The sequence below is a fragment of the Micromys minutus genome (assembly GCF_963924665.1).
Source record: "Micromys minutus genome assembly, chromosome: 2".
In the NCBI taxonomy this organism is placed as follows: Eukaryota; Metazoa; Chordata; class Mammalia; order Rodentia; family Muridae; genus Micromys; species Micromys minutus.
The window spans coordinates 48,033,943-48,094,890 of record NC_137971.1 but is presented as its reverse complement, the minus strand read 5'-3'; the positions used below and the strand labels follow the sequence as shown (position 1 = coordinate 48,094,890).

At 37.9% G+C, this 60,948-nt stretch overlaps 2 protein-coding genes across 2 annotated transcripts; both read right to left on the bottom strand.

The window, feature by feature from the left end:
* Window positions 1–2,007: 2,007 nt before the first annotated feature.
* LOC308417575 (membrane-spanning 4-domains subfamily A member 12-like) lies at window positions 2,008–16,675 on the bottom strand (the record flags this gene model as incomplete). The annotated part of the gene is made up of 5 exons (XM_080912942.1): window positions 2,008–2,118; window positions 5,638–5,754; window positions 9,214–9,270; window positions 12,241–12,390; window positions 16,622–16,675. The coding sequence occupies 5 exons, from the start codon at window positions 16,673–16,675 to the stop codon at window positions 2,008–2,010; spliced, it is 489 nt and encodes a 162-aa protein (XP_080769068.1).
* Window positions 16,676–22,602: 5,927 nt separating this feature from the next.
* LOC308417574 (membrane-spanning 4-domains subfamily A member 13-like) lies at window positions 22,603–52,200 on the bottom strand (the record flags this gene model as incomplete). The annotated part of the gene is made up of 6 exons (XM_080912941.1): window positions 22,603–22,662; window positions 31,889–31,978; window positions 42,582–42,701; window positions 44,111–44,167; window positions 49,836–49,976; window positions 52,150–52,200. 6 exons carry the CDS (start codon window positions 52,198–52,200, stop codon window positions 22,603–22,605), a joined length of 519 nt encoding a protein of 172 aa, XP_080769067.1.
* Window positions 52,201–60,948: the final 8,748 nt, after the last annotated feature.

Below are 60,948 nucleotides of genomic sequence, written 5' to 3'. Positions count from 1 at the left end.
TATAATGAGTAACAGAAAAAGATGGTGGGAAAAAGGGTAACCTGTTGCGGAAGATGGACTCTCTAGTAAGAGAGTTCTATGGGTATTCCTTTATGTAGTCTCAGTTGCATAAAGATACATCTAGCGATACATTCCACACTACAGATGATTTATGCAGAAGATGCCTAATGTCCAGAGCAAGTCAGTCTCATTGATGACAAGGTGGTTTGTTTTACTTTTCAATATGAAATCATTTCGAGGCAGCATTACTTCACCTCATCAACATTAGGCGTAGTGTCCATGTTAGAAAAATCTGTGTCCATTCATGTGACTCTTGGGCTCAGAAGAACCCTTTAACTTAGGCTGGCCAGACTCAGCCTCAGATTAATTTATGACAATGAGATAAATTCATGATAAATTTCCCACATGGAAAAACATTAATTTTTATCAGCTTTTATTAATGAAATGAAGGGGAGAAAATGCTGAGGAAGACAATCAAATCTGACTTTCCTATGTGTCTCTGGAATAAACAAAGTTCTTCACCCATCATCAGACTTTCCTCCTTGACTTATTCTGAGATACTTCTCTTAACACGCAGGAAAAGGGCATTATCGATGATAATGGTCAACCTGAGGGTAAGGTAGATGATAGGAAATTGCTTATTAATGTGATCTAAGATAAAGAACTATATAATTTTAGTAGCATTTAAAAATAAATCTAACAAGAACAAGAATAGTCTTATTATTAAGAGTCTTAAATAAAATCATGAGCTGCTTTTGTTCTTTTGTGTTGGTCCTGGAACTCTTGGCCTTATTCAAGCTAGCAAGGGCTTCATCTGAGATATACGTCCCAGACCAAACCATGCCTTGTTTTTTTTCATGTTGTTTTAAGTAATTTTCTCCCTTTCTTTTGCTATTTATTTTCCTCCCATTTGCCTGTAATCTCTTTTCCTCTCCTATTCTGCTCATCACCATTTATGTTTTAATTGTAAAAAAACATTTCCACTGATGTTCTTTTTCTTGCTCCTTTGTTTAGATTATGAGTGCTTTGGCTTTGTGTTTCAGTAGAGACATGCACACTTTAAAAGAGACTTATATATGTGCATGAGTGTTTTGCTTGCATACATTTCTATGCCCCATGCATGTTCCTGGTGCCTATAGAAACCATAGAAGAGTTTTTAAATTCCCTGGAACTGGAGTTATGGGTAGTTGTGAGCTATTGTGTAGGTTCTGGGACTCAAACTTGGGTCCTTCAGAAGAGCAACAAGTGATATTAACCATAGAACCATCTCTTTAGTCCCAGCTGTGTATGTTTGAAGTTTATCAGTGTTAGGCTTTTACATAAATTTCAACTCCCCATTTCATTACTTCAGCTAAAGAAAATTTATTGAAAGGCAAACAGTAAACTAGATATAAGTACCTTCATTCCTCTGGTGCGGTACACGTCACCCACATGTTGTTAAAAAAATGAAGTTTGCTTTACAAATGCAGAGGCAACCACTGAGGCAAGGAAAGTTTTCATTTGACAATGTCTTCTCCCTTCTTGATTTTTATCACATTAATTACAGACAGAGGTGACTTAAGGAATCTCATCTATGAATTAAGGTGGTAAACTAAACAAGGTGTATCTCTGGAGGAAAGGACAAGTGGTGAAACTGGGGCATAGTATTTGTGGAGGTGGGTAGTGGGAACTAGGCCAGTCAAGTAGTGTTGAGTCTAAAACCTGTCACCACACCCCATCCCACAACTTCTTATGTGCTTCTTCTGGTTATCAAACTTAGAAACATAAGTCCTCTATTGCTAAGCTACATCCTCAGCCTCAACTCACTTCATATAAGGAGACTTCTTTAGCTTCAGTTATACAAAGAGCTGTTTAGTACAAGAACAGCATTACAAAATGTTTCCACTTACCTCTAGTCACAGTTTAGAGACGACACTATTGATGATTAATTCTAACTTATCTGAACAGGGTACAGCACAGAAACTAGTAGCTTCTGTTCGCTGAAGGAAGAATGATAGACTCACTGTTTTATTCTCCTGTTTGTCTTGCTCTATAGGTCCACTCAGTTACTATGGATGCCATGAACAACTCTAACATGGTGAATAGGAACATATATTCCGTAAGCAACCTACCGACTTTCTGTATTCAAAAAGAAAAAAAAAGTCTTTACTTAACATTTTCCTTATTTTTGAGAGATTCTCATATGTATATAATGAAATATAACAATACATAGTCCCATTTCTCCCTCTACCTCTTCTCGTGTCAATCCGAAATTTCCCCTCCCAATTTCATTTTTTTTTGGCAGCCCACTAAGTCCAACTAGTACTGCCCATATATGCATATATATGGGGTCATCCACTGGACTAGTGGCTGTATTATTACAAAAGTATGATTCTTCTTTGCTTAGCAATAATTTGCTTCCAGTAGCTCACTAGAAAGGCTTAGGGCCTGGTGTTCATCTACCCTGCCTCTGCCAGAATTTTAGTTGGCTTGATCTTGTATAGATCTTGTGCATGTAACCACAGATGCTTTGAGTTCTTTATGATGATAGCCAAATCATGTCTAGAAGGCAGCATTTCACAGTGTTCCTCCCCATCCTTCAGTTTTTATATTCTTTCTGATTTTTCTGCAATGTTTTTTGGTAAGGTTCATAGAGATGTCAAATGGACCTAACATCTACAAAACTGTTCATTAAACCACTAAATAATAGGTATTTTTCTTCTAAGCAGGCTCATAGAACACATATTAAGACTCAAAGAAAAGGAAATTTGAAATAAAATTCTGTATCCATCTGACAACAATGGAATAAAGATAGACGTCAACAGATAAAAAAACAAAACCAACAAGATAAACTAACTGGACCCCCCAGAGCTCTCAGGGACTAAACCACCAACCAACGAGTAGCCATGGCTTCATTTGAATATATAGCAGAGGACTGCTTTCTCTGGCATCAATGGGAGGGGAGGTCCTTGGTCCTAGGGAGGCTCAGTGCCCCAGTGTAGGGGATGCTAAGACAGTGAGGAAAAAGTATCTAATTGGGATACAGGGTTTGTGGAGGAGAATCTGGGAAAAGTACATTTGAAATGTACATAAATAAAATAACCAATAAAAATTAAATTATAAGTTAAAAAACTACAGGAAGTATAACAACTCATTGAGATTAAACCACATACTGTTGAATAATTGCATCATTGAAGAAATAAAAAAAGAAGAAAACAACAATTTCTACAATTGAACAAAACTAAAAACATTACATTCCAAAACAGGTGGGACACAATGAAGACAATCTAAAGGGGAAAGTTTATAGTACTTGTTGCCCACATCAAAAAGTTATCACAATTTAATAAATCAATGATGCATCTTAGTTCCTTGGCAGAAACAGGAGCAAAGCAAATTTCAGTATCGTAGATAGAAATAGCTAAAATCAGGACTGAAATTACTGAAAGTAAGCCAGTAATCAGTGCCCCAGAAGCTTCTGTATCAGGTCCTGCTTGAGTTTCTTTCCTATCTTCCCTCAGTAATGAACTGTGACTTGGAAGTTAAAGTTGAAATAAACCCCCTTTTCTCATAAATTATTTTTGGTTAGTGTTTTATTACAGCAACAGAAAGTAAACTAGAACATTTTCTAAACTTACTTTTTAACAATAAACATTACAGAGAAATTACAATGCAGGGAAAAAGAAAAAAAATAAAATGTTTATTGTATCCCATACTCTCAATAGCTGAAAATTCATGCATATATTTGATCATATAATTAATAGTTATTGGGGATGGTGAATTAATGTATTTTTGACAAAAGTATAATGAGAATAATTATATTTTCTTCTTTGTTGTGGTTAGAACCAGCATAGCTTCTCAAGGATAAGGAAACTTTTGTTAAGATAGAATTGAAGTACATTTTATTTTGAAGTTTGACATAATTGGGCTTACGTAATGGGGAAGTATATGCAATGATATTTTCCCTAGTTATTTATTAAGTGATAATAAAAGGAAACTCTTCATTTACAAAGCCAAAATGGTCATTTTATGTGTCTCAGTATTGATTTTTGTTAAGGCTCTATTCAGTGTGGTAAGAGATGACTTGGAATTTAACCTTGATCAGCATAAATGCTCTTCAGGTGACTAGACCCATGACCTTAAGCTTAGTAGCTAAACATTTAAAGTTTGCTTCTTTATTGAGTGAGAAATAAACAGATTTGTGTTTATTTCCACATTTATTTATTGTGACATTTATCTCAAGATACATAGAAATTAAAAAAAATGTCATGGTGAATTACAAACTAATATATTTTGGAACTAGTTCATTAACCACAACTCTTATATGTTTAAGTTAGGAGAGTTTTCTTATTAAGTTAGCAAATTAGACACAACCAGCATTTAATGGCATCAACTTAAAAAATGTAGTGTCTAGGTCTTGGTCAAAAGTCCAGATGTTTTGGCCTCTGTAAAGACATAGAATAGAAGAAAAACAGTCCATAGACTAGACTTCAATACCATGGCTTCAAATTGCTACATACTTTGTTCAGCATCCCTTACTTTACTTAGTTCTCATCATTCTTTCTTTTTCACACCAACAAACCTAAGTGGCCAAGTGTGCCTCTGTTCATATTCCCATCTGTACAGGAAAACAGACACACAAACACATACAACCTTAAACAGCTCTGCATGGACCTTCTAAAAAATGAGCGCAGAAGCACAAAAATGTCCACATGGCTTGTGCATGTGGAACTGAGTATATGATCCTTCCAAATTACATCTATTGCAAAGATAAGCTTCACTATGTAGAGTATAGCACTTGCATTGACCATAAGTCTATAGCTAATATAAGTCCATGTTGATGCTATTTCATTTGTGGAAGAGCAAAGTCTTACTCTAGCAAATTTGATCTTTTAAAGCTTTGGGAAAACTGGTCTTAGCGATGTAGATGCCTAGAAAGAAATGCACTGTCAGTCATAAAAACATCATAGCAACAAGGAGTAGCCAGGTCTGACTATAATGCTTTTAATAAAATATCTGTATTGGTTGGTGGATTAGTATAAATATATAAATATATTTATTTATTTATTATATATATTATTTATATCCTTGGAGCCCTGGCAGTTCTGGTTAGTTGATATGGCTGTTTTTCCTCTGGGGTTGCACACCCCTTTAGCTCCTTCAGTCTTTTCTCTAACTCCTTCATTGGTGTCCCAACCAAAGAGGACACATGGAGGAACACATGGCTCCAGCCGCACATGTAGCAGAGAATGGCTTTGTCTAGCATCAATAGAAGGAGAAGCCCTTGGCTCATTTCTTCAGTGGAGGGGAATGCCAAAGTGGTGAGATGGGAGTGGGTGAGTGGGACAGGGAGCATCCTCATAAAAGCAGTGGAGAGCAAATTGGGGGGAACCAGGAAAGGGAATAGCATTTGAAATGTAAATACATAAAATATCCAATAAAACTGCAAAGATATCTGTATTGATAGTTGTAAGACTTGATTAGCCGACTTTGGAATATAGCATGGAGCTTACAGCACACTGATAGTTGGTAGAAATGTCGCATAGAACTGATAAGAATCTTGCTGGTTTGATTAATACTTGAATACCTTGATACTCACAGAGGAACTAAAGGCATGATTCTAAAATCATGATGAAATTCTCTCAGAAACCCCATACTTACATATTGCCACAGGGAAGATTCTAAACTTGAAGTCAACATCAGTTCGACTGTTATTAAAAACACACCAATTAGTGTTGCAAAGACACTTAGGATGTTCATTGTCATGGTCCATAACAGCTAGAACAGAGTAAATAGTATTGTTCAGTAATTGAAACTATTCCATATTTATTCCTGGCAAGTATATTTTTGTAGGATTATAGAAATTGTAATCTTTCTGGATTAGTGAGATCACTAAAAGGTTGTCAAAACTGCAAAGTAGAGAGGCTCCTAGTAGGACCAAACATTTTGGAGGTGGGAGGTGCGGAGATAACAAGACTTTTGCTATGACATGTATGTATTTTTCTTTCTACAGGAAACTGATTGAATGCCTATTTTGTGCTGAGTTAGTAGATAAAGAGACAGAAAAGAAATGGTCTTTGCATTAGATATTTTTTAGACTATTGGAAAAAGTGGAATGCATGTTAAAATGCAAATATAAGATAAAATGCATCCATGATATGGAGAAATCTACCATGTTATTCAGCATTATATTACCACAGAGCTAATGTTCCAGTAAGTTTCTAGGGTTGTTAGACAGCAGGAAGACAAGATTCAGGGAATTTTCTTGGGGATAGAAGTGCTGTCTAGTTAGATTTGGTGATGATGTGGAGGTCATTCTCCAGCCCGTGTGCTTGTCAGGCTGCGTACTCCAGACAATACCTGCTTTATAGCATCGCTGAGCACTTGCACTTTGTCCACTGAGGATGCTAGAGAGGTGATTTGTCATTTAGTACCACTATTGAGAAGAACATTTATACTTATTTCACTGACCATATTCAAAGTATTCTCTTTCTAGTTAATAAGTTGGAAAACAAGTATGTTGACTTAAATCACTAGATTCTGAAACCAATCTCAAAGAACAAACCATCTTAATGTAAACTGTTATATGGTGTTCACTGATATCATTTCTTTTATTCTTTTGAAAAAGTCTCTATTATAGGAAGACAACCAGTGAAGGTTGTGAAGAATTCTATCTCAAACTGCCCAGGAAATTGTCTTTGTATAGGCTAGCTTTCACAGTGCTCGATGGTGTTATAGTCTATGTGCATTAATGGATTAAAGCTATCAGTGGTCTTACCCAGCACCGAATTTTGTGTGTTTTAATATTAACCCACCAGGTAAGTTATGCTCACTGGTACAATAGTGGTATGACTGTTAAGAGGATAGCCAGCTGATTTCTGATTGGTTCTAAGACCCATTCCACATGATGGATTCCACATCGTGTATTGTAAGCCTCATCAGAAACTCACATCTGGGGATATCATTGACCATAGAGAGGAATCTATTGTTTTTTTTTTTTTTTATTAAATAGTTGTCAAGTTGTCTTTTAACTATTTATGTTTATACACATAAATTAGGGCTGATTGCAGTCTTGGTCAGAGAAGCTTTTTGTCATGAGTAATGTTTAATGCAGAGACTCAAAAGTAAATATGTTGAGAGTAAATGACTTTGAGTTCTCAGCCATTGATAGGTTACCTCTACCAACCTCTTCCTACTTAGGGCACATAAGAGACATTTTGAAAAGGAGGACAGAAAGAATGTAAGAGTTAGAGGGTAAGGAGAGATGAGAACTGTTGCCTTCTAGATATGACATGGATGTTGAGTTTATCAACTCATAGCAATGGTTGCCTGTAGATGAAGCCAGTCAAAATTCCAGAACTTGGGTAGGAATCCCAAGGCTTTACCTCTCTCTGAGGAGGATGCAGAGAGAATGAGAGACACTTTTCTTTGGGGATGTGGCTTCTGGCAGGTTGCCAGTGGATGACTACACACCTATATGCACATAGTCAGCACTAATTGGATTCAGGGTAAAAAACAACAACAACAAATAAACAAACAACATGGATTTGGCAGAGAGATGGAATAAAAGGGGTGTCCCAGAAGGAGTCAGAGGGGATAGATATGATAAAAATATACTGTACATGTGTGTGAAAGTTTCAAATCATAAATAAAAAAATCTCTAGACCAAAGAAAAGACAACCAAATTAAAACATTCATTATTTTTATGCCCTAAAAGCCCAATATTATTGTATGGTTCTTTGTAAGAAGCTGAAACACTTGCTGAAGCTTAAGTTACATGGAAATGTGATGGTTTCAGGATCATCATTTTTATTAAAACAACAAAATAAAGAGCTTTAGCCAGCAATTGTAGGCCACTTGGAGAAGGGGTGTTTACAAAACAAGTTTTGCTGGGCAGAGTTATCTGAATACAACAAATAAAAACACTTGTTTGGCTTCTAGTCTGGTGGGGATGGGGGTGATACTGAAATTCAACAGGCAAAAAAAGACTTTGCAAAACAGTTGGGTAGTTCCTTCAGAAAAAGGTAAGTATCCACATATAAGTGAAAAAAGGAATATGTCTGTATCAAGGCTTATTGGTAATTATTCATAGCAGCTTTATTTGAAGGGATTCTGTTTTTATAACAATGTGATTTCCCTTAATAGGCAAGTGTAACAAATTATACAGACACCCAGTTGATTGTTTTCCCTGCAGGTAACATATTCTGTAACACCGATAAATTATCTTACTAATTTATTCTAGATTTTTTGGATAGATCTAGACTTCTTTGGATGTTGTAGAATGTCTTAGCATGTTTCTGATGTCTACGGACGAATCACATAGTCTGACTCTCTAATTTCAAAGCTCTTTGTATCTTTTTCCCCCTTGACCCAACACTTTATGTAACAACTTGCTGTCCTGTTAAATGAAATTTTTGGTGTAGTCCACATGTACACCGTTACTGACTGTTCCAGTTTGCTCTCTGTTGCTATGATACATACCATGACCAAAAGCGGTTTAGGGAAAGAAAGGGGTAATTTCATCTTATAGTCCCTTATAGAGGAAACTCAAGATAGGACCTCAAAGCAGAAACATTGAGGCAGGAACCATGGATGAACACTGCTTACTGGCTTGCCCACTCTTTCTCAGCTAGCTTTCGTATATAGCCCAGACACACTTGCCTAGACATGGGGCACCACCCCACAGCAGGCTGGATCCTTTTACACGAGTTAGTAATCAAGACAATGCACCACAGATGTGGGGATCTGAATTCAGGTTATTTTTTTTTTTTTTGCTTGCACAGAAAGTAAGTTTTATCCGTGGCCTTTGTTTCTTACAGTTTGAAGATTAGGTTTATAAAGCCTTAAGAAATAGTAGTCTTCCTTTCTCACTGTGGCCAGAGAAGGCAGCCCTACTAGACGGTGCTTTGTTCTAAGAATTAAAGTAAATTGTTGTTATTAAAGAAGTGGTCGTGGTCTTTATTGTCATGAAACTTGTTTGAATATTCATATATGGCAGTAGTAGGGCTGTTTCTGTCCTTTCATTGTCTGAGACGACACAATCACCTTATCTCTCTTATGCTTCTCATACTTTAAATACTCCCTACCCAGTGGTTTCTGGGAAGCCATCTAGTGACTCAGAGGCCATACTAATTCCTAACTGACTTTTCTTTTTTTTTTTTTAAATTATTTATTCTTTGAAAATTTCATTTTTCCCTGATAAAACTTTGCAGAGATGCTCTAAGTCTTCTGACTTACCAAATGATTTGAAGGCCACCTCTGTAGTATTACTGAAAAACTTCCTGACAGGCTAAACTGGAAGCAAAGACCACATTTGTTATTGCCCAGTCAGTATGTCTATACATAAATTCAAGATAATTTTAGAATGCTATAACAAGAAGAATATTACCTTAGTTCTTTGGTGAGACTACTAAAAAAGCAACCCAAAAAGCAATTCAAAATTTATATTTATAAAAATCAAAGCTATGAAGGTTCTAGACACTGCTACAATTGTAGTATTATGGAATGCAGGGTCACCTTGAAATGACTTCAGCATCTCACTTTCAGAAGACAGAGTTTGTCCTCCATAAATTCTCCTTGTGTTTCTTACATGGCTGAAAATGTATCAAATATACCCTTTACAGTGTAAACTCTTATTATGAAACAATATTATGGGTAGAAAAAATACAGTATCAAATGTTCCTTTAACATTGTAGATTATAGTTGCTCCATTTTTTTTTTTTTCATGTCCTCAGATGCCAAGTCAAGCAGACAGGAGTTGCACAGGTTGGCCACAAAGTTTGTAAGCAGTGCCTGAGGAAGACCTGAGTGAAAAGTTATGGGAGGACACAGGAACACTGCAGGACAGGTTATGCAGGGCTTAACATGGGGCTAAAAGTAGGTAAATCAGCACCATTTATTGAGTCGTGACATCATTTTTTAATGTTTCTTTTTCTTTTTCTTTTTTTAAAGAAAAAGGAATAGGGATATAATGTTTCAAGCCCAGCTACAAGAATGTTGGGATTTCATAACAACATAATTCTTGGTTTTCTGGAAAGGGCACTCTGGATTCTAGAGTATGGGGTCAAATTAAAGAGAAAATATAGGGAAATTCTTATAGACAAGGAGTGAGTATTCCAATGTAATTCTGGGTGACTTGGTTATTGGTCTGCATTGTACAAACGGTAAATGGTGATGAGCCAAAGGATTTAGAAAAGGCTGTGATGTTACTTTGATGAGTATGAGCTAAATAATGAGACTCAAGAATCATTTTACAAGCTACAAAGGTTCTAGTGCAAGGTCAGAAAGGACCAAGTGGAACAAAATTGAAATAAAAATGTCAGCTTCCATTGAGGATGAGTGCTCCTGGCTGTCTGCTGCCCCGCCTGAAATATTACATCCTTTTGTACCTGAGGACTGTGACTATGGTCGAAACAACTAGGGAAAGGGAAATTGCTGCCATTTCCAAGAGGGGTGCCTTTGTTTCTGGTACTGAGGACACTTGATGTAAGTTATCAGATTCCGGATAAAAGACAGGAACTTTCTAAAATTAGACAAGATCCTGATAAGCCATATCGGAATTTTTTTTCTCAGGCTTACTCAGCCCTGCCCAAGTGGCAGAGGTGGAGTTGAGAAGAAGGGAAGGGGCCTCGGACAGCGAGGGAAACCGCTTCCACTGCCTCTGCTGCTGGTGCTGCCCTATACTGATCCTCCCGTGCTTCGTTTTATTAACTGGGAAAAGAATAACATTCCTGTGTATGTAAATGACTCTGAGACCTTGGGAACCCCTGTTACTAATCAGTTTCCCAAGCAAGGATGATCACATAACAATTTAAGCACGCATGGTCAAAGTGTAAAACATGTTAAAATATTGACCATTCAACATTAAAAGTTAGATAAATTACCCCTCCAAAGCTCTTATGTCCACCTTATTGCAGAATTTGCTGTTATTCCCACAAAGTTAAAAATCACAATGGTCCTGCTTTTTAGTAGTAGAAATTTTCAAAAATTCTGTAATGCATGGCAAATTCAACACTCAAATCCCTTATAACTCACCAGGTCAAACAGCTGTAGAATGTACACATTCCACTCTTAAGAAACAACTTAAAAAATAATGAAAAAATGGGGGAACTACTCCCCAAGATACTCTCACTATTATCGTATTTATTTAAAAGTTTTTAAATTTACCATAATGATGGAACATATTACTCGAGCTTCCAGAATTTTCAGGATGCTTGGCCCTACACGTGGCCATTATCCTGTCCAATTTTATATACAGAAATAGACCACTGGCTACCAGGGTGAAACATTTCAGACATTTTCTAAGTAGGTGCCTGGAATTTCAGGACAAGGGACTGCTGATTCTGTACAAAGCATGGATCCTTAGTTCTGGTGGCAAAACATCCTGGGCATGACCTGGGTCCCAGTGCTGTAATTATATCTTTTGTGCTTGTCTTGGGGTATTGATGACCCCAACCAAAAAGCAATCCCCTAAAATTTAAAAAATAAAAGGAGGGATATGTTGGAACTCTTTCCAAAGAACAGTACATGGAGAACAATGCCATGGGTAGCGGTGAGAAAGGATCCTGAAAAAAAGGAACAGGGCTTTTTACCTCACATGCATTTTATTTCCTGGATTGTTTGGACATAACTTTGTGCTGACAAATAGTCACATTCAATTTGCAAGACATGTTTATTCTTGTTGAATGTCAGAACATAGCTATAGAACCTAATCTGGTCTGTGTACCATAAACCTGGATGTGGCTTTTTCCTTGTGTTCATGCCTTCTCAAAAATAATCTATAGTTCAAGCCAGGTAATTGCATTTAAATTGGTCTGCCCTGAGAAAGTTCTGGAAAAGGGTTGCTTTATTAATATTTAGTATGTGCTTACTGATGTTTATTTACTCAACCTTCCTAGGGATCATTGCTTTCTTTGATTTACTTGTATATGAGAGTGTACTGAAACCAAAGTAAAGTTGTCTACAGCATCTTGCTGCAGTCCATCTCATTCTTTCAGGCCTTCAGATTCCAGGTCCAGCAGACAAAATCTGTACAGATTGGCTAGATAGACAACAAATATAGAATATTATTATGAAAGAACATTGTAAGTAATAAACTAAGATTTTAAAATAAACACCGTACTATTGTTCTTTTTCAGGTAGATGTAGGAATGGTTTCCTAGGGAACAAAGATTGTGTACTCTCTCTGGCACATTCCTTGGATCAAAAATCTATGAAATGTAAGGAATACACATAGTAGTCACTATCAGAGATGAAGTTACTCACAAGCAAGGAAGCCCAAATTGAGTATCCCGAAGTTCCTATGATAGGAGCATATCTATTTCCCAGTCCAAATACAATAGTTTGTGAGACAAACAGGTATGTCCAGAAGTATCCCAGGCTCTGTACAATCAGGCTTGTCATTAGTTGTATGGCCTGAAAGGAAAAGACACCGTTCTTTGTTGTAGTTCTAGCTAACTCTTAAAAAGGAACACACTTCAAGGCAAACACTGGAATGAGGAAGAAAGGTGATGCTCTACCATAGTATTGATAGCTTACAGAACTTAAGATAAAGGCATCGGCTGGGATATAATGCTCAGTATAGTCCTAGGCCATTTTGTTATGCTTTATCAAGCACAATCCAGGTAAATCTGTCACTATAGAGATGTCCCAAGTTCTATGTTTTCTTGTAACTTTCCCACTGACATTCCTAACTCTTGATAATCTCTCATCTGTTTCTCATACTTTCACCATTTCCAGAGTGACAAAGGACATGGTTTCAAATATACCCTTTAAGGCTGGCATTTTCACGGCAGCAGTATGAAGACTCAACAAGCTGTAGTATTTTTGTGTGATTTATTCTTCTTTTTTATAGCAGTATATGGTATCTGTGATCCTAGCTGGCTCAAATATTCACCTAATTGCCATTTGGAAATGCTGACTATGAATAAAATGTCCAGGAGCATAGTTTTTTTTTTTTCTTTTGGTTTAATTGTAGCTAAATTTTTTTGTTTTTGTTTTTTGTTTTTTATTAAGAGGTTGTTAGAATGCAATCCACGATGTCAGTGCCATTTTAAAAAAAAGATATTCATGCCATCAATGTCAAGGGATGATCAGAGTATCAGCATCATCACCAGCATTTGATCACCATCACTCTGCCATTGTTTGTTCTTAGTAGATGCAGAGTATTAGCTCACAATCCCGCCCTCAGTCTCCAGGGACAACTGCTAATGATGTCAGGTATCTTTCTATATGCTTGTTTGCCATCTGTCTTATTCAGTGAAGTCTCTCTTTATATTTTTTGCTGACATTGGAAACAATGAGAAATGGCTTTTAATCATGTATTATGACACATCTTGGCCTTGGCAACATGGTCACATTTACACTTGCCTTGTGTTAGTTTTGTCAACATGACACAACCTGGAATCATCTGGGGAGAGAGCCGCAAGGGGACTGTGTAGATCAGGCTGGTTTGTGAGCATGTTTGTGGGAGACTGTTTTCATTACATTAGTTGATGTGGATAGCACTCACACCCTGATGTAGAAGAGTTGGACACGCATGCATTTATTTTTTTTCTGCTCTTCACTGGGGATGTGATTAGTCATTTCAAGTTCCTGCCTTAGCTGTGGCCTAGAATTGTTAGCCAAATAAATCCCATATCCCTTGTCATTTTTTTCCCCAGGACATTTTAGAACAGCACAGAGATAAAGCTAGGCCAAGCCTCTTCAGTTCAGGCAAGTGGGAAGCATTGCCTGCTCTACTCCATGGAGAGATTCACTTGCTCTGGGACTTTTCTTTCTCAGCAACATGTTACAACTTGCTTCTGCCTGTCCTGAGTCACTGTTGTTCATTCTGCCTTCATTTTCATTCGGGCATTATTTTCTGATGGGGGAGCAATAGCTTCTTAAACATCCATCTAATTTTTCAAAAAGGCTGAGAGTCTATTAAGGTGTATTGTTTTTATTTATACTTGGTTTCTATTTGTTATTCCTATGGGAAACCATTCATTGAGCTCTTTTTATTAAAAAAAATCAACTGACGGAACAAAAAATGTTCATACCCACAATGGTCCTTGGTGGACCAAAGAAGCAAGATTTGTAGTATGTGGCCTCCCTGGGCTGCACAGATTCCTTCTCAAAACCACAATTTCTTTCTTTCTTTTTTTTTAAACAACTTTATTTTACAGAACAAAGATAAATGTACAGATTTTAAACATTTTTTGCTTAAAATTATACATTTTTTGTCAGTACTTTTTTTCAGATTTTAACATAATTTTTACAAAAAAACTATATGAATATATTTTTTAGTCAGTACTTGATTTTTTTCAAGGTTTGATTGTATGCCTTGAAAACTTAATAGTTACAATGAGCTAAAGTACATGTAAAACAAAATGTAACATGGAAATAGTTAAAGTTTTCTTGTTTTGTAAATATTTTTTTTGTTTTGTTTTGTTTTCTTTATTTCTTGGACTTCATACAGTCTGTGAGTTGTTTCTGGGGGAGTGCAAGCCTCTGGGGTTAGCATCCCACTATCAGTGACTGCATATTATGTCTGTTCTTTTGTGACTGGGTTATCTCACTCAGGATGATATTCTCTAGATGCAGCCATTTTCTTAAGAATTTGGTTAAGTCATTGTTTCTGGTGGCTGAGTAGTATTCCATTGTGTATATGTACCACAATTTTTGTATCCATTCATCTTCTGAAGGACATCTGGGTTCCTTCCAGCTTCTGGATATTATAAATAGAGCCGCTATGAACATTGTGGTGCATATATCTTTGTTGTGTATTAAAGTGTCTCTGGGGTATATGCCCAGAAGTGAAATAGCTGGGTCTTCAGGTAGTACTATATCCAATTTTCTGAGGTATCGCCAGACTGATTTCCAGAGTGAAAACCACAATTTCTATTCCCCAAATCAGTTGGCAGTATCTGTGGAGTCTAGTTCTGGACTGTGTGTTTTTCTCTATTTGTCTGTGGTTTTCTTTTTTTAAAAATTTATTTATTTTATAAAATATGGGGCTGGTAAGATGGCTCAGTGGTTAAGAGCACTGACTGCTTTTCCAGAGGTCCTGGGTTCGATTCCCAGCAACCACATGGTGGCTCACAACCATCTGTAATGGGATCTGATGCCCTCTTCTGGTGTGTTTGAAGAAAGTGACAGTGTACTCATATAAGTAAATAAATCAAAAAAAAAAAAAAAAAAAAAAAAAAAAAAAAAAAAAAAAGAGGAGTGGCCCAACCTCAGTGGGTCACTGAGGACTATTTTACAAAATATTATTATAGCTCACAAAATTTATTACATAATAATATATGATGAATACATGTTTTTTTCCTAAGAAGGACTGAGGCATCTACATTTTGGCCTTATTTCTTTTGAGCTTCATAAGGTCTGTGAGTTGTTTCTTGGGTATTGGGTATTCAGAGCTTTCTGGGGCTAGTATCCAATTATCATCAAGTGCATACCATGTGTGTTCTTTTGTGTCTAGGCTACCTTACTCAGGATGATATTCTCTATTTCCATCCATTTGCCTAGGAATTCCATAGTCATTGTTTCTAATAGCTGAATAGTAATCCATTGTGTAAATGTACCACACTTTCTGCATCCATTTCTCTGTTGAAGGATATCTGGGTTCTTTTTAGCCTCTGGCCATCACAAACAAGGCTGCTGAGAGCATGGTAGAGCATGTGTTTTTCTTATTTAAACAATGTCACATAATCTTGATGACTGTATGCAGACAGTATCTTAAAAAACAACTGGTGTGCTTTGTCCCACTTTGACATAACTTTTTGTTTCTTTTCCTTCCCACACAATCTTTGGTGATTTATAGCTATATACAAGATATTGCTAGAATTTTAATAGGAATTTTGTCAAACCCAGAAACCAATGTAAAGAGCTCTAACATTTTTACTATGTTGAGCTTTGCAATCTATAAACATGTCTTTTTATTGATGTAACATAATTAAAAATTTTCATTTGTATTTAGTCATTTTCAAACTACAAGTACTATGTATGATTTCTTCAATACATGTATTTTTTTCTTTAGGAATTGACATCTTCATGTTCATTATTATCTTATAGAAACACAGTTCTTGTGACTTTGCTTAACTTACTTATTTCTAGGTACCCTGTGTTTATGTGCATGTGTGTGAGTGTGAGTGTGTGTGTGTTTGTGTGTGTTTGTTTGTTAGAATTTTTCTTACCTAATTTTTAATCTTTTGTGTTTAACTCTTAATCTGGCCCTATCATTCAGCAGTGTGAGTAGATGATGCAAAAATCATACACCCCAAGGGTGTGGTGGATGAATTTCCAGGGCAAACAGTAGTGTGTCTGTGATAGGAGCCAACTACTGCTCAGCGAGCTCTGGAGTCTGCAAATTCTACTGGATGTACTGACAATGTGCTCACCTCTTTTAGGACATGTCATCATCTTAGGGTTGAAGACTATGATGGATAGTAAAGAAGAGGCTATTCCCCCCCCCCCATTTCTGTATATATGCTGGCTCTGTATATATTTTGATGCCATGTCACCATTACAAGTCGCTGTAATCGATTGACCTCATTTGAGGGATTGATAATGGAAACAGAGGTGGTTCACATCTCCTACTTCGTGTGTTAAAGAGTGTCAACCCTCTCTCTGTGAACCTACTTGAGCAGCATTTTGTTCTTACCCCCAGCAATCTCAGTTCCTTTTTTATCCACAGACGGTTCTGTGGCATATTCATCAAGATGTAACAGAGGAATGTGAGGAATCCTGTGAAAAATGGGGAGGAAAATCAGCATAGATGAGGTCAGTTAGTGATTATTGTTAGGGGTTTCCTACTCTACAGTTGTTCATTGTTTAAAAAGATACTTGATTGCCCCCTGACAGGTTCTTTTGTACCAGAGACTAGCAGTATTTTGACAAAACTAATATTTACCTCTCCAAAAAGTTTTGCTCACAGATCAGACTACAGGTAGACTATGCTCAGTACTAAGTGATAGCTGCTCCAATCATATTACTTCCTTGAGCACCTGCATCAGGAAATTTAGATCCTTGGTAGATTTGATTTAGCCTGGGACCCATTGTCAGTGATGTCTAAGTCCAAGTCTGTTTGGTGGGTGCCTGACTAGAAGGATCTGTGTCAGATGCTTACATTAGATGCAGAGGAGGCTGGGAAATAGAGTACTATAGAGTATAGGCAGACTTCTCAAGTTAGGGAACAAGATAATCAGAGGGGACGTTTAGTAGGCAAGACGAGGGTAACTCATTGTTTCTAGCATTGACAGAGAGGGTGATGGTTCCTATTTTGTATCAGTAATAACCCCCCAGCTTCTATATTTAATGCTCATGAAAACTGTTCTTTATTCTAGCTGGTCTGAGCAAAGGTGGCTATCCAAACCATTTGGTGAGGCTGCAGAAGAAGTAAAAGCTAGAAGTTATGATATTATTAGGTTCTATCTGTTCTAAAGTACGGAACCATAGTGCATGAAACTGTGTGTGTATGTGTGTGGGGATGAAGGGCACCCAGAGAAAATCAGAGACAGACAAAGAACAGAATTTGTCACCTTGTGACAACTTTCAACTTCTTAGTTCCATTTTTTTGGAAGCTTGACTTTCTATACATTATGTAAATACTCATATATATTTTAATTATATATATTAATTTTACTAAAACAAATAAGAGATAATTTTTGTTTTTTCAGTCAAAGGTTAATAATTTATTTTGAGTGGCATTTTAGTTAAATTTGGCTTTGACAATCTCCACCCCCATCCTCCACAAACGGCCCCCCAATCCTGCCCAGTCTCTACTGTCTCACTAATCTTTTCCATTTCCCTCCAATCTCTATATATAGTTTTATTTAAAATTCAGGATATTGTCATATAAGCCACGAACTTTGAAGGTTTCAGTTGCCATGATATTTGATAAGGAGAAAATACACAAAGGCACAGGGAAAAGCACTTTAGAAGATTCTTGAATTAAAAACTTACCGGCTATGAGGATACTTAACAAAAGTATAATACACTCCTTCAAAGACTCTTCTTAGTGACAAGAATCACTTGTAGGGTTATACTGGGGAGAAAAACGAAGCTAGGATACAATTGAAGCTCCCCAGAAAGTAGTGTCCAATGCCTGTCTTTAATGTCGTCTGTTCAAAGGGTCATGGATCCAAGGTTAAAATAGGGCAATCTTGAAGGGGTTGCTTTTAGGTACAGATCTTCCTACTCTGGTATTCCTGCAGGTAGGCAGCTGCCACCTCCTTTTGTCCCTCATAACCTCTTGTGGATCCAACGCAGCACAGCTGCGGTTGTGTCTCAGAGCAACTGTGGTGAAGGGCGCCGCGTGAGGCGGGCCACGCAGAAGCAGAAGCTATTTCCACCGGCCCTTGGAGGTTCCATCCAGACCCCATTCCCGCGAGATGCAGACGCGGTTAGGGATGGGGCCAGCAGGAGGAGCTCCCGTGTGGACACATTTACTGACCAGTGTTGGACATACTATAGCTATTAGTTTGCAGAGTCTCTGTGCCCAACTATGGCCGATTTTCTGCCTCATAGAATCCCCCACCAAGCAAATATCACCCACTGGTTTCCAGTAGACAGGTAGAAGCAAGTCTTTCTTTTGTGAGTCTCCTCGAAAATCAAAGTTCTAAACTCTAGAAGGATGAATGTTGTTGGAACACTGAGTCTGGTGGTGTTTGGGCAAGATGTATCTTCTTCTGTCATCTTTCTGCCAAATCGAGGCCACACTTGTTCTGTGTACTTTCCATTTTCAGAAATTAGATTGCACGAAGAAACCATTCACCCTGGGACAAGAAACTCTAACTAAACATAGTGGGCAGTACACCCACTATGGAGGTGGATTTGAGAAGGAATCCAGAGGAAGATGAGAGGAGTCGTGGGGGTGAAAGACAACTAAAATTCATTATATGAACACATTAAACTTTCAAACTAATAATCAACAAATAAATTAACCATGACAAAAGGCTACTGCTCTATGTAAATCCACTAAAGTGTAAGGGTTTATCAGTCACCTGGAAGAAGTGAAAAAAACAAACAGAAGTTTATCTGCTCCAACGGACTCAGATTATATTGAATCTCAAATGGTTGGCTGCTAACTAATCGGGTGTAGCTCACAGGCAATTTGTTGAGCCTTTCAGTACCAGGTATTCCATGTGTTATATAATTCACTGAATATCTAATCCTATAGGAATTAGAATTCTCTAATATCTATATGTCTTGTTGAGGATACATATGGATGACATTGTTTAAGTATTAGGAGTAAGAAATGGAAAACTACAGAGTATCCTTTACCCTAGAGTTTACCTTGTGGGAAAGGTGGGATGAGAGATGATCCACTTTAGTGTTAGGAGGTGAGACAAACAAACAAAATTCAAATGCAGCTTAGGTGGTAAGGAGCAGACAGAAAGGTAAGGATGCCCTTGCAGAACCCTGAGCTCTAGAAAAATTGTCCAACAATGCCTAAATCTCTTGAGGATTGTGCATTTGGTTGCTGGATTTTTGCAATGTGACAGTGACTGCTGTCACTGAAAAAAGTGGCCTCAGTAGTCAGATGGAGGTCAGACTCAACCTAGAATAGAGTCAAAGGGAAAACCAGAAGTAATCATGTGGAGATAATACGCACTCACCCCTGGAGCTCTGACTTTAAGAAAGGAAAGGTAGTTGTGTGCAGAGGAATTAGAACAGGAGCGTTGCTTATGATGACGTTAATACTGTGAGTCAATGCTGGTGTCTGTGAAGGGATGGGAAGCCAAAGCCAGTTGAGACAGCAGTGACACAGTGAGACATGGACTGTGATCTCTAGAATCTGCCTTCTGTCATGCACAGACCTCAGGAGCCTCAACTTTCTCACTGGGCACTTCACCTTCTTGGCCTATCACCCAGATTGCATCTGGGGGACTCCTTCGCTGGCTTGCTCACCCTCTGCACACAGGAGCTCTTGGAAATGGGAATGTAGGGTATATGTTCTGTGAATTCTGTGGAAGCTTCTAGTTCTACACAACTTAGCGAGGAGCTACAGGTGGCTACAGAGCTTTAGTCACTTGGTTAGCTTAAGGTGACACATGTTTTAGGTATAAAATACACAATTCTAAAGACACCACATGATCAGTAGACCACCTGACTTCATAGGTTACAACGTATATCAATAATAATTTTTACCTGCATCATTTAGATGTTTTTTGACACATTAACTATTTTGTCAAAATTAAACACATATGTTTCTATCTACTACCTTTATGGTTTTGCAGCTTAAAAGCAACCATGTTGTTCTTCCATCACCAGTAGATAATGCTTTTCTGTATTTTTCACAGGCTTGGAAATCACTTCTTCCTTCAGGATTCTCACCTCTTGAAATTTTTGTCCTTAATTTCTTCATTTTATTTTATTTTTTAATTATTTAGTTCCCCCCCTTTTTTTTGCTCAAAACTTCCTTGCTGTCTTTAAAATTCAGTCTCTTTTGTTGTTACACATGTATATGTATGTGTGTGTGTATATATATATGTGTGTGTGTGTGTGTGTGTGTGTGTTCCTCCTAAATATACCCTGCTCGGTGTGTACTCTGTTACTTGTATGTATGTTTTCATGGCTGATCCTTCAGTATTGGACAACCAGTTGGTGTGCTTTTCACTGGAGAAGATTATTTCTCTTCATTCTCTGCATTTCCTTAGTTGCCTGTAGTTCTCTGTGTAGGGCTGAGGTCTCCTGGGCTTTCTCTTGTCCACTTTGGCACGCTTTGATACAATGGCCCATTGGTATCATCCTTATTCAGTTCCTGTTTGGGTAATCATGTTCGTGAGACTTTATGGGTGTAGCTTCTGACATCATTAGAAGACAGAATCTCACAGCAAACTTCCTCATCTGGCTTACAATGTTTCTGTTCCCTCTTCTACAGTGTTCCCTGAACATTAGATGTGGGGGTTGTTTTGTAGGTGTATCCACTATGATTGGGATCCATAACTCTGCATTTTGATTAGTTGAAGTTTTCTTTAATGGTTTCTTTTAAATGCTTTTCTATATTTATAAAAAATCACGATGAGTTAATGTTGTCTCAGTCCTCATCAGAAAAACTTTAGTGAATGGATGTTATTTCAGAGAATCAGAATAGAAAAACTGAACTACCCATCCCCTAATGGGATATGCAACACACTTCCAATCCCCCAAAGGAACATTGTGGAAGAGGGGGGTGGGTGTTGAAAGATTATGAGAGAGAACCAGGAGGATTGTTGAAAAAATAGTGGCTTTTAAATACATATTTGTGGACAGAATGACAATTTTATTAAGAGATTGGGGCCACTGGAACTTGCTCAGGTTCTAGTGTTTAGCCCTACACTCAGGCACATCTGGGTAACACTAACTGAACTTAGTAGGTTATACATCAGAAGATATGAATTTGAGAGAAAGATGTAAGGAAAGAACCTTGGAGTCAGAAACTAGCAAGAGGCAATACAATTGAGGTGTACTGTACTTGTGCATGACATTCTCAACTCTCATTCTCTTCTTTTCCTCCTCTTTGTCTTACCCTCCTCTTCCTCCTCTTCTTTCTTCTTTCCTCCCTTTCTTCCTCCTCCTCACCTTCCTTTATTTGCTTCTTTTCCATCTCCTTCTTTATCCCTTTTCCTTTTTATCTCCTTTCCTCTTCCTCTGTAGAGGAATAGCCACCCCATTTTTTTCATTTGAAATGCCCTCCCACCTTTCAAGTCCCAAAACTTCTAATCTGTTTGGAGTTTTCACAGAATATTGTCATCTTTACATCAGAAAGAGCATCCTCTCTTCTGGGATATTCCTGTTTTTTATATGCCTCTTAATACATGAGTCACTTGCAGTTGTGATTTCTTAACTACTTGTCCCACTCCTAAAACAACAACCACCTTACGGTGTCTCTTGAGGGACAGAAAAGACAAACAGTCCATGGTGGATGTAAATTCATAGATCAGTGTTCCTTAGCTTTGCTGACATTACTGAGGAAACTTCTCTGACATCACATTCCACGTTAGAAGAGCAGGCAAGCTGCATGCAGAACAGCTTCCTGGTGGGGGAAAGCCGTTTGCTTTCCATCTGGAGTGAACAGCAACTCAGCCAGAAGTAGAAAGCAGGGGAACAAGAGGGAGAAAAAGGCAGCAGAGACATGCAGGGCAGAAAGAAACTTTAATGAGGACAGGAAAAACCTTGGGACAATAAAGGCACTAAATCGGTGACCTTTTGAGCCTTGCTTTGTGGAGGTAGAAGCTAGCTCGGGCAGAAGAATGCAGAACATGGAATGTGCCTTCCACTCACAGGGAAAGAAATTAAAGTTTTCCTCCGAATTACATATTGTGCTCCAAATCTCACAGCCTGCGTTCTACAGGGTACAAGTGGTTTTTCTGATCAACTGCAGATGGTCTGCTGGGGAGAACTGACAGCTCTTCAGGGTGGCTAGCTAGCAGTGCTTTCTTCCGATGGTCTTATCCTTACACAGGAAAAGCTTTTGCCTCTGGAACGTAGAATATATGTGGGTAGACACTCCTTAAATACCAAGAGGGTAACTTTCACTTTGTTGTGAATTTAGTTTTTGTACAAAATGTATGGGGTGTGCAGCAGCCTGGTTATATGGGAATATTGTGGGCACCTCCATCAGGTGTCAACAGCCGTGAAAGCTGCTCACGTCCTCAGCTTTCAGGGGTTGCCCTCCACTACTTCAGTGACACTTTCAAAATGTTCCTCTGGTTTTTCATCCTGAAAAAGAAAAAGCAGTCACTTATGGATGGCACCCAGTGTTTCAAATCATCCGAGTAATGGAGAGTTCAAAAGGATACAGGCCACAGGGTACTTGATGGAATACGATCCATAGAACCACAGCTCTCTTCTGGTTTTATCCTTAATCCAATCTATCTTACTTTTAAGTCTCTACTGCACAACTTGTGATATAGTTTCTGATATTTATATGTGTTTGGCTGTTTTGCCTGCATGTGTGGATGCCATTTGCATGCCTGATACCTGAGGAGGCTAGAAGTGGGTATTAGGTCCTTGGAACAGGAGTTACAGATTGTTTTAGGCTGCCCAGTGGGTGTCAGAAACTGAACCTGAACCTAGGTACTCTGCAAAAGTAACCAGTGCTCTTAACCACCAAATCAATCTCCTTCCTTATTTTTAAATAATTCATGGACTTTTTGGAACTCAGTACACACACAACCACTTCCAGATTAATCCTACCTTTATATGGCATTTCCCAATGATTGTCCATTATTTTCCTTTTCAGAGTTATTCTGACTTGGAGGCAATCAATTCTTTTTTTTTTCTTTCTGGTTTTTCTAACTAAGCTCGCATCCAGAAATATTTATAAATATTTTAGTTTTTGTTGGTTTGAAGCTTCATATGAATAAATTAAAGGGTATGCATTTTGGGAGTGTCTGAACCATAGTGGGAACATAAACATTGCCACCTGTCTGGTACCATCTTCAAGACATAGATTGCTATGTTCGGATCAAATGAACTTGTGTTTGCCTTGGTTGGATATCAAGCAAAGTATTTGAAACTATTTGAGACTATTTGGCAAATTGTTGTTAATGAAATTACCATTTTTTGTAAATTAATTGGTATTGAATAAATTCTGACATTTTGGACAGATACTTTTTGTACAGAATATTTTGAACACTGTATTTATCTATATTTCTGATATAGTGAGCTTACACTTAAGCCCTAGGATCCAACTTCCTGTAATCTAAATTCTGTTTTTGTCCATTCATTTTATTTACTGAATCATTGTCACCCTTTATACTATGTCCTTCATCTCTTGGAACATTTTCTTGGCACTGCCATATCCACTGGAAACATTGAGAGTCATGAAGCAAGCATAGCTGTTTGACACAGTTCCTGCAAAGCTGAGCCAAACACTGCAAATGCCTCTCACTTTGGGTTTTGGTCTATTCTTGTTGCCGTCTTAGGAAGCTTTCTGCATTATGATTCATTTTATGACTCTCCTTGAGAAAATTATGTCTTAATCTCTTTAGGACAGTCCTAAACATACTACTGCTTCTGCTTTCAGGGAAATAACCTTATTTTCTCTGGTTGGAAGTCTTCTTTGTGCTTTAAAGATTGTAATAAACACAAAGACACTAGACATTTCATTATAAGGCCATGACTCCGGGATCTTTTTGGTATATCTGCTCGTAAGCAAACTCAGAAACAGAACAATCAGATCACTAGAACTGAGTGGCAAGCTCCAACTGGCCAGGAGAACTGGCATCAGATCAGAGGCCTCCTTCCACATTGTACTCAGAGCTTTCTGAAAATGTAGTTTATAAGATAGGGGGTCATACAGGGTATGCCCCTATAGGAAAAAGAACTCAGTATAGGTATGCCCCTATAGGAAAAAGAACTCAGTATAGGTATGCCCCTATAGGAAAAAGAACTCAGTATAGGTATGCCCCTATAGGAAAAAGAACTCAGTATAGGTATGCCCCTATAGGAAAAAGAACTCAGTATAGGTATGCTCCTATAGGAAAAAGAACTCAGTATAGGTATGCCCCTATAGGAAAAAGGAACATAACATGGAAATAGTCAAAGTCTTCTTGGTGTGGAAAGATTAAACATAATGATTTTTAAATACCAAAATTGCCACAAGACTATCTTCTTAGCCCTTGAGTTATTAATGATTTAAGGTTTAGGTGTACCCCACTCTGAGAGGGTGCTTACTGTTTCGTTTCTAAGAAGGACTGAGGCTTCCACTTATTGTTCTTTCTTTTTTGGTCCCTTATTCGTTTGGAGCCTTTTTATGAGCCAAGGTGGGAAGCTCAGTAGCACTGTCTCTAGTTTCCTTCATGCATACAGAGCTATGAGCATGTTTATTTATTTTTCTCACACATAGGGATGACTAGCTATCAGTACAGTCCATAGTGGTGACTGTCTTCTCTGAGTGTCTCTGTTGAGTTTCTGACAGCTTTTTGTCCCAGCAGTAATATTATCTCCTGTGATCACAGCTGGACTGTCTTGGTCTTACCGGCCAGTTTGGCACTGAACTCTCTGTCAATTCAGTAACAACCTCCCATCCCGACCCCACCCCCACAAAGAACTTTCTTTTTTAAAATTAGATACTCTGTATTTACATTTGAGATGTTATCCCTTTACCTTGCCTCTTTCCCCTCCCCCTCCCCTCCAGTTGCCTTTGCAAAGGTGCACTCCCTTCTGACCCCCTTCTCCACCCCACTGCCTTATTATTCCCTTACATTGAGAAAACCTGTCCTCTCTGGAACAAAAGCCTCTTCACACATTGATGCTAGACACTGCTATCTTCAGCTACATACACAACTGGATCAATAGGTCCCTCAAAGTGTGCATAAAGGTTGGTCTTTTACTGCATTGGAATTTTGGAGGGTTTAGTTGGTTGATAATGTTATATTACCATGAGGTTGCAAACCCTTTCAGCTCCTTAGGTCCTTTCTTTAGCAACCTCATTGGGATCCCTGAGTTCAGACTGATGGTTAGCTGCAAGCATGCTCAGGTACGTCTATGTGACTCTAACATAATCTCTGGGGGGGGGGGATCTCTGTCTGGTTCCTGCCAGCAAGTACTTTTTGGGACCAGCTATAGTGCTTAGATTTGGTGACTGCATATGTGGTGGATCCCCAGGTGAGGAGGCTTCTGAGTGATCTTTTCTTCAATCCCTGCTCCTCTATTTGACCTTGAATTTTCTCCCATGAGAGTTTTGTTCTCGTTTTTAAGAAGGACTGAGGCCTCCACATTTTGGCCTTTCTTCTTTTTGAGCTTCATAATGTCTGTGAATTGTTTCTTGGGTATTGGATATTCAGAGCTTTCTGGGGCAAGTAACTGCTTATCAGTGAATGCATACCATGTGTGTTCTTTTCTGACTGGGTTACCTCACTCAGGATGATAGTTTCTAGTACCATCCATTTGCCTACAAATTTCATGAAGTTATTGTTTATAATAACTGAGTAGTACTCCATTGTGTAAATGTACCACTTTCTGTATCCATTCATCTGTTGATGGATATCTGGGTTCTTTCCAGCTTCTGGCTATTATAAATAGGGCTGCTATGAACATGGTAGAGCATGTGTCCTTGTTATATGTTTGAGCATCTTTGCAGTGTATTCCCAGGAGTGGAATACCTGACTTTTCAGGTAGTACTATGTTCAATTTTTTGAGGACTTGCCAAATTGATTTCTAGAGTGGTTGTACTAGGTTACAACCCCACCAACAGTGGAGAAGTGTTCTTCTTTCTCCGAATCCTCACCACCATCTGCTGTCACCTGATTTTTTGATCTTAGCCATTCTGACTTGTGTGAGGTGGAATCTCAGGGTTGTTTTGATTTGCATTTCCTTGATGACAAGGGATGCTGAGCATTTCTTTAGGTGCTGCCCAACCATTCGATGTTCCTCATCTGAGAATTCTTTGTTTAGTTCTGTACCCTGTTTTTAAAATAGGATTATTTAATTCTCTATAGAGTAGCTTTCTGAGTTCTTTGTTTATATTGGATACTTGCCCTCTATCAGATGTAGAATTAGTAAAGATCGTTTCCCAATCTGTAGGATGCCATTTTGTCTTCTTAACAGTGTCCTTAGCCTTACAGAAGCTTTGCAATTTCATGAGGTCTCATTTGTCTATTCTTGATCTTAGAGTATAAGCCATTGGTGTTCTGTTCAGGAAATTTTCTCCTGTGCCTGTGTTCTAAGATCTTCCCCACTTTCTTTTCTAAAATTTCAGTGTACCTGGTTTTATGTGAAGATCTTTGATCCACTTGGACTTGAGCTTTGTACAAGGAGATTGGAAAGTATGAATTTGCTTTCTTCTGCATGCTGACTGCCAGTTGAACCAACACCATTTGTTGATGAGGCTGTCCTTTTTCCATTGAATATTTTTAGCTCCTTTGTCAAATATCAAGTGACCTTAGGCGTGTGGGTTCATTTTTGGGTCTTCAGTTCTGTTCCATTGATCTACCTGCTTACCTCTGTACCAATATCATTCCATTTTTATCACAATTATTTGATACTATAGCTTGAGATCAGAAATGGTGATTCCCCCAGAAGTGTTTTTATTCTTGAGAATAGATTTTGCTATTCTAGGTTTTTTGTTATTCCAGATCATTTTGCAAATTGCTCTTTCCAACTTTATGAAGAATTGAGTTGGAATTTTGATGAAGATTGCATTGAATCTGTAGATTGCTTTTGGTAAGATGACCATTTTTACAATGTTGATCCTTCCAATTCTTGAGCATGGGAGATTTTCCCATCTTCTGAGATATTCTTCAATTTCCTTCTTTAGAGATTTGAAGTTCTTGTCATACAGGTTTTTCACTTGCTTAGTTAGAGTCACACCAAGGTATATCATATTGTTTGTGACTATTGTGAAGGGTATCTTTTCCCTAATTTCTTTCTCAGCATGTTTGTCCTTTGAGTAGAGGAAGGTTACTGATTTGTTTGAGTTAATTTTAAATTCAGCCACTTGTTTATCAGCTGTAGAAGTTCTCTGGTGGAATTTTTGGGGTCACTTACATACACTATCATGTCATCTGCAACAGTGATGTTTTTACTTCTTCCTTTCCATTTTGTATCCCTTTGATTTCCTTTTGCTATCTAATTTCACTGGCCAGGACTTCCAGCCTGTCTATCTGTTGTGGAGAGGAAGGCAGTTGATTTATTTGAGTTAATTTTATACCCAGCCACTTTGCTGAAGTTGTTTCCTAGTTGTAATAGTTCTCTGGTGGAATCTTTGGGGTCACTTAAATAAACTATAATTATCTGCAAATAGTGATATTTTGACTTCTTCCTTTCCAATGTGAATCCCTTTGATTTCTTTTTGTTGTCTAATTATTCTGGCAAGGATTTCCACTACTATATTGAATAGATAGGGAAGCAGTGGGCAGCTTTGTTTATTCCCTGATTTTAATGGGATTGCTTCAAGTTTCTCTCCATTTAGTTTGATGTTGGCTACTGGTTTGCTGTATATTGTGTTTACTATATTAAGGTATGGACCTTGGATTCCTGATCTTTCCAAGACTTTTATCATGAAGGGGTGTTGAAGTTTGTTGAATGCTTTCTCAGCATCTAATGAGAAGATCATGCAGTTTTTTTCTTTGAGTTTGTTTATATAATGTATTACATTAATGGATTTCTGAATGTTAAACCGTCCCTGAATCCATGGAATAAAGCCTACTTTGTCAACATGGATGATTGTTTTGATGTGTTCTTGGATTTGGTTTGCAAGAATTTTATTGAGTAGTTTTGCATCTATGTTCGTGAGAGAAATTGGTTTGAAGTTCTCTTTGTAATGTCTTTGTGTGGTTTAGGTACGAGCATAATTGTGGTTTTGAAGAATGAGTTGGGTAGTGTTCCTTCTGCTTCTATTTTGTGGAATATTTTGGAGAGTATAGGTATTAGTTCTTCTATAAAAGTCTAATAGAATTCTGCACTGAACCCACCTTGTCCTGGGCTTTTTTTGGTTGGGAGGCTTTTGATGACTGCTTCTATTTCTTTAGGTTTATGGGACTCTTTAGATGGTTTATCTGATCCTCATTTAACTTTGGTATCTGGTATCTGTTTAGAATTTTTTTTTATTTCCTCCAGATTTTTTAGTTTTGTTGAGTATAGACTTTTGTAATAGGACCTGAAAATTTATTGAATTTTCCTAGTTTCTGTTGTTATGTCTCCCCTTCGTTTCTGATTTTGTTAATTTGGATACTCTCTTTTCCCCCTCTAGTTAGTCTGGCTAAGGGCTTATTAATCTTGTTGATTTTTGCAAAACAATAACAACAACAACAACAAAAAAAACAAAACAGCTCTTGGTTTTGTTGATTCTTTGTAGGGTTCTTTTTGTCTCAATTTGGTTGATTTTTGATCTGAGTTTGATTATTTCCTGCTTTCTACTCCTCTTGGGTATATCTGCTTCTTTATATTCTAGAGCTTTGAGCTGTGCTGTCAGGTTGCTAGTGTATGCTCTCTCTAGTTTCTTTTGGAGGCACTCAGAGCTATGAGTTTTTCTCTCAGTACTGTTTTCATTGCATCCTTGATTTCTTTCTTTATTCTTTCCTGACCAAGGTATCATTGAGCAGAGCATTGTTCAGCTTCCATATGTATGTGGGCTTTTTGTGTTTTTGTAGTTTTTAAAGACTAGCCTTAGTCCATGGTGATCTGATAGGATGCATGGGAGTATTTCAATCTTCTTGTATCTGTTGAGGCCTGTTTTGTGACCGACAATATTGTCAGTTTTGGAGGAGGTACTGTGAGGTAGTGAGAATTATATTCTTATGTTTTTGGATGAAATGTCCTGTAGATGTCTGTTAAGTCCAGTTGGTTCATAACCTCTGCTAGTTTTGTTCTGTGTCTGTTCAGTTTCTGTCTCTGTGATTTGTCCATTGATAAAATGGGGTGTTGAAGTCTCACACTATTATTGTGTGTTGTGTAATATATGCTTTGAACTTTAGTAAGACTTCTCTTAAAAATGTGGGTGCATACACACTAAAAAAACGTCGACTACTTCCGGGTTACATCCTGTTTTGCATGTACTTTTTGCTCATTGTAACTAGTAAGATCTTAATGCAGAGTATCAAACCTTAAAAAAATGCTTAAAAATTTGTACATTTATCTTTGTTTTTTTTTTAAAAATAAAGTTCTTCAATAAAAAATGTGGGTGCACTTGTTTTTAGAGCATAGATATTTAAGATTGAGAGTTCATCTTCATATGTATTTCCTGTGTTGAGTAAAAAGTGTCCCTTCTTATCTTTTTTGATAACTTTTGGTTGAAAATCTATTTTATTTGATATTATAATAGCTACTCCAGCTTGTTTCCTGGGCCCATTTGCTTGGAAGATTTATTCCCAGCCTTTTACTCTGAGGTAGTGTCTGTCTTTGTCTCTGAGGTGAGTTTCCTGTATGCAGCAAAATTCTGGATCCTGTTTATGTATCCAGTCTGATAGTCTATGTTTTTATATTAGGGAGTTGAGTCCATTGATGCTAAGAGAAATTATGGAATAGTGAGTATTGTTTCCTGTTATTTTTGTTGTTAGAGATAGACTTATGTTTGTGTGATTTTCTTCTTTTGGTTTCCTTGCATGATCTTTTTTTTTTTTTTTTTTTTTTTTTTTTTTGCTTTTCTGTGGGTGTAGTTTTCTTTCTTGTGTTGGATTTTTCCATTTATCATCCTTTGTAGGGATAAATTTGTGGATAGATATTGTGTAAATTTGGTTTTGTCCTGGAATATCTTGGTTTCTCCATTTATGGTGATTGAGAGTTTTGTTGGATAGAGAGTTTTGCTGGGCTGGCATTTGTGTTCTCTTAGGGCCTATATGATGTTTGTCCAGGATCTTCTAGTTTTAATAGTCTCTGTTGAGAAGTCTGATGTAATTCTGATTGGTCTGCTTTCATATGTTACTTGTCCTTTTTCCCTTACAGCTTTTAGGATTCTTTCTTTCTTTTTTTTTTTTTTAAGAATATTCAGTGTTTTGACTATTATGTCGGGAGGAGTTTTTCTCTGGTCCAATTTATTTGGAGTTCTATAGGCTTCCTGTATGTTATGGTAGTTTCTTTTTTAGGGGAAGGAAAGTTTTTTCCTATGATTTAAAAAAAAAATTATTGTGCCTTTTAGTTGATATTCTTCGCCCTCTTCTGTTCCTATTATCCTTAGGTTTGGTCTTCTCATTGTATCTTGGAAATCTTAGACATTTTGGGTTAGGAGCTTTTTGGTTTTTGCATCTCCTGTGACTGTTTGTCTATGTTTTCTATGTTTTCTTCGGCCCCTGAGATCCCTCTTCCATCTTTTGTAGTCTTTTGGTGATGCTTGCCTCTGTGACTCCTGATTTCTTTTTTAGGTTTTCCATCTCCAGGGTTGTCTCTTTTTGTGTTCTGTTATTTTTTCTATTTCTGTTTTCAATTCCTTTATTTGCTTGGTTGTGTTTTCCTGTAGTTCTTTGATTTTTCCTGGTTATCCTGTAATTGTTTAAGGGAGTTATTTATCTGCTTCTCTAAGATCTCCATCATCATCATGAAGTATGATTTCAAGTCTGAGTTTTGTGTTTCTGGTGTGTTTGGCAATCCAATACTTGCTGTGGTGGGAGAGCTGGGTTCTGATTTTGCCAGGTTGTCTTGGTTTCCATTGCTTAGGTTCTTTAGCTTTCCTCTTGCCATCTTGTTATCTGTGCTTATAGTGATCTTCTTGTCTCTGACTGGAACCTGTTCCTCCTGTGAATCCTTCTGCTTAGGATAAAAAGCATTCCTGCTACTCTTCTGATTTCCCAGGGTCCTGTACGTGTGTGGGCCGCCTGTCCAGATGCAGCTGGGCTGGGTCTGGCCTTGGGATGGAAGTTGCTAAAATCTCAAACAACATCATTTCCCTCAAGCAGAAAGCCTGCTGATTCTCCAAGTCTTCCTCAACAAATTACTGTACAATTGAATTTAGGCCTGGAGAAATCAGGTACAATGGTTAATCCTAATTTGACACAAGGGGATTTAGAATCATTGAGGAGATACTCTACGGGATAGTTTTTGTAAATGAGGGTTTACAGAGGGTTAGCTAAGGGAAGATCCACTCCCAATGTGGATGCCATCATACTGTGGGCTGACTCTGGACTGTGTAAAAGGAAGCAAGGCAGGTGAGGAATACCATCTACCTGTCTGCTTACTGAGTGTGGATGAATATGTGTTTTGTGGCTTTCTGTGTATGTGTGTTTATTGTGTGTATGTGTCTTGTTTGAATGTGTAGAGGAAATGAGAACAATATTAAGGCAAGATTCACCTTTTATATATGTGTTTTTAACGTTCAAATTTATAATTTACTCTATTACTCTTGTCATCCTGTTTTAAACCCACATTTATGGCAAAAGTAAACAGAAGGCAAAGGAAACATTATACATTCCATTGTTATTAGTTCCAGACAGTTGTAAATTGCCACATATGTCCTTAAGTTTGGGTACTAGGAACCAAAAGCCCTTGAATTGCTAGAGGAAACACTTACCAAACAATAACAGATGGAGTATGTGAGGGCGATCCCGAATTCCAGGGGGTAGGAGCACAACAAAATACGGGACACTTCCCTTCCCAGCTTCTGAAACCAGGAAATGGAGACATGATGTATCATTAGTTTTCATGTGTGCCCACCTGAGAGGACCCTAGAATAAGATTCTAAGAGAGGAAGGAACACAGGGGCAGGCAGCCTTCTTTTCCTGTTCGATTTTCCTGAGCATTTTTGATTGTTTATGTTCGGCTTCATTTGTCATAATTTTATTCTTCCCAGTGCATCATCTGGGGCTTTTTCACCTCATTGTTACCACTTAGCTTTTCTGTCATACCTCTTGCAACATTTTAGGCTCATGAAATGTATTCACTATGTAAACTTTTCAGCTAATCTTGTTATGATGAAGATGGTGGTGGATGGTTGTAGTGGTGGTGGTGATGGTGTGTGTACGTTCATGCTACACTGCTCATCTGGAGGTCTAAGGACAACTACTAGGTGTTGTTTTCCCTGCTTCAATTATGGGTTTCAGGATTGAACTTAGGTCATCATGTTTGTGAGGACATGCAAGCGTTTTTACTGCTGAGCCATCCAGTTTCCCCAGTTTAAAAAATTATTATTGGTTTCTATTTAATTTTCTTGTGTGTATATTTTATGCATGTGTACATGTATGTAACCGTGCACAAGTGAGGTTATATGTGTCCATGGTTGTGTGTGCTTGTAGAAGCCCCTAAGACCAACCAATGTTAGGAATCATCCTTGATTATGTTTCCACCTTCTTAAATGAGGTAGGGCCTCTCAATGAAATCCAGAATTCTCTGATGTGGGTGATCTTTCTATCCAGCTTTCTCTTGTGCTTTCTCTGCCTTCCCAGGCTGAAATTACAGCTGGGCTGGGCCCACCTGGCATTTGTGTGGGATCCTCTGAATCTGAACTCTTGTATGGGTACCTGAACAGCAAGCTCTTTGCCACTAACCTAGCTCACCCTGCCCCCACACCCCTCAGGCTCTGGTTGCCTCTCAGAGGTTAAAGTTAAGCCTCCATTGCTGAAGGTACCACACATTTAGTGCACAGGACTCAGGTTATTTAAGCTAGGCTAACCTGAAAGCCTTTCTTCTACTGTAGCTTTCACAGCATCAGAAGTCCTCTGAGGGAAGCCATGAATTTTCCTGTCTAGCTGGGATAACTATGAACAACAATGATGACCAACAAGGCAAGATATCCTTAAAAGGTGCAATTGTGGCACTTACATGTTGGCTGTAACAAACAGCTGTAAGCTTTAAGACCAACTCAACAGAAGGTTAAATCCTGCCTGGTACTTTTCCCTGGGCTAGTGAGACCATGGATCTTACAAGAGAACCAGGAACCTGCTATTATTGTTTTTCTAGACTGGCATGATCCATAACTATGCTCTAAACTGTATCCATATGTCCACCATTAAGAGTAGCTACCATTCCTCAGCAAAAAGCAAATGGAACCCATCATAGAAAACCACAACTGGATCCAATGCAGTGATCAATGGATCATGGGGAATCCAGCACCAGTGGGTACATCTCTAACACATCTGCTGCACCCAAAGCTGAGGAAGAGGGGGTGGAAAGATTTTAAGAGCCAGAAGACCAGGAAGTGTGGCATGAGATTGTGTTTGCCAGAAGTGGCTGCCTAAGCAAGACCTAAACAATGCCATGACAGACATGTTAGTAAGAAGAATGCAGTCCCACAGGTTCCCACCCTTAGACAAAGAACTAGAGACAACTAATCACTGTTGAGAAAGGTAGAATTAGCCTCTCTCAGATATGAGCCTCTCACTGGTTTTTCATTACAAAGTAGACAGCCATAAAATCATATACACACAAATAGCAAAAATGGACTCAGCAGGTTATATTATATATTTACTCATCTTTCTTTCTATATGTAATAGTAATAAAGAAAAAGAGTCTATCCATTTGGGAGAAAGTATGTATATGTGGAGGGGTGGGGGTGGGGAATGTCAGGGGTTGGCAAGAGAAAGAAGGAGTGAATGGTGTAATTATATTATAATTAAAATATACTTTAAAATGTTTAGTTTTATTTATATGTATGTGTGCATATGCACACACATGTTCAGGTGCCTGCTGAGGCCAAAAGAGAGCCATGTGCAAGAGCAGAAAGCACTCTTTACCACTCGTTCCAGCACTGATAATGTTTTTTCTTCTTGAGACAGGATTTCATGTAGCCCAAGCTGACCTGGAACTTACTGTGTATTCCAGGATGACCCAGAATTCATGATCTTTTGTCTCATTTGGTGACAGGCAGGCACTAACATGCTGGCTTAAGTGTGGGATCTTTTCTTTTCAGGCACTAATATTTGTGAGTCTGAGTTTTTACTTTTCTAGTGAGGACTGAGTGGATTGACTTCAGCTCAGATCCATCAATTGGGAGACAAGTGCTGTTTGTTCTAGTTAGGGATAGTTGTAAAATGTCCAGCAGCTGGCTGCATCAGCTCTGTTGGGCCTTACATTCATCTTCTTATCCTCCTTTATTACTTCATGCCCTATGAAGCCTGAGTTTTCCTGTACACTTGTCTGCTCTTTTAGGTACCATTTCCTACAAAGCTCACTTCTCATCAACTCCAGCATGATGTTCAGATCTGTGCTAGGTTACCTTCTCGGGGACACCTTGTAAGCCATCTAATATTGTCACCCCTTCCATGATTAGCTGAACACAGAACAGTGTAATATTTATGATGAATATGCATTGAATATAGAGTATATCAGGGGCGTTGACATTGTTGAGCTCATTGGCAATGGCACTAATTTCTTCATTGCTGCTATGATGAGGAAACCAAAGCTTGGAAGAGAAAACCAAGGCTTGAAAGAAAGTCATGGCCTGCTTAGGCAATGCTCTCATGAATTGCATATTACTGGCTTCAATGTAGACAGCTCAGTTTCAGGGCTTCCAGTTTTACTTACTAGACTGTTTGAGGAGGCAACAAAGCCCAAACTCCATTGGTCTCACCAAATAACCTCAATCTGAGATAATCATTTATCACCAGTTAATCATGGTAGGTACTATGTTAGAAAATGTTCTGCATTTTTGAGTGAATAACCCTTTCTGCATTTCTCTGTCATATTTGCACTTGTGTGAGATGGAGAGGTCTACCAATTTTAGACCTACATTACATTATCTGGGCTCCTCCCTGAGTATAGTAAGGAGGGAACTTGGTTTCAGATGCCACTTAGGAGTTTAAGCTTTTCCTAGGCCTTCTTCCATGGGGCAGCTTCTGGTGGCCCTTTGCATTCTAGAGGCAATCATATAGAAGGTGTCCAACAAATAAACAAGTGTTTCTAGAAAAATTAATTAGGGGCACTTCATTAGATTTTATGAGAATAATAAAGTATAGTGTCCATGACCTAATTAATTTATATTCTCTATTCCAAAAAAAGCACTAAATTATATGATAGCAATGCTTTCTTAAGGTGTAAAGAAGTAGAATGACATTTAATGTATCAGTACTGGATGTAAAAACATCATTTAGATTCGTATTGGAAAAGAGTATCCCACGTCTCTTCTTTTATCCTTGGTGTTTTTCAACTCGACAGTTGCACCAGTCTCTATAGTCTAGTACTGGACTGCTGTTTTGCATTTTCTATTTTCGTCACTCATTTTCTTTTCTATTTCTTTCCAAGTAGCTGGAAACGTCCAAATTGCCCCCTCCATTTCCACCACAGGGCTTTCCTCAGGTTTCCATACAGGCCTTTAGGTATCATCATTGCTAAGAAGTGCACATGAGAGATGTCAAGGGCATATAAAAACTGTGCTTTATTGGGTACATAGGTTAACATGTGCACTGACTTCTCTACAAGTAAAGGATAACTTCAAAAAAAGGCAGAAGCCAATATAAAGGTAGCTCAGGGTAGTTTATGTTGTGCTGGGGAGATGGTTCAGTGGGGAAAGCACTTGTAGTGTATGTAAACATTGTGTCTATGTATTATCTATGTATCTTCTATCTACCTATCAGATTTTATGTATCCATCTTTTTATCATCTCCCTATGTATCTATCATCTATTTATTAATATATATGCTTTATGTATCTACGTTCTATTGTTGAGCAATCATTTTTATATACTATTATCATCTATCTATCTATCTATCTAATCCAGCATCTATTTTCATAAATACTTACCTTTGTATCACCTATACCTATGTTTTAATTATATGTATATATGTATTTATCCTTTATATTAATGTATTCATGGTATGTGTATCTTTATATTATCTGTTACCCATTTTGCTACAATCTATACTTATAAATATTAACCTCATTCAGTTTGGAAGATTCTGAGTAAGTGAAGGAATGATGAAGGGAAACACAAGGTGTTTTTCTCTGTGAATAGTTTAAAATTAAGAGAAGAATTAATGGATTTCTCTTCTTTTAGAACCATAACAATAGGACTAACCTGTGCTTCAGAAATATTTTTGAAAAGACAGAATTAAAAAATAGAAAAGGATTGAAGTCTTGAGAGTGTGCACAGTGAGCACCGTGCAGTTAAGAGCTGTTTCTGAAGACCCAGTTATTCCACTTCTGGGCGTATACCCCAGAGATGCTCCAACATACAATAAGGACACATGCACCACCATGTTCATAGCAGCCCTATTTATAATAGCCAGAAGCTGGAAAGAACCCAAATGTCCTTCAGTAGATTAATGGATACAAAAATCGTGGTACATTTACACAATGGAGTACTACTCAGCTATCAGAAACAATGACTTTATGAAATTCTTAAGAAAATAGATGCATCTAGAGAATATCATCCTGAGTGAGATAACCCAGTCACAAAAGAACAGACATAATATTCAGTCACCGATAATTGGATACTAACCCCAGAAAGCTCTGAATACCCCAGAAGCAACTCACAGGCCATATGAAGTTCAAAAAAGAAAAAAAAAAAAAAAACCCAAAACAAAAAACAACTCTCCCAACCCCCCACAAAAAAACCCAAGGGCCAAAAAGTGAAAGCCTCAGTCCTTCTTAGAAAAAAAAAGTGTATATCATTCTCTCAGAGTGTGGTATACCTAGACATTAAATCATTAATAATTCAATTGCTAATAATATAGCCTTGTGGCAATTTTTGATATTTAAAAATCATTATGTTTAATCTATACACACCAAGAAAACTCTGACTGTTTTCATGTTACATTTTGTTCTACATGTACTTTATCCCTATGGTAACTAGTAAGATTTCAATGCATACTATCAAACCTCTAAAAGATTCAAGTACTGACAAAAATATATTCATATAGTTTTATGCCAAAATGCTTTTAGCAATCGGTACATATGTTTCTCTTTTTAAAATAAAGTTGTAAGAAAAAAAGGAGCCGTTTCTGTGTCATTGTACAGATTCCCCATGGCCCATGAAACTTAATTAGATTTCAGTGGCCCTTGTTTGCCAAGGTATGCTGTTGTAGGCTATCTAGTGTTTGGCTGGCTAAGCATTGTTCTAGCTCTTAGCTCTTGCCTTCTCTCTGTGGTATTCTCCTGAGATTAGACTCTATCTTGTGACTTCACAACTTACTCTGAACAGATTAAGTCACTCTGCCCCTGACTTAGGTGGACCTTGACTGGTATCTAGGGACTAGGGCAAATTAGTTCAACAGGTGGCAAGGCACCCAGGGGAGAAGTCTGCTCCATGTGGGTATGCTAATACACCCCAGGGCATCATTATCATTCTGCTGTTCAAAAATAGTTGAATTTGCGTATATGTAATGCATTTGAATTAATTCCTAAATGAGAAACTTGGGAATTAAATAGGTACATATAATGACCATATGCCTATGTTCCAGTTCACAATATTTCAGGATCTGGGGGAACATGCAGATACTGAATTGCACAGTTCTTTTGCACAGGTAGAGGTTTCCATGTTGTCTCAGGAAAGCTGTGGGAACCCTTTCCCTTCCTTATCAAAGGGAGTCAGTTTCTGTTTTAAACATAGGACCAGCCTTGGAAGTCGCCGGGAGGAAGAATAATTAGCTGCTTGTAAACCTAGAGGAAGCAGGTTTTAGAGAGACTGCACAGATGGACTGGGACATTATGAAAAATTAGTTTTGCTTAGGCTTTCATTTTTCTAATTTAACATAAAGAAAGCAAACTGGGGTTAGTTATGAAAAAGAAACTAGGAGCCTAGAGGAAAGAGGTTGCTATGGTAATTCTGTGACAGATATAATGACAATTGGGTGCAACTGAATGTTGCCTCCTCTTCTTTTCTTTTAAAAATAATGCTTTTATTAGGATTTATTAATTATTTTTCCTAAGCGCCAATAGGTTATTTTTTTTATATTGAAAATAAATTCTTTTATATAATAATACATCCTGATCACAGTTTCTCCTCAGTCCATTCCTCCCAACTCCTCTCTAGTTCTCCTCTCTCCCAGATCCATCCCACTTCCATATCCACTTAAAAGAGAACATGCCTCCAAGAGAAATAAACAAACATACCCTATTGTGTAAATATACCACAATTTTTGTATCCATTCATCTACTGAAGAACATCTGGGTTCAGAAACAATGACTTTATGAAATTCCTAAGAAAATGGATGCATCTAGAGAATATCATCCTGAGTGAGGTAACCCAGTCACAAAAGAACAGACATAATACGCAGTCACTGATAATTGGATACTAACCCCAGAATGCTCTGAACACTTCAGAAACAACTCACAGACTATATGAAGCTCAAGATAAACAAAGGCCAAGAAAAAAAAAAAAAAAAAAAAAAAAAAAAAGAACGCCTCAGTCCTTCTTATGGAACAAAATTTTTTAGCAACCTCTCAGAGTGTGGTATACCTGGACCTCAAATCATTAATAATCCAAGAGCTAAGATAATAGCCTTATGGCAGTTTTTGGTATTCACAGATTTTTTATGCTTAATCTATACCCAACAAGAAATCTGTTTTCATGTTACGTTCTGTTCGACATGTACTTCATGCTTATGGTAACTAGTGAAATTTCTATGCATGCTATCAAACCTCTAAAAGAATTAAGTACTGACAAAAATACTCTTATAATGTTATGCCAAAATGCCTTTAAAAATCTGTAAATGTATCCCTCTTTTTTTAAAAAAGTAAAGTGGTAAGGAAAAAAAAAAGAAATAAACAATCATGAGATAAAGTAAGACAAGGCAAAAGCCCTCATATCAAGGCTGGCCAAGGCAACTGAATAGGAGGAAAAAAGAGTCCCAAGAGCAGCGAAAGAGTCAAAGACAAGCCTGCTCCCACTGTTAGTACCACAAAGCACCCAGCTAACAGCCATACCAAATACACAGAGGACCTGTTGTAGACCCATGCAGGCCCCATGGTTGTGCTTCAGTCACTGTGTGCCCACATGAGTGGGAATTAGTTGATACAGTGAGCTGTGTTCTCCAGGTGTCTTCATCCCCTGACTCCTACAATCATTCTTTATGGATTCAATGGAGCCTCTATTAGAATAATGTCTGGCTATGGGTCTCTGCGCCTGCTCCCATCTGCTGCTGGAGGAAACCTAGCAGATTACATCTGGACAAGACACTGATCTATGAGTATAGCAGAATATGGAATCATTTCATTGACTCATAATGTTTTGTTTTGGTTTTGGCCAGTAGTGTTTGGTTCTGTCTTAAGTCTTTAGACTATCCAATCTTCTCTTCCTGGCCACTGGGGCAGTGCTGAGCATGGGATCCCTATCATGGCACAGACCTCAAGTAAAATCAAACATTGGTTGGTGACCTCACAAGATTTGTGCCACCACTGCCCCAGCACATCTTATAGGCAGGATAGGTTGTAGGTTGAGAGTTTTATGGCTGTGTTGGTGTCTGTTTCTCTTTTCATAATCTGTAGATTACCTAGCTTCTCGCACCAAACAGACTGCAATTTAGGGATGAAGGCTCCATGCAGGGACCGGCTCTATCTCTCTATGTTCAATGAGTTTTGTGGATGTCGTCCTTGGCGATGGCTTCCCACTGTCAGTTTATGTAGTGATCCTCTGTCCTAGCATCAGTGTAGGTGGTTTAGGAATCTTCGTGGGACCATCTCTGCCAACAACTCAGCCAAATACAACCCAGTCCCAACACTGGAAGCCTGGCCAGTTCAGGCTCCAGATCCTCCACTATAGGAGTCCTCACTAGAACCACCCTCAGAGATTCCAAAAAATTTCCACTGCACCAGGTTTCCACATAGCTTCCTGAATGCTCCGAGCTCTAGTTGTCTCTTCCCACACATTCTCCCTCCATCCCCTTTCCCCATCTGATCCCTCTAACTCCTGTCCCCACTCATTCCCAGCCTACCCACAAAACTTATTTTATTTCCCCTTCTCAGGGAGATCCATGTATCCTCCAACCACTCAGTAGATCTCTCCTCTTTACCTAACCTTTCTGGTTTATAGTTTGAGTATCATTTACTAACTCCTAATATCCGCTTATAAGTAAACACACACCATATTTGTCTTTCTGGGTCTGGGTTATCTCACTTAGGATGTTTTTTCTATTTGCATCCATTTGCTTGATGAGTAATACCTCATTTAATAAAAAGTCTGAGTAATACTCCATTTTGTAAATGCACTACATTTTCGTTATTTATCCTTTGGTTGAGGAATATCTGAGTTGTTTCCAGTTTCTGGCTATTATGAATAAAGCCACAATACTTGAGCAAGTATCCTTGTGATGGGTGGGATGTACTTTAGGTATATGCCCAAGAGTGGTATAGCTGGGTCTTGAGGTGAATCGATTTTCAATTTTCTAAGGAACTGCCATATTGATTTCCATAGCGGCTGTACAAATTTGCACTCCCACTAGCAATGAAGGGGTGTTCCCCTTGCTCCACATTCTCGGTAGCATGAGCTGTCACTGATGTTCTTGATCTTACCTATTTTTGACAGTGTACGAGGAAAGCTCAACATTGGTTTGATTTTTATTTCCTTAATAGCTAAGAATGTTGAATAACTTTTTAAGTATTTCTCAGACATTTGAGTTTCCTCTGCTAATAATTCTTTGTTTACATTCTTACTACAGTTTTAAATTGGATTACTTTGTTGATGTTTAATTTCTTGAGTTCTTTATTTTGGACTCTAGACATCTATCAGATGTGGACTTGGTAAAAATCTTTTCCTATTCAGCAGGCTGCCTCTTTGTCATATTAATGTTGTCTTTTGCTATATGACAGCTTTGTAGTTTCATAAGGGCTCACTGTTCATCTCCGTGAATGAGTGGCCAGTGTTCTGTACAGACAGCAGTCTCCTGTGCCAATGCATTCAAAGCTATTCTACTTTGAGAATTATCCTTTTAAGGTCTGCAGAGAATTGTGTTGGGATTTTGATGGGGATAGAACTAAATATATAGATTGTTTTGTGTAGAATGGCCTATGTGAATCCTACTGATGTACAAGCATGGGAGATCTTTCCATTTTCTGATGATTCTGAATTTTAAGCCAATCCAACTCAAATAAATCTCTTGTGTTATCAAAAAGGCTATTCACGTTTACTGTTTATGATACATTATATTTCTATGTAGTTATGTCTGGAGAATAAAAAACAAGACTGATATACATTTAGCAGTGAGGTGCTAAAGCAAAATCCACATAACATGCAAATATAAAGGTCATCAGAAATGATTAGGAATTCATGGTGTATACACATGTGGCAACAGCAGAGCTCTCTTCCTGGTTTGGTGAATGGATTAGTGGTCCAGGAGTGTACTCTTTTACACTCTTTTTGCATTACGATACCACCAGTGGAGAGACATAGAAGAAAGGAGAGAGAGAGAGAGAGAGAGAGAGAGAGAGAGAGAGAGAGAGAGAGAGAGAGAGAGAGAGGAGAGAGAGAGGGAGAGAGAGAGAGAGAGACACAGAGGGAGACAGAGAGAGATACAGAGAGACAGAGAGAGACAGAGACAGACGTGGGGGCGATGAGAGCACATACTCTTCGGAGGCAGAGGCAGGTTAGTAACTGTGGCTCACTAGCCAGATAGCCTAGCCTATTTGGGGAGTTTGAGGTTAATAGCCCTATCTCAAATATAAAAAATGGACAGTGCCTGAGAAATGACACCTGAAGTTATTCACTGGGCCCTCTCTCTCTCTCTCTCTCTCTCTCTCTCTCTCTCTCTCTCTCTCTCTCTCTCTCTTCTGTCACACACACACACACACACACACACACACACACACACACACACACACACATCTTGGTAGAAGAGATGAACAGCTAGTTAAAAGGCAGAGATCACAGAGGACCAGCATGTTTGGGTTGTCTGGACAGGCTAGGGGTGCTGGACTAAAAAAAAATCACAGCACCTGTGTTTTCCTGAACAAGATGCACACAAGATCAAATCCATTAATATTCTAGCATGGAAGAGGTTGGGGAGAGGCAGCTCAGGAGTCTCATCCCTAACTGAGGGTCTATTGGTAATTGATAGCTTCAGGGCAAGGAGAATCGGTTTTCTTTAAGGGCATAGCTTCTAGGGAGGTTGATCACACTGCAGGGGATGGCCTCACATCTGTAAGCATAAGGGCGGCACAAAATAGTCTCCATGGGTTATTGAACTAAACAGAATACAAAAATTAAATTGAAATGGAGAGATGAGGGTGAATCTAAATAGAGTTTGGGGAAATCGGGTCGTAAATATGATCAAACTATATTGTACGAAATGTTTTACAAATGTAAAAAGAAAGATGTTTCTGTAGAATCGATTACTTACTGCTTGTCCATAATTTCTATATGACACAGAACGGAAATGAGCCAATTCCACTATTGTTAGGCTGGCGGCGACGACCGTAATGATTATGCAGAGTATGTTCAGGGACATGGTACAGAGAAGCTGGAAAGGAGACATGGAGTAAACATACAACATCCAGAAGAAATACTTTGAATATATGTTATTCTTTGTTTATATTTGTTTTTCTTTTACTTTAAAGAATCTAGTTCAAACTTGTTTGGAGTTCGTGAGGCTTTCAGCATGTGCTTATGCTTGTCGTTTCTCTGGTGTACGGGAAACCTTATACGAACATGGATCCATTATCTGCTGCTGCCAACTTTCTAATCCCATCAATTCTCAAAACCGTTGTATTTTATAATCATGTGAGTCACCTGTAAAACTGCTTGTAGAAATAAAGTCAAACGGGAGTTAGTATGTTTGAATCCTCAGTTTTTATTAGCTCGGACCATCTGTCAACATGACAGACCTCAGAACTTTTTAATTTTTTTTTTTTTTAAGATTTGAGATTATATTTATGTTTGTGGATGTTTTGCCTGGATGCTTGTCAGTGTATCACATACATGCATACATGGCAGTGCTCATGGAGAACAGAAGAGGGCATCAGATCCCTTCGGAGCTGAGTTACTGATGGCTACCAGCCACCAGGTTGATGCTGGGGGATGAACCTAAGTCCTCTGTAGGAGCGGCTATTCCTCCTAATTCCTGGGCCATCTAGACATTCCCAGAGTTCTTAATGTGTAAAATTTTAAGATAAGGTCAATTGATTTCTAAGCTGTCTTTCAGGTCTAAAATTCTAATATTTTTATTTCTGAGCATTTTCCATTTACAGCATGGACAGATTTTTTTTTTCTTGGAAAATTCCCTACTTTGATACAAAGTACAAGCATATTTCCAACGTGGATAGACCAGAAAATAAACTATTAAAGCACAGTAATGTCCACATAGAAGAAAGGCTTTAGATCCTAAACAAATTTAATAATATTATTCAGGCAATGTTTAAGAATAGAAATTCAAACAAAATGATTCAAATTCAAACAAAATGATTTAAATTTAGATGTTCTTGCAGAAGGTCATTGTCATTGTGATTGTTAACTAGAGTATCCAATCTACATTAAGTGATCTGATCTCAGGTTTTTATTCCTCTCATTTTTTTAAAAGAGATTTTAGATTCCTTTATTGTTTAGAGACTATTTTCTTTATTGCAAAATGGTGTGTGTGTGTGTGTGTGTGTGTGTGTGTGTGTGTGTGTGTGTGTGTATGTGTGTGTGTCTGTGTACTTATGTGCATGTGAGTGCTTTCAGAGGCCTTCAGAGGGAGACATCTTTTGTAATTGGCATCACTAAAAGTTGTGAGCCAACATGGATGCTGAGAACCGAACTCAGGTCATTTGTAAGAGAAGTAAGGGCTTTTAGCTGTTGAGCCATCTCTTTGGCCCCAGCACTGTCTTTTCATCCAAAACTCTTGTTTTTTTGAAAGTGCATACTAGAGACATCCCCACAATTTTAACTTACCATAGATTTGCTTCGATATTTTGCTGCTTTTACTGTGAAGGCTCCTGAAATGACAAACTAGACACAAAACACATACTGGTAAATACTCATTGAGAGTGTTCAGCAATTTAAACATACTTTGAAACAACTCTATCTTCCAGCCCAATGAGTTTCAGAATTCTAATAGTAACAAAGAAAGAAGTTTTAGTAGAAGGGGTTGGGATGAGCTTCCATTTTGAGGTAATACTGGTTTCAAAAGGTGACAGATATTGAAAGTAACAGGAGGGTCACAACAGGGGACAGAGAGCAGGATTGAGGGTGTAGTATATGGCAGTGGGTTCTTAAGCCCTCCTGAACCCATAGTCAAGTTTGGTTATGATTGTTTTTATATAACTCATTTAGGTGTTATTCCAACTTCTACTCCCAGTAAGAAACCAGGGGCCACAATGACTGTGTACACATCCAGGTGTAGAAAAGGTGGCCTGTAAACCCACCAGACATCATGACTGTACAAAATAGCCTCTTCATTGAAAGGCTATAGTCACCATTACAGCCATAGGGTGCCCATATTTTCGCTTTATTTATTTATCCATTTGTGCATATGTGTGTATCTGGTGCATGCACAGGGTTGTGCAGGTGCATGCCTTTAATCACACATGTATAAGTCAGAGTGTTTTGTCTTTCTTGCTTCTCACCTTGTTGCCTTGAGACAGGGCTTCTCAGGGAACTGGAAGGCTGTTGTTGCAGTGGAGCACTGAGTGCCTGGAATCTGCCTGTCTCTACCCCACATTGCTGCTGTTGCTGGTATGTGCAGCCATGTGGGTACTGGGGATTTGAACTTAGGCCATCATGATTGCATGCCAGGCAAGTACTCTTATTCACTGAGTCATCTTCCCAGCTACCTTTTATAAAAATTATTTTGAAAGGCATTCCGTTATTTCCTTTCAGGATTTCTATTTTCCAAGAAGTATGAAACACTGCTGTGTTAAGCAGGCCATATGACTTCCCTGAAATATTCTTTATCTTTAACGTTTTACTTATTTTTGTTTATGCGAATCTATGTATGTGCCACCAGTTCCTGAAGTCGTTAGTCAGTCCAGAGGTCAGAAGTAGGTATCAAGTTTCCTGGAACTGAAGTCTCAAGAAGTTGTGAATTCCATGGTATGGGTGTTTGCAGGAAGTACCCTAAGCCACAGAACTGTCTCTCCATCTTTTCTGTTTTAGTGATTCTGGCAAAGGCTACTTTTTTGAAAAGAAGCAGACGTGTTCTATACTTTAAAAAAATTAACATTAAATTTTTATATAACATATTAATCATAATCTTTTCCCTTCCCAGTTCTCCATCCAATTTGATGTTGTTTATTCCTCAAACACGCAAGGAAAAAAAATCAATCAATCAATCAATCAATCAAGCAAGCAAGCAAACAAGCAAAAACACCACCATAAAACACAAAGGCAAGTAAAACAAAGCAACAAGCCAAAAAGCACCACAATAAAAGCACACACACACACACACACACACACACACACACACACACACACACACAAATGTAGTCTGTTTTGTGTTGTTCATCTATTCCCAAGTATGAGGCCTTCACAGGAGTGTGGTTGATATAACCAGTAACTGATATACTCTATTGAAGAAAATAGATTATTTTCTTTCTCAGCAGGACTTAATCACAAATAACTTCTTGGCAGGGGTGGGAATGGCATCTACTTCCCCTTCTCAGTGCTGGGATCAAGAATGGCAAATCTGGCTTGAGCTTGTGCAGGTCTTGTGCAGGCTGCCACAGTCTCTGTGGGTTTGCATGTGCAGCATCTCTGTGGTGTCTAGTGCTGCTGTTTCCTTGGAGTTGCCACCCACTTCTGGCTCCTCTGTTCTTTCTACCGCCTCTTCTGCAGAGGTTCCTCTCGTGCTCCACCCTTTATCCGGGAAGGCCAATCTTTGAAGCTCACACACTTCTACCAGGAAACTGGTCTTGTACAGTTTGCTCTTGATCTTGACAGAAGAGATGAGATTGATAAGGATGTGAGCACTGAGGATAAGAATTGTCTCAGGACCACAGTGTGAAAGTATCTTTCTATCATTTTAGATCCAAAGTTAGATCTTACGTTTTATTTAAAATATTGAACTGGAGGCTAGAGAGATGATTCAGGGTTAGGAGCCCTGGTTGCTCTCCCAGATGACCTTGGCCTGATTCCCACCCACATGGAAATTCACAACCATCTGTAACTCCAGTTCTAGGAAATTCAATGCCTTTTTCTGGCTTCTTCAGGCATTGCATGCATGTGGTTTGCAGACATGTAGGCAAAATTCAGATACACAGGAAATATATTAAAATATTTATAAAAATATTAAAATTTACATTATTATTTTTAAAATATTTTATTTATTCTTTGAAAAGTTTATACATAAATGGAGTGTAACTTTGTAGGACTTTTTATTGGAATGTTTTCCAATTTATTAGCAAACATTTGCTTTAGAAAATGTCTTTCAAAGTTTATTATCTAAATGACAATTTATGCATTGAATTACATTTTAAAAATTTAGATATTTTACTGAAAATGTTAGTTGTTCACTGTGTGTGAATGTATCTGTGTGTGAATGCATGTGTGAGTGAGTGAGTGAGTGAGTGAGTGTGTGTGTGTGTAGACCAGAGATTAACCTGGGTGTCATTCCTCAGGAGCAGTCCAGTCCTTCCTTCCTTCCTTCCTTCCTTCCTTCCTTCCTTCCTTCCTTCCTTCCTTCCTCCCTCCCTCCCTCCCTCCCTCCCTCCCTCCCTCCCTCCTTCCCTCCTTTCCTCCCTCCCTTTCTCCCTCCCTCTATTCCTTTCTTCCTTTCTGGATTTAGGATTTGTTGATTAGACTTGACTGGCTGATCAGTGAGTGCCAGTATTCTCCTGTCTCTGCCTTCCTGGAGCTCAGATCACAAGTGCACATCATGTTTAGGTTTTTAAGGATACTGTGGGTCAAACACAGGTTTTCATGCTTGTGCAGAAAATACTCTGCAAACACTGCTGACCAAGCTGCCTCTCTAGTTTTCCCCTGAAGTTATCTTTACAGTATGAACTGAAACACAAAGAGAAACAAATCATTTCTCTGAGTTGTATGAAAATTATGTTTCTCTACTATCTTTTTATTTTTTTCTTTCTACCATGTACTTTTTATTTATGAGCCAAATATACCACTTCTTATTGATGAGGCAGTGGACTGCTTATCAGCATGGTTTTCTTAGATTTTGTTCTCTAACACCCTGAGTTAGTATACATATAAATACAGATATCTTAGAGGTTGTTTATTTCTTCCAGTGACCTCTCAATACCTTCTGTGACAGCCAGCAGACCATCTTTGTTCAAGAAAAGCATTTTCCCCAAATTGTCTGTTTCCACCTATCTATTTTTCCTAGATTTGAGATAGGTCTTTCTGATTCTGCCATCTGCTATCCCTATACTTGAGGTCACCGATTCACTGCTTAGTCATTCATTCTTTTAATGATGATTTTAATTTTTAACCTGAGGTCTCTCCTAAATTACTCAATCTTTAGAAATTTATGTGTGTGTCCTTCTTACCATGAGTATGTACAGAAACAGACAGGTTAATCAATAAAATAGAATCAAAGACCAAGAAATAAACCCACATGTCTATGGTCCCTTGAGCTTTGGCAAAGAAGCCAAAACCATACAATGGTTAACAGAAAGCATCTTCAATAAATGGTGCTGGTCTAACTGAATGTGTCTATGTAGAAGAATGCAGATAGACCCACAGTTATCACCCTGCACAAAACTCAAGTCCAAATGGATCAAAGACCTCAACATAAAACTGGGTACTCTAAATCTAATAGAAGAGAAAGTGGGAAATATCCTTGAATGCATTGGAACAGGAAACAACTTCCTTAAATAAAAAAGACACCAATGGCTCAGGCTCTAAGACTGATTATTAATAAATGGGACCTCATGAAACTGAAAAACTTCTGTAAGGCAAAGGACATGTCATAGGAGAAAAGAACACCCTATGGATTGGGAAAATCTTTACTAACCCTATATCTGACAGAGGGCTGATACCCAAACATATAAAGAACTCAAGAAGTTAGACACCAATAAACCAAATAACCCAATTTAAAAATGTGGTAGAGAGTTAAAAAGAGAATACAATGGAGTATTGAATGGCTGAGAAGCACTGAAAAAAATGTTCAGTGTCCTTAGTCATAAGGAAAATGCAAGTCAAAATGACCCTGAGATTCTATCAGAATGGCTAAGATCAAGGGACAGCACATGCTAATGAGGATGTGGATCAAGCAATGGATTGTGGATCCATTTCTGGTAGGAGTACAAACTTGTATAAAATAAAATTTTTTAACCACAATCTCGATGAAATGTAGTTTACTCCTGCTTTACTCCTTCACCCATGTAGATGAACAGGGCTTGAGTAAAGACTTTTCTCACTGTGGAGTCATGTTCCTTAACCTTGAGTCCTTAATGCTGTGTAAAGATCAAATTACATTTCCATAAGCCACATACCCTCTCCCTTTTCCTAGATGGTCACTTCACACTCTTTCCTCTCCTCTGATAGCTGGTCCATATGATTCCTCTCACTTTCAGATTCCAATACATTGAGATACTTGAAGCACTTGTAGAAAATTTTTCACAAGCTTCCAGAGTCCAATGTGTTGTTACCCTCTTGTTACCTTGCCTCAGCACTGTTTACATTAATGGCTATAATTCTTTTAAATTGATGCTCTGTGCATCCTAAGGTTCTTTGTAGCACCCTAGGCATTTTCTCACTAGATATGACAATGAAGAAGATTTCCAAATACTATGACATGTTTTCTAAGGGAGCAAAATGAATACTAATTGAGAACTATCACTGAAGAATATGACTATAGCTATTTATCCACTGTACTTTGTTATTTCCTGCCAATATAAATCCGTGATTGCAACATATCCCTTATTATTATCTCCTGTCATTTACTGTTTTTAATTCTGATTCCCCTGCCCCAACACACACATCGGCAAAAGAGATGATAGAAAATAGAACATGAAGTTGGAAGAGAGATGTATTAGGAGTTCCAAAAGGAGTTGGAGGGAGGGAGTCAGGTAGATATGATCAAAATACTCTGTACAGAAGTGTGGAATTATCGAAAAGCAAATGAAAAAGTAAATATAAAAATTTCATCAACTCTCATCTCATTTTCCTAATCAAGTCCAATTAGGTTTCACATCATTATTTTACTGAAATTACTTGTTATATCTATAATGGTTACTGGGAGTCAGTTTTCAACCTTTTCCTTACTGGAAAATAAACAGAAGACAATAGAGCTGATCTTTATTTATGTCTTGTGATATATTTTTCTCTTGACTTCTAGAGATCCCCACACTCCAAGTTTTCCTTCTGCTCAGTTGCTGCCTAGAAACCACACCAGAGTATAAGTAATGGCATCCCTGAAAACTAACCATGCTAATGGGCATGGTGGCTAAGAGTCTTTGTCTTTGACACAACTAGGGATATAGTCTTCACTGTGGTTGTTATTTATTCTCTTATCTATATTTCTTAGATAATAATTGTAGATGATGGGTTCTTAATACATACTTGTTGAAAGAAGAAACTGGATTTTGAGTAGGTCAGCAAATGGCATTTAGCTATATGATTCTTCTGAAAACCTTGTTTAGAAACTAGTCCTTACCATCCACTATATGAACCAATATTATTTAGTGAATTAACAAAACTAACACAAATGTATTCTACTCACAGCAAGTCCCCATAAAGAAGTTCCTGTTTTGTAAGTTATAGGTTCATAAATTCCAAATACTCCTTTAATTTGTCCCATATACAACAGCAATAGGAAATACCACATGAACACATGATAGATACCAATTATAATCTGGATAACCTGTGAGAAAAGAGAGCTGTCAGTATTAAAATAATATAATGGAAAGCACAGTTTCAATAAACATAAGAAGCATTTAACATGTTTATAAAAGATGGATGTACACTGGTCATGCATTAACTATGGAGTTATCATTGGTTGTAACAAACATAAGACTAAGCCAAGACTTGAGAAGAAGTCTTCTGTTGTATAAGGGACAATATCAAATTTTCTTATTAAAAAACGATTCTTAATTCAGAGCTTGTCACTGGGTTCTAGAAAGTCTTACTTATAACTTCCTACTCACCAACCAACCAACAACCAGCCAACCAACCAGCCAGCCAGCCAGCCAGCCAACCAACCAACCAGCCAACCAACCAGCCAGCCAGCCAGCCAGCCAGCCAACCAACCAACCAACTACCCATCCATCCATCCATCCATCCATCCATCCATCCATCCATCCATCCATCCATCCATCCATCCATCCAGTCATCTATCCAGCCAGTCAGCCAATCAACCAACCAACCAACTAACCAACCAACCAACCAACCAACCAACCAACCAACCAACCAACCAACTAACCAACCAACCAACCAACCAACCAACCAACCAACCAACCAACCAACCAACCAACCAACTAACCAACCAACCAACCAACCAACCAACCAGCTAACAAACCAACCAACCAGCTAACAAATCAACCAACCAGCTAGCAAAGGATGGCAGTAGGCATGTGAAATGAGGAGAGAAGATTCAGATATTTTGTTCTGTTTTCAGGATAGTTTGTCACTACAGAGCTAAGAATTTCTGTGCAGTAGCTTGAACAGCTTGTCTGCATGGTCTAAAAATTCAAAGGAAAAGTTGGAATTCGTGAGACAGTTTTCTCCCTGCTAGCTATGAAATCTTGTGATTTTCCTAACATTGTGGTGTTTGTTACTAGCACCAGGAAAACTTTAACCTCAGGTTTATAACTTAACAGAACATTGTATTCATCCTACATTAGTACAGGGATTAGGAAATATCAATGATAGGCCCCTTTTAAACTAACAAATACATGGACACTTTTAAAATTGGTAATTCATTCAGATTACTGGATTTCCTTGGGTATGATGATTTAGTTGATATGCTCATTTCTTGTCACATGCTTCTTTGTGAAGGGCTGGGAGACCAGGAAAAAGCTATATAATGCAATCAGCATGATTTAAAAACAAAAACAAACAAACAAACAAACAAAAAAGCAACTCAGAAAACTCTGAATACCCAAGAAACAACTCACAGATTATATGAAGCTCAAAAAAAAAAAATCTAAAAAGCGGAACCTTCAGACCTTCTTAGAAAAAACAAAAACAACAATAACATCAACAATAAAAAACAACAAGTGTATAGCACCCACTCAGAGTGGGGTATACCTAGACCTTAAATCGTTAATTACTCAAGAGCTAAAAAGATTGCCTTGTGGCAATTTTTGGTAGTTAAAAAATCATTATGTTTAATCTTTACACACCAAGAAAATTTTGACTATTTCCATGTTACATTTTATTTTACATATACTTTATGATCTTTGTTAACAGTAAGATTTTAATGCATACGATCAAACCTTTAAAAAATCAAGTACTGACAAAAATATATTTATATATTTACGCTAAAATGCTTTTAACAATCAGTACATGTATCTCTGTTTTGTTTTTTAAATAAAGTTGTAAGGAAAACAAAACAAAAACCATATTCAGACACATCCCTTTCTAGATACTAGATTTTACTAGATTTCCCTTTTACAAGTGACATCATTTAAAACACTGAATTTTAGTCAGTGGGGGAAACTTACTGCTATGGTTTGAGTATGGAATGAGTTCCATAGGACTGATCCCATGTTTGCCCTGGCTGGTGGTGCTGCTTGAGAAGGTTGTTGAATCTTTAAGAGGTAGACACTCACTGGAGCAAGTTAGCTATTGGAAGTGGAGACTGAGGCTTTCTAGCCCAGCCCCCACTTCTTGTTTGCTCTCTGATTCCTGAATTCAGATGTAATGTAAGTCCAAAGCCTCCTCTTCCTATTGCCCAAGCTTCCCCTCACTGCTGTCATGTCCTCCCCACCATGATGGACTAAATCCCTTTAAGAATGATCTGCCAAAACAAACCCCCTTTCATTTGGTTACTTTGAAGGAACTTTATCTCAGTAACGAGAAAGCACAACACTTACCCCTAAAACAATAATATTTGCTGAAGATATTTTTGAATTTCCACATCCCATACTTTCAGAATTTCCTTTGGTTGATTTTGTTCCTAGTCTTCGGTGATATCTTTATTATCAAACTTCTACAAAAGAATGCAAAACACACATGCATGCTCTTTCTCAGGGAAAAACTCATAATTTGATTCTTAGTGTTTGACAAAAATCTTCACAAACTTAGAGGCCACAGCATTTTTCTTTTTATACTTATACTTACAACAGCCCTAAGTGCTGTGTAGCTAAACCTCCAGAATTGAAAAATGTCTCTTTCAATGACCAGGAAGTACTGATATATTGTACATGTCATTTCTTCCTACTTCCTACTAAGTGTTTCTAGATGATAAGGAATAGGAATAATAAGAGAACAGTATTAGAGAATCTCAGTAAAGCTTCAATGACTTAATTATACTTACAATCAACTTAATGCTAATCACACTTTGCATTTCCTTTTAAAATTTGAGAACTTCATATATGGTTATAGAATACTTTATAATTTCTATCTCCTTTTCCCTACCACTTCTCTTATGTTCTCATAGCTCTTTAGTTCATGACCTCTTCTATAATTAATAGTGATATGTACGTATGCACACACACATATATACACACATGCAAGAGTAAAAGTCAGTGACAAAGATCATGACACATGACTAATCATGTAAAGACATTTTCTTTGTTTTTTTTTTTTTTGAAAAAAGAGAGTTTTGACAAAATAATATTTTAAGTTCAAATCTAACAACTTGGTTACTATAATGAATTTTTAGTTTTTAAAATTTATTTTCTCAATGTCTATTACTGCAACAGGAGAGGAAGTATGTTCCTAAACTAAGTGTTGTGTTTTCAGACATTGTCTCTAAGAAGCAATCAAGAGTTGAGACATAAAGGCAGCTAAGTTTAATTTCTCTACCATAACTAGAGATTCACAGGATCACAACACTTGTATAGAGTAATAATGAAATGCCACGTCAGGAACATCCCACTTTCAGAAAACAGAAACTTAAATTATTTTGTGTTTATAAATAGATTTATTCACATTTGTAGCATACCAGTAGAAGCACTACTAATCTGGGGAGTAAATATTTAATTAATAAATAATCTCTATGAGGTTACCAGTAAAGTCATCCAAATGAAAATTTCATAAAAATGCTAATCATAAAAAGTATTGTTTGCATTGCTTAATTGCTTAAGATGCTCAGTTTAATTGCTGGAAGAAAACAGCATTTTAATGAGTACCTGGACAGATTTTTTTCCTTTAAAAAATACCCAATTATATATGACTATTCTGCAATCCAATTAAGGATCCAAATTTTGTACAAATAAATAAACAATCATTATTTTTTCTTATTTTCTGGTGATTCCATTGTTAATATAAAAGTAGGTGAAGGACAAGTCACTTAATTGTTATAACTAGCCCAACTGTCACATGCTAAAACTTTCACAGATATTTTGGAACAATCAGAGATAGCCTATGTCTATATTACTTATCCTGAGCATCTTTAGCAGAGATTAAAAATCTATCGTTGTCTTTACATAAAGCTAAAGTATTTGAAAAATGATTTTAAAAATGTTTCTGATTTTTAATTTAGGCAGTTTTATTTATATGTATAATGAATTTTAGTTCTTATCTTCCTCTATTGTTTTTTTTCTGCCCATCTTCTTTTGCTAAAACCCCTTTTCTTCTGAACAGTCTTTTTTATTACTTTCCAGTCTCTTAGTAGGGTTGCCCTTATGAACATGGGTGGGATGTTAATTTCTGGATCCTGGGTTATACCATTGAAGAAACTGATCCCTCCTCCCTCAGCCACTATTAACTATTAATAATCTCTCAGGGTGGGGTGAAGCCTGATGAAAAAGTTGAGGACTCTAGTCTTGGGTAGGTGACCACATCTGTACTGAGTTCGCAAGTGCATCCCCCCATGTTACATTCAGAGGACAAAGTTGCAAGGCCTTATTACAACTTCTGACTTTAAATCTTTCTACCCTATAATGTTCCCAGATCCTTGGTGTGTGTGTGTGTGTGTGTGTGTGTGTGTGTGTGTGTGTGTGTGTGTGGTGTCCCAGAAAAATGCTTTAAAACATCTTCAGAGGACACACAAATTTCTTCATGAACTGTTTCCTGCCCACTTGCCCCCCATCGCTTGGTCACCCTGATTTTATAGCTTAACAACTCCGGCAGTAACTTTTCCCCCAAAGCCTGCTTGATGTACAAGGTAGATATCTAAATGTTTGTCTTAACATTTTGCCCATAATTCCTGCCACAGTGTGTCCCAACTTTTGATTTTCAAGACTAGCTTCAAATCGCTTTGACTCTTTAGAAACTAAAAAGTTCATTTCCACGTGTTTCTGGCCAGTCTTGCTGAATTCCCTGGCCGTATGCATTCAGCTTCCCCCTTCCTCCCCCCTTTCTGACTGATATTCTAAGTGAATACTTAAGGTGACTGTAGGGGAATCTTGATGTGATAGTCATGTTAAAGTTAAATATTTTACTTTCCACCCCACTTCATGATATACCCATATACCGGCAGTCAGTTCTAGATGGAAGAAACTGGTGAGAAGTAGGTGCTGGCAGCTACTCGTGAGGCCAAGGCAGAGGATTTCTCACACAAGGAATTCAAGAGCAACCTGAGCAGCATAGTGAGACCCCACATCTCAAAAAGTAAATAAAAATAAAGTTTTTTTTTAAGGTCAAACGACAGGGAATAAAAGATGGAAAATGGAGATGTGCCCACCCCCCCCCCCTTCTCTTTCTCCAGACCGTGTCCGTTTTGATATTTAGCAAAGGAAAAGAGGCACACCGTTACCTCACATTTCACCTGTCCCAAGTCCCAAGGATCCAGTTTCACCCTATCAATCCCAGGAACAGGCTGAAAAGAAGGTTCACATTGGATGGTGCTCTCAGCGCTAGACAGGGCTGCATAGCCATCAGAGGCTGCAGCTCCCAGTCTAGCTCCCCCGTGGTTGTCAAGCTCCTCAAGCCGCCTGGGTTGTCAAGGGCAACAGCCTTCCCTCCGGGTAAAGGGATGGGAACCAGTGCGCAGACTCACTGGGGCCTGCGGGCCACGCCCTGGCACAACTCCTGGAGTTTCTAGTAATGGCTTCCCTGGACTTGGCACAAACGCTGCCTCTTCAGGGATGTTTCTCCCAAGATAGAATGGTTGCAGAGACCTGCTCGTTTACCACGCGCTTGAGAAAGTTTCAAGTTGTAAAAGGCAAGTATCTGAGTTAATAGTTCACTCCTCCTCCACCCCCTCCAAATATACATGGCTAAAGAAATGAATGAAAAGACGGTCTAGGAAACGACCAAAATGACTTCTTTAAGCCACCCGTTGGGAACGTTTTTACTTTGTATGGTCTCGGCACCTTAGTGATTTTGTATTTGATGTGGGGCAGTACTTCAACGTTTGTGAAGAACTGTGAGAAGATAATCAAGACTCTGATCCTGGAGGGCAAACGGGGAGACTGTAAGGAACACCAGTTTTCTCCGGTAAGCACAGGGCACCTGAGCTCTGAGCACCGAGGACTTCCCGAGGGCTTAAACACCTGGGCAGTAGATGCTCCTTCAACCACAGCAAGCTTCCATTTATTCCTGGAAGATTTAAAATTCTGGCTTACACTGCAAATATTTAGTGGCCGAAAATACTTTTGTAAAGAATAATCTTTTTATAATATATATTTATATACTATATAGTATACACAAAATAGATATGTATATATAAACATTTACTATAAATTATATATTTCTATAAATTATAAAATTATATGAATCATATAAATTATAAATATATATTATAAATATATTTAAGTATAATGTATGTTTATGTATGTTATAGTATATTATTTGTAATACAAATGTATTTATAATATATAATATATAAAATATAAGTATACATTATGTTTATATGGAGCTTTAAAGTGAATATATTGTATAGTATTGTATAATATAATATCATATAGTATATTATATATAAAAATATAAAAGGATAATCCTTTTATAAAGATTTCTAAGTATTTCTAACACTCTTAAAGCGTAAGTACGCTAAAGGGTCAATGAGGCTTTAAAGTTACTGAAATCTTTTTCTTGCTTTTTATAGGATTCAAAAAAAATAGACTAGAAATTGAAGAGCTTTGTTTTTTTTTTTTTTTTTTTTTTTTTTTTTTTTTTTTTTTTTTTAACTTTATAGCTATCTTCTTTACTCTGAAACTCCGAAGACCATTCAAATAATAGAAAATAAAATACCAAGGTTCTCCTACTGTTTGAATTGTGTATTGGTTGGTATATCATTAAGAACTATTAGTTTTTACATTTTTATTTCAATGTGTGTGTGTGTGTGTGTATGTGTGTGTGTGTGTGTGTGTGTGTGTGTGTGTGTGTATTTTAGAGGACCACTTGCCAGTTAGTTTCTCCTTTTGCCATGGGGGAGCCAATTTAGGCTTGATGGCAAGTGTCTTTACTTGCTGAGCCATCTCATAAGCCCTGGTTTGGATGTACCCTTGTGTAATGTAGTACATTAGTGTTCCTCTATGTCTTATGTATGAGAATGAACAGTATTAGGCATACTCTGTGCTCTAGAGAAAGCAACAGAGTTGAATGCATCTTCAACTTGAGAGTTTTGGGTTTAGTAGGACTCTCAAGTAGAGTCAGTTCTGAAAAAGTTGCACCCTTCTTGTCATGTACTGCCAAGATTGGTGTTTCTTTTCCTTTCGTCTAAAGTGTAGCCAGTACTATCTGGAAATTAACTTAGATTTGATCATTTAGTTACATGGACCAAAATGGGTATTCAGTATTGGTGTCAGCAAGAAGCTAAAGCAACAGAAACAGTAAGTATTACCCAGTGCTTCTAACTTCATGTGGTCATGGCACAGGTCAGTAAAAAAACATTGATATGTCTCTGCCTGACACCAATTTGGAAATTTGTAACTCATGTCTTTTTAATTTTTATCATTTGGGTTTATATCCTTTAGTGAAAAGGAGCCAGGCAGCCATAGTCTGACCAGAAGTATGGCTTACCTTTAACCTTTGTGACTTCAAATATTTCTTCATGTTAGTCATATTTTTAACTTATCTTAAATTGGTTCCCAGGATCAAAAGACATTAAGAAAGAATGTACTGGAATCAGCACGTCTTCTGTGGTGTCCTTTCTGTCAGTGTGTGTAGGGGGGTCCACCACCAGGATCCTGTTGAGTGTCAGCCTTGATAAAACCTGTCCAACCTGCTATGAGAGATTTTGTCTCACAGATACACATGACAAAACATATACTTTATTTGTGTAAAAATGGGGAGTTTCTTCTTTAAAAAGCAGAGACTAGCCTGTCTAGATGGGGTATTGTGCCATATGTGTGCAGTGCTTACAGAAACCAGAAGAGGGTGTCTTATTCCCTGGAATCAGTTGTTGAGGGTTGTGAGCCACCATGTAGGTGTTTGGAATCCAACTCAGATACTTTGTAAGAACTGTGGAGCTATCTCTGCAGCCCATCTGGCTTCATTCATTTATTCTTCTTCTTCCTCTTCTTATTTTGTATTGAACTCTACCGGCTCAGCCATGCTCCAGTCAAACTCATTTGCTACAATACGTGTTCAGAGGTGATACCAGACCTATGGTTTTTCACATTCCTCTGATTCTTCCAATTATTCAGCAGCTCTTCAGAATCTGATGTGGACTTACGCCGAGTGTCACTTTGTAAACACATCCAGTGCTTCGTGCTCCCACATCTAGGTTATAGTCTCTTTTCACAAGTGAGAAAGCTAAGCTGGAGTTGTGACAGTGGAATAGACACAGCCACACTGGTGCAGAGAACCATCCCTGGGCCTTGTGATCTCTCCATAGCTTTCTTTACACAATTCCCGGACCTTCACAAGCCAGAGTCTTTCCAAGGGAGGGCAGGGAGGATCTAAGGGGCGGGAGTGTGAATTCTAGAGCTCCAGTTAGATTGCTGGAGTTAGCAACTTGGGGGGGGGGGTTGCTGGAGAGATGACTTAGTGGTTAGAGCACTGACTACTCTTCCAGAGGTCCTGAGTTCAAATTCCAGCAACCAGATGGTGGCTCACAACCATCTGTAATGGGATCCACTGTCCTCTTCTGGTGCGTCTAAGACAGCGGCAGTGTACTCACATACATTAAATAAATAAATAAATAAATAAATAAATATTCTCAATTCCACTATGGATAACTAGATGAGTGCAGGGAAGGCTCTCAAATCTCTCATCTTCAAACATGAAAAAAGTTAATGATGTGTGCATCACAAGAATACTAAACAGCAGAAATACAAACAGCATATAGTACTTAACATATTTCCCTAAGAGTGTAGATGCCAAAAAAGACAAAGAAAAATTTGTAAGCCAGTAGTAAGTATTTCATTACAGAATAGTGTTTAAGTGATGCAGAAATGACAAGAAAACTCAAATTACTGTATGCATATATAGGCACTTATATGCCTATATATATCTATAGTATACTTAACCTATATGTATTTACACATATATGTATAGCAATCTTAATACATACTTATATGTAAATTTAATGTAGTGGATTTGGCCAGAAGGTGGTAGTGCAATATATTTTTAAAGCAATTAAATGAACAAATGAATGTTTTCTTTAAATATATCAGAATGAAAGTAGCAGCAACTACATAACCTCTATGTTGGGACATATTTCTCTTTCAATCAACTTCTCAGGTATGAGAAGGGAAAAGTTTAGAAGGCTTAAACATATTTACATGTTTTGCCTGATTTTTTTTTGTTTAATATATTTATGTAATACTTGTTTAATATTGCTTTATAGACTATTATGTAAAATATAAATGCTATTATTTGTTTTAAAACATTCTATGTATGTTGAAATATGCCTGCTTTTACTTTTCTACTGCTAGGATAACATTTATGTGTCACAAGCTTCCAGTGATTGGTAATGTTTGTTTTTCTCAAGCACGAGGAACACTGTCCTCTAAAGGAGGGGCTCAGTAAATACTCGCTGAGTGAAAGCTGTATAAGAACACTGGCCTCCACTACTGTTTAATTTGCTAGGCTAGGTAGCCTTGTTTAACCTACTCTGAAAAACAGCAAATGCAAATCTTAGGTGTTTGAGACCCAACATTATTATGACCTTTTGGTGAGCCAGTACAAAGAGAAGTTGGTAAGTTGAGGACTGAGAGGCCATTTGACATTCTTTTTTTTTTTCCATTTTATTTTATTTTTTTAAAACGACTTAATTTTACAAAACAAAGATAAATGTACAGATTTTAAACATTTTTTGCTTAAAATTATACTTTTTTGTCAGTACTGTTTTTTCAGACATTAAAATAATTTTTCACATAAAACCATGTGAATATATTTTTTTTTAGTCAGTACTTGATTTTTCTCAAGGGCCCGACAGTACGCATTGAAAACCTAATAGTTACAATAAGCGTAAAGTACATGCAAAACAAAACGAAACATGGAAAGAGTCAAAGTCTTCTTGTTTGTAAATATATGTATACATTTTTTTGTTTTCTTTATTTCTTGGACTTCATACAGTCTGTGAGTTGTTTCTGGGGGAGTGCAAGCCTCTGGGGTTAGCATCCCACTATCAGTGACTGCATAGTATGTCTGTTCTTTTGTGACTGGGTTATCTCACTCAGGATGATATTCTCTAGATGCAGCCATTTTCTTAAGAATTTGGTTAAGTCATTGTTTCTGGTGGCTGAGTAGTATTCCATTGTGTATATGTACCACAATTTTTGTATCCATTCATCTTCTGAAGGACATCTGGGTTCCTTCCAGCTTCTGGCTATTGTAAATAGAGCCGCTATGAACATTGTGGTGCATATATCTTTGTTGTGTATTAAAGTGTCTCTGGGGTATATGCCCAGAAGTGGAATAGCTGGGTCTTCAGGTAGTACTATATCCAATTTTCTGAGGTATCGCCAGACAGATTTTCAGAGTGGTTGTATTAGCTTGCAACCCCACCAACAGTGGAGAAGTGTTCCTCTTCGTAGCCTCGCCAGCATCTGCTGTCATCTCAGTTTGGATCTTGGCCAATCTGACTGGTGTGAGGTGGAATCTCAGGGTTGTTTTGATTTGCATTTCCCTGATGGCTAAGGATGTTGAGCACTTCCTCAGATGTTTCTTGGCCATTTGGTGTTCCTCAACTGAGAACGTTTTGTTTAGCTCTGTACCCCATTTTTTAATAGGGTTATTTGATTCTCTGGTGTCTAGCTTTTTGAGTTCCTTGTATACCTTGGATATTAGGCCTCTATCTGATGTGGTGTTGGTAAAGATCTTTTCCCATTCTGTTGGTTGCCGTTTTGTTTTCTTGACCATGTCTTTAGCCTTACAGAAACTTTGCAATCTCATTAAGTCCCATTTGTTAATCTTTGACCTTAGAGCTTGAGCCATTGGTGTTTTGTTCAGGAAATTTTCTCCTGTACCTATGTGTTCTAAGGTTTTCCCTACTTTCTCATCTAATAGTTTCAGTGTATCTGGTTTAATGTGGAAATCTTTGATCCACTTACACTTGAGCTTTGCACAAGGAGATAAGAACGGGTCTATTTTCATTCTTTTGCATGCTGAGTGCCAGTTGGACCAGCACCATTTGTTGAATAGGCTGTCCTTTTTCCAATGAATGTTTACTGCTCCTTTGTCAAAAATCAGGTGACCATATACATGAGGGCTCATTTCTGGATCTTCTATTCTATTCCATTGATCCACGTGCCTATTTCTGTACCAGTACCATGCAGTTTTCAGCACAATTGCCTTGTAATATAGCTTGAGGTGAGGGATAGTGATTCCCGCAGATG